Source organism: Bos grunniens, chromosome 29 (genome assembly GCF_055505025.1).
Source record: "Bos grunniens cultivar Pamir isolate PY7600 chromosome 29, Bosgru_T2T1.0, whole genome shotgun sequence".
NCBI classification, from domain to species: Eukaryota; Metazoa; Chordata; class Mammalia; order Artiodactyla; family Bovidae; genus Bos; species Bos grunniens.
In genome coordinates, this window is record NC_141193.1 from 47,987,348 (window position 1) to 48,059,436 (window position 72,089).

Below are 72,089 nucleotides of genomic sequence, written 5' to 3' on the forward strand. Positions count from 1 at the left end.
TGTAATTAATTTTGTAAAGGTAGAATGATTACTCCCAATCAACTTTTCAGATCAACAATTAATCACTTTATAATCTGGTGGGTCCTTGTCTGCTACAAAGGTGGGACAAAAATTTTATGCAAAACAGCAATTATTCACCTATATAAGAATGGTATTAATTTTTTATGACAGAAAGCTTCCTTATATTTTCCAAAAAAATAGCTGTAGAAAATAAGTGTAATTTAAAAATTAGGTTATATATATATATATATATATCTTTCTAAAATTCTCTTTTGTTTTGTGGCACCCTGCCAAAAAAAAAAAAAAAAATCACATTGCTCACAAGAAGGCCTGAATTCTCTTGACCATGTGCAATTTGTGTATACCTTTCCAGCCAAAGCCAAGCCAAAATATCTCAGCAAGACATTCTTTCCAGCCCTTCTTAAGAGTTTAAGAATAAAAATATTAAGAAAGATGTCAAAACAATAATGATGGTAAAGAGACGGAGACCTATGTCCAGCATCAAGTTAAATTATTTTATTTGTCCGTACTTAATTTCAAATCAACATACATATAATAATTAGGAGCATACCTTTGTTCTAGACAAACTATTTACTGCTTATTCAGCTTGTGGTGACTCTTTTCAGCCCCTTGCTATATGAGAAATGTTTATTTATTGATATAGTGTACTTTTGATTTTCTGTATGGAGCACCCTTGTGAAGCCAGTTTTGACTTCCTAAGATATATATGTAATTAATTTGCACATTTATTAAATAAAAATTGTTGACTACCTATTCTTTATGATAGATTTCCTTAGTGGCTCAGAGGTAAAGAATCCACCTGCAATTCAGGAGACCTGGGTTCTATCCCTGGGTTGGGAAGATCCCTTGGAGGAGGGCACGGCTACCCCTTCCAATATTCTTGCCTGGAGAATCCCATGGACAAGGAACCTGGTGGGCTACAGTCCACAGGGTCGTAAAGAGTGGGACATGACTGAGAGACTAATTACAGGCACATTCTTTATGACAGGTGTCTTCTAGGTTCAGGAAATATGGTACTGAATATAAGAAGGTCTTATTCTGCGGAAGAATGCTTTTAAGTAGGAGATAATAGCAATAAGATTATGTAAAATTCTGATGAGTGACTTAAGAAAAGCATCTTTAAAACTGATAATATTGATCTGATTTTAGGGGGCTCAATGCAAAGAGGGAAGAGCTCTTTAAGGAGATTAGAGCTGGGTGAGTTGAGGTAATCCCTGAGGGGATTCAAGGTAAGGATATTCCAGCCAACGGGACAGCAATTACAAAGATACTATGCATGGCCTATTCAAGGAAAAAAAAATGAAGGACAGGGTTAGTGATATGGAATAGGTTAGAGTTATGCAAGGCAGACCTATGAAATTATGTGTGACTAGGAAGTTTATGATAAAGTGTTTTGATTTTCTCTTGCACATGATCAGAAGACATTAACACTTAAATATATCACTTTGAATGCTTGGTGGGGCAGTTAAGAGGCTAGTGCTAGATTAAGAGCAATAATTAACACTATACCTAAAACTAATACAACTCTGTAAATCATCTATATATGTTTAGTCACTCAGTTGTGCCTGACTCTTTTGTGACCCAGGGAACTGTAGCCTGCCAGGCTCCTCTGTCCATGGGATTTCCCAGGCAAGAACATTGGAGCTGGTTGCCATTTCCTTCTGCAGGGGATCTTCCTGACCCAGGGCTCAGACCCATGTCTCTTGCATTGCAGGCAGATTTTTATCATTATACTTCAATTTAAAAATTATCTATTAAAAATAAAAAATAAATAACAATAATCATTAACAATCATTAAGACATTAAGTCTCTGGACCAGAGAGGTAGTAGTGAAAGTCATGAGAAAACAGTCAAATTTGAAATATACATAACATATGTTAAGTGGAAAAATGTAACTGGAATATCATATGTGTAACACATTAACTTTAATATGAATAAGAAAGTTAAATAAGAAAATGCACATCTATCTGCTTAGTAATACATAAAGGTTAAAATGGCAGAAGGAAATCTAACCTTATCAGTATGAATGGATTAAACTATCCAATCAAAAAGAAGCAATAGAGTAGAAAGAAACAAACAAATAAGTAAGCAATAACATCCAAGTCTGTGCTGTCTAGAACAGGCACGTTGTATTTTCAAAAATACAAAAGACTGAAAGGAAAAGATGGGAAAAACACTCTAAACAAACAGCAACCATAAATGTGACTGGCTATACCCATATCAAGAAAAATAAATTTTACCACCAAAGAAAGATGTTACTAGAAATAAAGATGGGTATCTCATAATGACAAAAAGGTGAACTCATAAATAAGATGCAATCATTATAAGCACATATATACCTGATAACAGAGCACAAGAATGTACAAAACAAAAACTGAAGAGAAATAGACAAAGCACAATAATAGAGATTTTGATATCACACTTTCAGTAACAGATGAGACAGCTAGGAAAAACATCAACGATGCTATAGAAGACCTGACAGAAGTATACATCAGATAGATCTAAGAGACCTCTGCAGAGTACTCCCCCCAAACAGTACAATTGATATTTTTCTCAGTAATATGTGATTAAAGAAATAATAAAACCAGGGTCCTATAATTTGTGTAAATAATAGTGCCTTTACTGAAATTGGAAATACTGGAGGTGAGGCATATTTGGAGGAAAAAACAAATGTTGGAATCTTCTGCATGAAGGTGAGACCATTTAAGGAGAGTTATAGAAACAGATGAAAAGTGATTAAGAACTAAGTCTTAGGGAACAAGGGTGTTCACATTTTTAGAAAAAAGGAGTAAATAAAAGACATATATTGAGAGAGATTGGATGGTCAAGAGGAGAAAATTCAGAAAAGGATAATATTCTGCAAGCCAAGACAATTTTTCCCCCCAGACAAGGGCCTCATCCACCTTGTTATGTTACAGAGAGACTGAGTAAAATGAGGACTGATATTAACCACTGGACGTATCATTACTCATTCCTTGATGACCTTGACAAATGAGATTTCAGAGGAGTACTGAGGTTGAAAGGAGAAGGCGATGGCAACCCACTCCAGTGTTCTTGCCTGGAGAATCCCAGGGACGGGGGAGCCTGGTGAGCTGCCGTCTCTGGGGTCGCACAGAGTCGGACACAACTGAAGCGACTTAGCAGCAGCAGCAACTGGGGTTGAAAGAATAACTGGTGTCGATCCAAAAGAAAACGCATGGAAGCTGAAGTAGAAACAGAAAGGACAGAGAATTTTTGAAGGAGATTTGCCATGAGAGAACTAGAAACGAAGAGTAGTTACAGGGGATGAGGTATTAAGGAAACATTTTTTTTGCTTGCTTCATTTTCTCATTGGATGCTGTTTAAACTATTTTTATGATGATAGCAATGACTGCAGAAAGCAGAGAATTAATCATGTAGGAAAGAAGAAGATAACTGTAACAAAGCCCTTCTCAAGGTGAGAAGAACTACACCCAATGCAAAGGGCAGGTTTGAATTGTAGGAGAACAGGTCATCTCTCCTAACTGGAGGGAAAGCAGAGTTTTTGGAAACAGTTGTAATATTTGATGGTATGCAGATAGGGAGATTAGCCTCTCATTGCTTGTATTTTTTCCCATAAAATACAGAAATAAATCTCCAGCTAATTTTAAAATTTTAAAAAAGAACGAATGAAGTTGAAGACAGAAGAAAGTAAAATAACCTTCTCAGAAAGAATGCAATAAATTGATTTATGGGTAATATTAGTAAATAGTGCCAAGGCCATCCTTCAGCTTTACCATCATAAACGTAAAGTAGTGATGGCTATGCACATTCATATTCAGCCTCTCTGTACTGATGAGAAACACAGTTGGATTGAACCAAGTCGGCATTTTACAAAGGAAGAGTCAAAAATGGAGAAAAGTGGCATTGATGATTATACCAGGGAGTACATATAGTTACAGAAAAATGGAGTCTAAGCAACACAAAATGAGAAAGAGAACATGAGGAATTAGTAAAAACCTGAAAGGGACAATTTTATTGGTGTTCAAGTTGTGAGTCAAATAATTATTAAAATTGGAAAACTGTAAGAACAAGAGGAGAAGATCAGACAGTGGGAAAGAAGAGTATCAAGATGTAGGGATAATGGTACAGCTACCCTTAATAAGAAACAGGGAGTGGATGGCTACATAGAATGAGCAAAGAGATCAGAAACTGAGGACCTAGAAGCTGAGAAGTCAGAGTGTTGGATTAATGGATATCAATACCACAATGACTATAGTGATAAAGGGAAAGTAGCAAGTAAAATATTGAAATTTTCCTGAATGAGGGAGTAATTATGAGGATCGTAGGTAAGTAAACTATCTGATAGAACAAACTTCAAAAGAGCTAGTGTTTTATGCATATTTGTGGGTAAATAAGAATTTATGTATCTCTATTTATTTGTTTTAATCAGTTCAGTTCAGTTCAGTCTAGAGAAGGTCACTTGAATCAGCACGGACAATGTGAATATCCAACTTACCTCCAGGTCCTGTACTGACATAGGACATATGGAGAAAGAAAAAAAAAAAAATAATAACATCTCTCCCTTAAGAGAATTCCAGAGAAAACAATGTTTTCTGGGGATGGCCAAGTTAGGATAAGAACTCAAAAGGAAGACAAATGCTATTCTTCATCTCTGTGCTTTGGCTGAATTCTTAAAACAGATTTTCAAATCTTGGAAATCTGCCTATTTTCCAAATTGGAAATCAACAGACATGGAAAGAAGACATTCTAACCAGTGCATTTTTTCTATGGAATATCCTTTTTCTTCTAACCAAGCAGAATGCAGAGGATGACCCTACCATCAGCCCATTTGTCTTGCGATGTGATGGAGATTTCCCCCTCTAAAATTTAATTTGTGGGAATTGCTTATAAATGTATCCTGGGAACAATTATGATTAAGTCCAAATAAATGATAAATAGTATGCTTAAGTCCATTTATATTTATTTCTCCTTTGTTAACCGTGTTGGCAACACCTCAAAATTTAGTGCTATCTGCAAATTTCATTAGCAGGCAATTTATTCCCCCCTGGAGATGATTAATAAAGATGGAAAATAAAACCTGACCTCATGCCAAAGCCCCTGCAGCCCCCCTACTAGCCGCTTCCTCGCAACTGGACACACTCCCATTCATCACCCCCTCCCTTTGCACTGGCTCAGCCAGCGCAGCGAATGACGTGACGGTGCTCATATCCAAGCCAACCTCTAACAGGCGGGAATACTAGCTTTTCTGGGACACCCCATTAAATGCTTCCACTGTTTCCCCAATAAAACATAGATCACATTTCACAGTGCTACTAACTTTGTCCTTCCACAAGCAGACCCAAAATTTGGCATAATTTTTTTTTTTTTTACAAGTCCGTATAGCCATTTTACTTAGTCTATTTGTTCTGGGGGTGTTTATAGATTCCTTTTCAATATCTGGACTTAAATAAAAAACAAGTACTGACATTACACATATCATATCACACTGATTACTGTCTTCTGTTTGAAGTTTTGTACTGTCTGTTTTTCCTCAATTGCTTGGCATTTATTCCAGACTTTAATGATGTTTCAAATACTTTTCTAAGTAGTTTAACAAATGTCAGCCCACTTTACCTACTCCTAAGCGATTGTGAGCTAAACAATTCCGATATTAATATTTTTTGAGTTCAAATGTAGCCATGAGATCAACTAGTTTTTGATTGTTTTCTTTCCTCAACTTCATCCCCTCAATTAATATCTTTTGTTGAACAATTCTTGCATAGAATTCTTAATAGAATGTTATGAAATTAGTGTGATTTGGCCCTTAAGACTAAAATGTTAGAATAGCCTTTACTTTTCAAATTCGTTATTTTTTTTCTTTTTTACATAATACAGCCTGTATTCTTTTTACACAGAAGTCAATGTGAACTATTACCTTGTAAACCTGATTAAAAAATCAGTTTACCATAAAAAACACTTTAATTTCAGTAGCTGGGGTTTTTATTTTTGGCTTAGTTTTCCTTTCTTGTTTTGCTTATTTCAACATAGGAGTAAAATTTCACAATTCCATATGTTTGGAAAAAATCTGCCTGAGACTCAAACTAGTCTTAAAAATATTTGAAAACTTTATTACTTTTATGTAAACACTAAAACAAATTCCTCCAATTCCCTTTTTTATTATTAAAATAAAAATTCCTTCAAAATTATTTTGTAAAACTCTCCAAAATGTCTGCTTCAAGGAAAACATATAATTAGTAAATAGCTCTTAAAAATCTTATTGTTAACATAGAGCTTCCCAGGTGGTGCTTCCCAGTGGTAAAGATTCCACCTGCCAATGCAGGAGATGTAAAGAAATGTGGTTTTGATCTCTGAGTCGGGAAGATGCCCTGCAGGAGAGCATGGCAACCCACTCTAGTGTTCTTGCCTGGAGAATCCCATGGACAGAGGACCTTGGAGGGCTACAGTCCATGGGGTGGCAAAGAGTCAGATATGACTGAAGCACTACTGAAGCAACTTAGCTTGCACATTTTGTTAACATATATTTGATAATCTTGATAAAGATAGAAAAAAAAATGAGCATCCCATCATGTCTGAGGGTAAAATGTGAGCTTTTAATTAAATCAAATAATATCAGAGTGAATACTTTATATTTCGCAGTAGCATTAGGGAACATCTTATTACACTATTAATGTATATATACTGAACAGCCGCAGCTTTTTTGATGTAACTGGCTTCTCTAGATCCTTGAGATATTTTGAAGCAACATTATAGTTTATAGACTAGTAGGTGAAATATCCATTAACTTATTTTGCATATGTGTTTTAATATTTCCACTTTAATTTTATCATAGACTGAACTGCTAGTTGCTGGAAATAGAAGTATTTATCTGATTTTCATTATTCATTTCCCAAGAGCTACAAAATTACAAACAAAAGCTATCATGACATGAAAAAATTTACTAAATAATTGATCACTTATAAAACTGTGTATGTGTGGGCATGTGTGTGTGTGCTCAGCTGCTCAATCATGTCCAGCTTTTTGCAATCCTATGGATGTAGCCTCTGTCCATGGGATTCTCCAGGCAAGAACCCTGGGGTGGTTTGCCATTCCTTCTCCAGGGGATCTTCCCAACCCAGGGATCGAACCTGCGTCCCCTGCATCTCCTACATTGACAGGTGGATTTTTTACCACTGCGCCACCTGGGAAGCCTTATAAAATTTGCTCCCAATTAATATGCTTTCACATTTGAAAGAACACTGATAGTTGAGCTGAAAATTTTTGTTTGTTTTTTAGACAATGGTATCTTTGTTAGAGCTCATCAAAGTATATGCAACAGTTCCATGACCAGTTTTAGGTTAAAGACCTGCAATGAAGAATGAAAAACCAAAGTAAAATGACAGGAAATAGGAATATTTAGAGATGAGGGGTCAGGCAGAGGTTATTGTAGATGAATCTCAGTGACTGAGACTGGAAAGAAAGCTTGCAGACCGACTGTGAAGGGTGTTGAGTAGCATGTCAAGAAGTGAATTTCTTGTGATAGGAAATTTGAAGCTATTAAAGGATTTAAACAAAATTATACAAATAAAGTTGAGCTACAGAACAATTAATCTGCCACAGAATGGAAGTTGGATGCAAAAGGAAAGTTGCTCCCTCTTGTCTGACTCTTTGTGATTCTATGGACTGTAGCCCGCCAGGCTCCTCTGTGCATGGGGATTCTCCAGGTGAGAAAACTGGAGTGGGTTGCCATGCCCTCCTCCAGGGGATCTTTCCAATTCAGGTATCAAACCCAAGTCTCCCACATTGCAGGTGGATTACTTACCATCTGAGCCATCAGGAAAGCTCAAGAATACTGGAGTAGGTAGCCTATCCCTTCTGTAGGAGATCATCCCAGCCCAAAAATCAAACTGGGGTCTCCTGCATTGCAGGCGAATTCTTTAGCAGCTGAGCTACCAGGGAAGCCCAACACATCTGTGTGAAATCTAAATATATTGCTATGTATGCAGGCTCAGTCATGTCTGACTCTTTTCACCCTCATGGACTGTAGCCTAAAAGAACTCTATCCATGGGATTATAGCAGCAAGAATACTAGAATGGGTTGCCAGTTCCTCTTCCAGGGTATCTTCCCAACCAAGGGATCGAACCCAAATATTCTGCAGCTCTGGCTTTGGCAGGCAGATTCTTTACCATTTAGCTCCCTGGGAAGCTCAAAAAATTGGTTTAGGTGATCTTATTTACAAAATAGAAATAGAGACACAGTTGTAGAGAATAAACATATGGATATCAAAGGGTAAGAGCAGGGGGTAGTAGGATGAACTGGGAGATTGGATTTGAGATGACCTAACAGAAGCAGAAGATATTAAGAAGAGACAGCAAGAATGCACAGAACTATACAAAAAAGATCTTGATGATCCAGATAACCTTGATGGTGTCACTCACCTACAGCCAGACATCCTAGAGCGCAAAGTCAGTGGACCTTAGGAGCATCACTATGAACAAAGCTAGTGGAGGTGGGGAATTCCAGTTGAGCTATTTCAATTCCTATAAGATGATGCTGTTAAAGTGCTGCACTCAATATGTCAACAAATTTGGAAAACTCATCATTAGCCACAAGACTGGAAAAGGTCAGTTTTCATTCCAATCCCAAAGAAAGGCACTGCCAAAGAATGTTCAAACTACCTCACAATTTAACTCATCTCACACACTAGCAAAGTAATACTGAAAATTCTCCAATCTAGGCTTCTCAGTATGTGAACTGAGAACTTCCAGATGTCCAAAATGGATTTAGAAAAGGCAGAGGAACAAGAGATAAAATTTCCAACATCTGTTGGATCATAGAAAAAGCAAGAGAATTCTAGAAAAATATCTACTTCTGCTTCATTGACTATGCTAAAGTCTTTGACTGTGTAGATCACAGAAACCTGTGGAAATTCTTTAATAGATGGGAATACCAGACCACCTTACCTGTGTCCTGAGAAATCTGTATGCAGGTCAAGAAGCAACAATTTGACTTGGACATGGAATAAACAACTGGGTCCAAATTGGGAAAGGAGTAGGTCAAGTTTAGGCTGTATATTGTCACCCTGCTTATTTAACTTCTATGCAGAGCACATCATGAGAAATGCTGGACTGGATGAAGCACAAGCTGGAATCGAGTTTGCCATGAGAAATATCAATAACTTCAGATATGCAGATGACACCACTCCATGGCGGAAAGCAAAGATGAACTAAGGAGCTTCTTAATTAAGGTGAAAGAGGAAAGTAAAAGTACTGGCTCAAAACTCAACATTTCAAAAACTAAAATCATGACATCCAGTCCTATCACTTCATGGTAAATAGATAGGGAAACAAAGGAAACAGTGACAGACTTTATTTTCTTGGTCTCCAATCGCTGTGAACCTTGACTGCAGCTAGACAGCATTTTAAAAAGGAGAGACATTACTTTGCTGACAAAGGTCTGTCTAGTCAAAACTATGGTTTTTCCAGTAGTCGTGTATGAATGTGAGAGTTACCATAAAGAAAGCTGAGCATTAAAGAACTGGTGCTTTTGAACTGTGGTGTTGGAGAAGACTCCTGAGAGTCCCTTGGACTGTAAGGAGATCAAACCAGTCCATCCTAAAGCAAATCAGTCCTAAATGTTCATTGGAAGGTCTGATGCTGAAGCTGAAGCTCCAATACTTTGGCTACCTGTTGCAAAAACCCAACTCATCGGAAAAGACCTTGATGCTGGGAAAGACTGAAGGGAGGAGGAGAAGGAGTTGACAGAAGAAGAATGGTTGGATGGCATCAATGACTCAAAGGACATGAGTTTGAATAAGCTCTGAGATTTGGTGATGGACAGGGAAGCCTGGTGTGCTGTGGTCCATGGGGTCACAAAGAGTTGTATACGACCAAGTGACTGAAATGACTGACTGACCGATAAAATAGATAACTAATAAGAACCTACTATATAGCACAGGGAATTCTATTCAATACTCCTAAATGAGAAGGAAATCCAAAAATAAGGGTATATATATGTATGTCTGGCTGATTCATTTTGCTATATTGTAAAGCAACTACACTGCAATTAAATTGAAAAAAATAAAATTATAAGACAGAAAAAAAGAATAGCTATAACTGATATGTTGAAAATAGACTGTCAGACAGGAGTGGGGCACAAACAGAAGACAAGAGACCCACTGAAATAATAAAAGGTTAAAATACAGAAGTGATCCAGCGGTGGATGAGGTGAGACATAGTAACAAGGACCTGACTTGGTTTGGCTTTAATAGAAAGGAAAGGGTTTGAAGTAAATGAAGATGGATAGGGCTTATTAACTGTAAATATGGGATATGGATGAAGGAATGTTTAATCACCGCTCTCAGTTTTCTACTTAGGATGACTGAGAGTGCTGCATTGACCTTAATAGAAACATGTAAGTCAGAAGCAGGGGCTAATGTGAAGGAAGAACAGCTGGTTTTAATCACACTAAATGGGAGAAGCCAGTGAACTCTAACAAGGCATAGAACTCAGAGAAGATATTGGTACAAAAAACTACACATACATAAAAATGTATGGACAGACACAGGTGTTGTGGCCTGAAATTTATCAATTTATGGGGAGGGCATCTTTAAGAAAACTAAAGGAATATTATAAATACAAAATTCTGTTTGGGATTTCGAACGTGACTCATGGAAATGAGAGGCACACAAGTTTAAATATCACTATGAATCCATCTCTTGTGATACCATGGAATGACTGAAATCTCCAAAGGACTGCACTAGATTTGGCTGTCACTTTTGGCAATAAAAAAAAAAAAAAATGCTCTTAAAAAGAGGAGAAGGTGGAAGAAGAACCAAGATAAAGTACCATCACTGGAGGCCAGGATTGGATTTGATTTCAGGAAGTAAAAAGGTGCCTGGAATGACCAAATATCTATAATTGTCTATTTGACAAGCTTCATGCTAGATGCTGGGATCCTGTCACCATGGCATATAATGATTAGGGTCTATTTCAAGAGACTGGTGAAAGTCAGATTACAAAGGCTCACAAATGATCCAGAAGGCAAAAATAAAGAGAGTACTCATCTAAGAAACATATCCACATGATTACCTGATTTTCTTACATCTCATAAGTATAAGCTTATTATAAGCAAATCACTGCTTTAATGGCTGAGTATGAAAATGTACTGACTCTGAAAATACATTAAATTTCTTACCCGTGAGAGGCGACTTAGCGTATCTGAGACCAAGGACTGTAATTCCCTCAGAGACTTTTCTACTTAACTGATCTTATGTGTCTTTGAATAATTTATTTGAATTTACTTACAGAGTTTGCCTCTTTTTGTTTTTTTTCAGGCCAGCAGGTTTTCTGTTCCCTGAGACCTCAAGGATGTCTCATATATATTTCTTTCTATAAAGAAAGCTGAGCACTGAAGAATTGATGCTTTTGAACTGTGATGTTGGAGAAGATTCTTGAGAGTCCCTTGGACTGCAAGGAGATCCAACCAGTCCATCCTAAAGAAAATCAGTCCTGAATATTCATTGGAAAGACTGGTGCTGAAATTCCAATACTTTGGCCACCTAATGCAAAGAGCTGACTCATTTGAAAAGACCCTAATGCTGGAAAAGATTGAGGGCAGGAGGAGAAGGGGACGACAGAGAATGAGATAGTTGGATGGCATCACCGACTTGATGGGCATGGGTTTGGGTGAACTCCAGGAGTTGGTGATAGACAGAGAGGCCTGGTGTGCTGCAGTTCATGGGGTCACAAAGAGTTGGACACGATGGAGTGACTGAATTGAACTGAACTGGAGACCTCAAGAGAGTTGTTAAAAAATATTCAATTTTTTTCTTATTTACACAATTACACACATTTCACTGAAAGTAAGTTTAATAATTTTCAAAACCCTCTAACTTTCTAAATTGTTTGGTGTAGGAAAAGTCAAGTATGCTAAAATTACACTATTTTTAATTTCATTGCTTTCCTTATATTTTAGTGATTTGATAACTTTATTCTCACTTTTGTCTGTTTTGTGCAAGGTAGGGAAATTTAATAGGTATTTTTCCATTAATGAATTAATCAAAATATAACTGAGTAATAAAAAATAAATGCAAAGGTGGTTTTCATCTAGATATAATATGGATTTAATTTTTTTCTCACACACACAAGCATGCACACACACATACTCTAAATCCATGAGAATTATGGTTTTCTTACCTGAACTTCTTTCCCTAGGGAAAAGAAAAAAGAGCTGAAAACATACTAAATAAGAAAATTAATTTTTAGTAACCTTGTCTTCTCTATTTTCAACCTTAATCCCCAAATTCTGAACTAAATCAACCAGTTACTCTTACATAATCATTGTCAAAGTTTACAAAGATTCTTCTTGAAAATAGTATTTTGAGAATCAATGGACCTTCAGTTTCCTGAATCTAGGAATAATGTCAGATCATGTTTTTTATATCACCAATAGCAACTATCTTTTTATTTTTATTTTCTCTCAAAAAATTCTATTTTCTATTATTTAAAAAATTTTGTAATGAAGTATAGTTGATTTACAATGTTGTACTAGTTTCTGGGGTATAGCAAAGTGATTCATATATATACATATAAAATTATTTTTTATACTATTTTCTCTTATGGTTTATTATAGGCTATTAAATATAGTACCCAATGCCAATTAGTAGAACCTTGTTTTATGTTTTGTTTTTTTATCTTTTTTTTTCATTTTGGCCCCACCAAGTGGCATTCAGGATCTTAGTTCCCAGAGCAGGGATCAAACCTGTGCCCCACTGCAACAGAAGTTCAGAGTCTTAACCCTTGGACTGCCATGGAAGTCCCTGTTTATCTATTTTATACACAGTAGTCGGTACATGCTATTCCCAAACTCCTAATTGATTCCTCTTCATCCACTCTCCCCTTTGGTAACCTCAAATTTGTTTTCTACATCTATGAGTCCATCCCTTCCCTGTAAATAAGTTCATTTTTATCATACTTTAGATTCCATATATAAGTGGTACCATGTATCTTTCTCTTTCTGACTGACTTTACTTAGTATGACAATATCTAGTTTCATTGATGTTGCTGCAATTGGCATTATTTCATTCTTCTTTATGGCTGAGTAATATTGCCAAATTCAGACTTAAATTGAAGAAAGTAGGGAAAACCACTAGACCATTCAGGTATGAACCTAAATCAAATCCCTTATGATTATACAGTGGAAGTGAGAAATAGATTTAAGGGCCTAGATCTGATAGATAGAGTGCCTGATGAACTATGGAATGAGGTTCGTGACATTGTACAGGAGACAGGGATCAAGACCATCCCCATGGAAAAGAAATGCAAAAAAGCAAAATGGCTGTCTGGGGAGGCCTTACAAATAGCTGTGAAAAGAAGAGAAGTGAAAAGCAAAAGAGAAAAGGAAAGATATAAACATCTGAATGCAGAGTTCCAAAGAATAGCTAGAAGAGATAAGAAAGCCTTCTTCAGTGATCAATGCAGAGAAATAGAGGAAAACAACAGAATGGGAAAGACAAGAGATCTCTTCAAGAAAATTAGAGATACCAAGGGGACATTTCATGCAAAGATGTGCTCGATAAAAGACAGAAATGGTATGGACCTAACAGAAGCAGAAGATATTAAGAAGAGGTGGAAGGAATACACAGAAGAACTGTACAAAAAAAGATCTTCATGACCCAGATAATCACGATGGTGTGATCACTGACCTAGAGCCAGACATCCTGGAATGTGAAGTCAAGTGGGCCTTAGAAAACATCACTACGAACAAAGCTAGTGGAGGTAATAGAATTCCAGTTGAGCTATTCCAAATCCTGAAAGATGATGCTGTTAAAGTGCTGCACTCAATATGCCAGCAAATTTGGAAAACTCAGCAGTGGCCACAGGACTGGAAAAGGTCAGTTTTCATTCCAATCCCAAAGAAAGGCAATGCCAAAGAATGCTCAAACTACTGCACACTTGCACTCATCTCACACGCTAGTAAAGTAATGCTCAAAATTCCCCAAGCCAGGCTTCAGCAATATGTGAACTATGAACTTCCTGATGTTCAAGCTGGTTTTAGAAAAGGCAGAGGAACCAGAGATCAAATTGCCAACATCCACTGGATCATCGAAAAAGCAAGAGAGTTCCAGAAAAACATCTATTTCTGCTTTATTGACTATGCCAAAGCCTTTGACTGTGTGGATCACAATAAACTGTGGACAATTCTGAAAGAGATGGGAATACCAGACCACCTGATCTGCCTCTTGAGAAATATGTATGCAGGTCAGGAAGCAACAGTTAGAACTGGACATGGAACAACAGACTGGTTCCAAATAGGAAAAGGAGTACATCAAGGCTGTATATTGTCACCCTGCTTATTTAACTTATATGCAGAGTACATCATGAGAAACACTAGACTGGAGGAAACACAAGCTGGAATCAAGATTGCTGGGAGAAATATCAATCACCTCAGATATGCAGATGACACAACCCTTATGGCAGAAAGTGAAGAGGAACTCAAAAGCCTCTTGATGAAAGTGAAAGAGGAGAGTGAAAAAGTTGGCTTAAAGTTCAACATTCAGAAAAGGAAGATCATGGCGTCCGGTCCCATCACTTCATGGGAAATAGATGGGGAAACAGTGGAAACAGTGTCAGACTTTATTTTTCTGGGCTCCAAAGTCACTGCAGATGGTGACTGCAGCGATGAAATTAAAAGACGCTTACTCCTTGGAAGGAAAGTTATGACCAACCCAGGTAGCATATTCAAAAGCAGAGACATTACTTTGCAAACAAAGGTCCGTCTAATCAAGGCTATGGTTTTTCCTGTGGTCATGTATGGATGTGAGAGTTGGACTGTGAAGAAGGCTGAGCGCCAAAGACTTGATGCTTTTGAACTGTGGTGTTGGAGAAGACTCTTGAGAGTCCCTTGGACTGCAAGGAGATCCAACCAATCCATTCTGAAGGAGATCAGCCCTGGGATTTCTTTGGAAGGCATGATGCTAAAGCTGAAACTCCAGTACTTTGGCCACCTCGTGCAAAGTGTTGACTCATTGGAAAAGACTCTGATGCTGGGAGGGATTGGGGGCAGGAGGAGAAGGGGACGACAGAGGATGAGATGGCTGGATGGCATCACTGACTCGATGGACGTGAGTCTGAGTGAACTCCAGGAGTTTGTGATGGACAGGGAGGCCTGGCGTGCTGGGATTCATGGGGTTGCAAAGAGTCGGACACGACTGAGCGACTGATCTGATCTGATCTGAATATTTTATTATATATATATTTATATATCACATCTTTTTTATCCGTTCATTTGTTGATGGATGTTTAGGTTGCTTCCATGTTTGGGTTATTATAAATAATGCTGCTATGAACACTGGAGTGACACTTAGACACAAAAACCAAACTTGTGAGAGAAGACAGAAAGACGACTGTGCCTTTGGGATGCCTGAGTTTGAGTACAGAACCTTTACTACCTCCCTGGGTGACTTCAGGTATGGCATTCTATCTTTCATAATTCTATTTCTATTTAAAATAAGAATAAACATTCTTACTTGGAAGAGATTTGAGTTTGTACATGCCCAACATTTATGTATAAGCAGATTTCTTAGCATTTGTTTTTGTAAACAGTAGGAATTAAATACTGAGAGAAATTAGAATTTATTTTATAATTTTATACAAAGCAATAAGCTGTTTTGTATTTGTCCTCAAAGTTTTTGCTTCTGGGCTTGACTTGCTATTTTAGTGTCTTCAGGATTTAGGATAAAGATATGCATATCTTTACTGTATGATTATAGGAAAAATTTTTCTTGAACATCTAGTTTATTGTATTTGTGCCATTTTCTCTCCACTCAGAGGTCTTACTTTCATCCTTAAGCAATAATCATCTCGATTAACTTTGATCAAAAACTTGATCTAATTATTAAACTAAAGTGTAAAGACCCATACCTTCAAGTTCTATCTCTTAACAGGTTGCCAACATGTAAGTTAAATAATAAAACTCAGAACATTGGATTTCAAAGATATAGCACTTTGGAAGAAAACCCACAAGCAGATTTTTTCCCCTTTTTTGTGATAGAGTGGTAAAGTTGTCTAACTTTTATTTTTCAATATTTTTGGTTAATCTGTGATAAGCAGTTAAGAGACTAGTGTATATTCATTAATTCGTTTGTTCAATATTTGCTCAGCAAATATTTAACACAAGCTACTGCTCCTGCTCTTGTCATTAGGGATATAGCAGTTACCAAAAATGTCTCATCCTTCTTGAAGTTAAATTATTAACAAAGAATAAACATACACACATAATTAATTGCATATTTAACTTAACTTTAGTAATACTCACTAAATGTCACTATTTGTCCCCACTGCCAAATGAGAAACTGAGACACTGAAGACTAGAAATTTAATGATGAGTATGGGTTACAGAGCTTTAAAGTAAACTTACATGTATATGATCACCAAGACCACGATTTTCCTCCAGACCTTTTCATGTGGATATTCATGACTACCAATTCCTTCCCATGTTTTCAGCATGTCTCCTGAGGCTCTGTTCATCTATATTTAACTTGCTTACTTAAATCTCTCACTTAATGACAAAAAGCTCCCTTGACCCCATTTGACCGCTACCCACTATTCTGCTTCTCTCTCCTCACAGTCTGGTTTGTTGAAAGAGTTGTTTATTCTCACAGTCACTGCTTCCTGGTCTAACATTTATTCATGAAATTTATTATAGCCTGGTTTTTACTTCCCTCACTCAAATGAAACATTTTGTTAGTAGATTCAATGATCACTTGTCAGTCCTTATTTATATGCCAGGGACAAAGATACTATCAATCAAATCATGCAATTACAATACAATTAACATAAACAGTTTAGGGAATAAGTACAATCAATTCTTGGTAGGCCTATAGATCAATGTTCAATATGCCACAGCCATAAATTACCGTATTCCCTAGATTGTCAAATTTTGATAACAGAATATGTCAGTTCAGAGTATTTCATTGGTAAGTATTTCTATTTTTCTTTCACAGTTTTCCAGCAGTTCATACTTCAGCTACTGGCTTACTGAACTAGATATGAGAAATTCACAAAAGTTTAAATAAACTAAAGTTATTTATATGAGTGGACAAGAGAAGCAGGTGAAAATGTTTAGAGCAGAAAAGGAAATACAGAATAGGCCAAAGAAACAGATCAAGAGAACGTTTAGGAAGTTTACATGCATAACATAGTTTTATATGCCCAACTCAGTCTCCATAGGGTATTTAAAGATGTCAACGTTTTCAAGATGTTTTAGAATGATATGGGGCTACTTTTGTTATCATTTTACATGTAAAGTTGTTCCAATTTCATTCAGAATGTATCTGATTATTGGGCAAATTTAAGTATACTGACTGGTATAAAACCTCTTTTCTTTCACATTCAAGCCATTAAAAATGCTGTTTGCACTGCCTAATCACTTTCTTCCCTCGTCCATCAAAATGACTATATCTCACTTTTTCCTCAGGCCTTAACCTTTGAAAATCCTCCCTAACACTAGCTGCCCTCATAACACACAACCCTAATTTAAGTTAACTATCTCCCCTTGTATTCTGTATACCCTATACTCACTGTCTTCTCACATATGACCATTTATCACACTACATTGTAATTGCCTGGAAGTCTTTCTGACCTCAATTTCTCCCTTTTATCAAGAATTTTAAGATCTCCAAGGACAAAGATCATCTTTTCTATTTCATTATTTTCATCAGAACCTAGCACAAATAACTATAAGAATTTAGTAAATATTTGCTGAATGAATCAACTAGTAATTAACTTAATGAATGAATGATTGAATAAACTACATTGCATTTCAATGCCCACCCCAAGATGCTCTAGAGAAAACTGTTCACAATTGGCGGCGTACCATGTATGAAATTTTCCCAAGAACATTTTCTCAGTGCAAAAACTTGAGTACAGCCCTTCTCCACCACAGTCTCTGCCCTCTAGAGTATAATTAATTTTCTGGGAGTTTTCCCTGATAGCTCAGTGAGTAAAGGATCTGTCCACAATGCAGTAGACGCAGGGCTGACCCCTGAGTTGGGAAGATCCCCTGGAAGATCCTCTGGTATTCTTGCCTGAAAAATCCCATGGACAGAGGAGCCTGGTGGGTTGCAGTCTAAAGGGTTGCAAAGAGTCAGATATGGCTGAGCACACACGTTAACACATTAGAAGGCATGACAGTTTTGAAAAGGCTGCACAAAAAAGCAATCTAATCCACCTTCCACTGAGCTTCTGTGCTGTAGAAGGAAAATAAGGGATGTACAGTGATTGTAAAGATAGCACTGATGGACATCCAGGTACAAATGAGCCAGGTAGCTTCTCTCTGATTCTTGGCATGAGCAAATCCAAATGGATCTCTCAAATCAGATCATCATTCACTAGACATGGCTCTTGGTGGTAGCATGTGTGCTCAGTCAGGTCCGACTCTTTGTGACCCCTGTGGACTGTAGCCCACCAGACTCCTCTGTCCATGGGATTTTCCAGGCCAGAATACTGGAGTGGGTTGCCATTTCCTTTTTTAAGGTCTTTGTGGTAGATGAATTTTAAAATTTTAGGTTACAGTGGGCAGTTACACACAATGGTTTTGTTTGGAAAAGGTTTTGCTTTGACATTTTACTGCCTTCAGGATTTCTGTCAAAAATACTCATGCTACAACTATAATGTGGATTCACATGGTGGCTGACTGTTATCTTTTTGCATTTGAGAAAGTTCAGATAATTGAGGTAATTAAATACCTCATTTCTCTGAATTCTGAGTAATTAATGAAGTGTGTAGGAATTAGCAGCTGGAGGTAACACACTGATATTTTCCTTGATCATTGTCCACAGAAAGTGTTTAAAATAAGAAAGTCATTCATTACTTGCTCTACTTATCAGCATTAGTTTAAAAATGCAACAGAAATAGGAAAATATGGTGGTTTTGTGGTGAGTTTCTTGCTTATGCTTTATTTTTTTTTTCAAACCTCTAGTTCAATAACGATATGTTCTTACAAGTGAGGAGTTACACACTGGTAGATAACAGATTCCAGCACCAGAGTGTGCTATATTAACAGACTGTGTGCCATAGGAAACATGGTTTGCCATGTTTTTGTTTGTTTTGCCATAGAGGCATGGTTTGCCATCTTTTGTCATGAATTTGCAATCAGAAACTTAAACTTTGTGTACCAAAGTTATCAGTTGTCAAAATTCTCTATAAATGCTGGAAATACAGGCAAAATCAGTCAGAAAGCAAAAGCACTCTCCTAAACCAGATGTTTATGAATTACATTTTTTCTTTTTAACCCCGCAGGATGCCTGAAATTCCTGTGTGTCCAAAGTGATGGATGTTATCAAGTATGTGCTTATCTCCTTCCTCTGTAGCTGTGCAATTTCTACTCATTGCAAGTCTCACTTCTCATCAGGATTCCATACCTAGAATCTTAATAACCATTCACTCTCTTAAATGATCCGGTTCTCCCAGCCCTTTGCCAAAGTGTCTCTAGCCATGAGATAACTGTTACAAGACTTCTTTTGAAAGTAATTTTAAATGTCTTCTCTTGTGATGGATTAACCGTTGATCACTATCCAAAGAGACATTTTTCATGAATATTCTTTTCAGAAACTTTCACACTAGTGCACAGTTTTAACAGTAACCATGAACTAGGCAGTATTCTACTGTCCTCTGCAAGCCCATGTGAGTTGAGGATCCTCTTAAGAGGGCCACACTAACCTCTTAATTATATTATTGTTTAAAATGTATCCTGCTGCTGCTAAGTCACTTCAGTCTTGTCCGACTCTTTGCGACCCCATAAATGGCAGCCCACCAGGCTCCCCCGTCCCTGGGATTCTCCAGGCAAGAACACTGGAGTGGGTTGCCATTTCCTTCTCCTGCATGACAAAGAAAAGTGAAAGTGAAGTCGCTGAGTCCTGTCTGACCCTCAGCGACCCCATGGACTGCAGCCTACCAGGCTCTTCTGTCCATGGTATTTTCCAGGCAAGAGTACTGGAGTGGGTTGCCATTACCTTCTCCAAAATATATCCTAGCTTTTGCGAATTTTCAGTACTCAAACTTCTCTCTATAGGAAAGAACACTAAGGTCTGAAATCTCTCTTCCAAATGATACTTGCCTAATTCACCTTCTTATGCAAGAGGGAAACAATATAGCAAAAAAAAAAGTTGAATTAAAGACCACAGTGACCCAAAGATATCAGAAGTCCAATAAGACTAGAAAATTGTTCTAACTGACATGAGGAGCCTAAACATTTATGTTTATATTAACCTCTTAAAATAAAATCTCAACTCTGCAAATCTCACTGCTTTCTAAGGTTCAGGGAAGTTCAATACAAAAAAGCAGATTCTCTTTAGAAATAAAAGGAATTATAAATTAACTCTGATTGAAGAACCTTATCCTTTCCTTGAAAATCGTTGAAGCTCCTCCCTTCAAGGAACTGCAGTCAGCTCCCTGTCCTTCACCTGATGTGATGTTAATTATATACCTGTCAGCCTACCTACTCTATTTAGAAGGCAAGTTGCACACTTTCTAACAACCCACCACTTAGTTCTCTTCCAATTTTTAAATAATGCTGACTGGTACTTTTTAATTAAGATTTGACAGTTGAAATTTGCATTCCAAAGGCTCATTGACTTCTATGGAATTAGATTGCCTATTTGCTCTACACAGACACACGCATACACACACACACACACACCACCACCACCACCAGTCATTCCTAGGCCACTCTGTTAAGTGTACAAATATACTATCTTCTGCTTGGTCTTCAGTATCACAAGTTCTGCGGACTATAGGAAATTTGGCCTTTAAGCCATTTTAAATTGGCATTTGCAATTTGATGTTTTGTTAATGCAGTATAATTTGGCATGATGGGGAATTTGGATAACTGTTAAAATACTTGTTCTTGTCATATTCATTATTAATTTATATTAGCTACAAGCAAAGGAATTTTTTACAGCTTACTGGATTTTTTTCTCATAACTGTGGCTAACACTGAGATTTTGATATGTACATATTAAGTGACAGATACTACACAGAGAGCTAAATATTTCATTCATAGCAGAAAAATCTAGATTCACAGAAAATTATGATAATGCCAGTGTTTTTATTTGCAATAACCAAAGGCTTACTCTATTAACATAAATGAACTGATTTTCTACATATTTTAACAGCATATAAAATAACTATCAGTTTTCAAATATATTACTTACCAGCTATGCTGATAGCAGAAATGGCTTTCCACAGTCGATAGAATTCTAAAATATTTTCCATTATATATCAAATAGTATCATGTTATGTATCAGAAACATTGTGCTGCTGCTACAAGTGAAAGAATAAAACATATTTTAGAAGCAAAGTTGTGTTATTTAACCAAAAAAAGAAGTTAATTGATAAACTACATATGAATATAGAATTCAACTTGTACCTAAATGTGTATAAAGAATGCTAAACAATTCATCACATCAGCTGATACTTCAAAATCATTGTGGAGTGGTTATATTTCAAATCACAAAAACCTCCTTTGGTCTCAATCTACCAGAAGTCAGTAATGGAAGCAAGAGTAGAACTGAATACAGGAAGAGTTTTTGTTTTGTTAAATATCCAACAAGTCCACTAAACCATGGTAATTAAATTTACACAGTGTAAGTCAAGTATTGTTCCTATTAGGTGAACTTCATATAAAGACAAATTCCTTAGCTGTCCCTTTTCAACATAATGACCAAACCTATGTACATTCAAAATTGAAATTCTTAAGAGGCTATTTAGTGATAAAACATATTTTATTAATAATATTATTAATAAATTAATAATAATCACTACTATAATATCAATACATTACATAATTAATGTATTTCAATAACATTAATGAATTATCACTAATTACTAATGTAATATTTATAATTAATGAATTAATATATGTGTGTGTATATATTACGTGTGTGTGTGTGTATGCATACATACAATGTAATATTAGTCAGGAAAAGAATAAAATTTTGCCATTTGCAATAACCTGACTAGATGTAGAGGACATTATGCTTAGTGAAATAAGTTAGAGAGAAATAAATAATCTATGTTATCACATATGTGGAATATAAGAAATAAAATAATGAATGAGTATTACAAAACAGAAATAGACTCACAGATGCAGAGAACAAATTAGTTATTACCGGTAGGGAGAGAAAAGGGGCTGGACAAAATGGAGTAGGAGATAGATACAAATTACTATGTATAAGATAAACAAGCAATGGAGATATGTTGTACAACACAGGAAAACATGTCCTTTTTTGAAATATTTTAAAATGCAGTATAATCTGTATAAATGTCGACTCACTAGAGTATACATCTGAAACTAATATAATATTGTAAATCAGTTATACACCAATTAAAAAAAGAAATCAACAGAGGGCAAATGAAATGCAAAGCAAACAGAAGGAAGGAAATAAAGAGCAGAAAGTAATAAAAGTAATATAATTAAAAACTGAAAAACAATAAAAAGTCAAAGAAACCAAGCAGCTTTTAAAAAGTTGGATAACATTGATAAACCTCTAGCCAGACTGGTAAAGGAATAAAAAAGAAAAATGACACAAATTTTAAATGTAAGGAATGAAGGAGGCAATGTCAATACAGATCCTAAAGACATTACAAAGGTAATAAGGGATTCTTAAGAATAATTCTATGACCGTAAATTCATGTAAATAAACTTAGCTAATTTCTTGAAGAACACAAGCTATAAAAACTCATAAAGATCAATAATTTAGATAATACCATATTCACTAAAGAAATTGAATTCATACCTATAAATATTTCAATAAAGAAACCTCCAGGCACAGATGATTTTATCCATAAATTCTATCAAATATTTAAGGGTGAAATAATACCAATTGTGTCAAAACTCTTCCAGAAAATAGAAAAGAATCAAATATTCCCTAATTTATTTTTATGAGGCAAGATTTTTCCTGATACCAAAATCAGACAATGACATTACAAGATAAGGATATTAAGTACAGACTCAATTTTCTCATGAATATAGAAACAAATTTTCTCAATTTATTATTAGCAAACCAATCCAGGAAATATAAATTAAATGTCATGAATGAATGGGAATTTTCAGAGAAAGGAAGACTGTTTCAAAATTTAAAAATCAGTCAACATAATTGACCATGTGAAATGATTTATGTATATATATTAGTTTAGCTATATAGAAAATCCCTTGGAACCCACAACAACAAAGCTCATGAAATTAATATATTTAGGTTGAAAATTTCAAGGTCTATACAGATGAAGTGCTTTTTTTTCTATGTACTAGCAAAAATAATTGAAAATTGAAATTAAAGAAATTATATCATTTAAAGTAGCATTAAAGTTATGAAATACTTAGATATAAGCCTAACAAGCTATGTGCAAGATATGAATGCTAGAAATTACAAAGCAAAGATAAAAAATGATTCAAAGGCTTAAGTAAATCAAGAGAATGATAGTGTTCATGGTCTGGAAGACACAATATTTTAAAGATGTTAACTGCCTGTATTAGTGAAGATTCTCCAGAAAAAGAACCAGTAACATGTGTGTGTGTGTGTGTGTGTGTGTGTGAGAGAGAGAGAGACTTTGGATTAGGCACCTATTTCTTGAATATGCCTCCAAAAGTAAAAATTCATAAAAGGAAAAAAGCGTATAAATTGAACTTCATCAAAATTAAAAAATTCTCTGTGAAATCACGATGGCAAGAATGAAAGGGGAAGTTTACAAAATATAAGTAAGTATTTGCAAAACAAATATCTGACAAAGGACTTCTACTTAGAATATGTAAAATTCAGTAAAAAGAGAGTTTTAAAAATTAAAAACAACTGAAAAAGATTTGAACAAATACTTCATCAAATAAAATATACTGATGGTCGATAAGCACATGAAAAGATGTTCAGCATCATTAGTAATCAAGGAAAAGCAAATAACATCTATAAAGATATACTTCTACAACTTATTGAAATGGATAAAATTAAAGAATAAAATACTTGACAGTACAAATGCTAGGGAAGAATCATCATATTGGTGTAAAAAAAAATGTTACAGACATATTGGAAAACAATTTAGTGTTTGCCATTCTTATAACACTAAAACTTTGCTTATTATATGATCCAGCAATTCCACGCTTCTTATTTACCTAAAAGAAATAACTTGTACATGATTGTTTATCAGGGGTTTATTCATAATCCCTCAAACTGGAAACAACCCAAATATCCTTCAACTATGAATGGATAAACAAAATGTGATAGTCATACATATCCAATAACAAAAAGGAATTTACTGAAACATGCAAAAAATCTGTATGCATTGTTGCAAGTGAAGGAAGCCAGACTCAAAGGACTAGATGCCGAATGAATCCTTTCATAGAACTTCAGTAAAAGGCAAACTGAAGTTACAGAGGGGCTTCCCAGGCGGCGCTAGCAGTGAAAGAACACGTCTACCAGTGCAGGCGACAAGAAGGGTGGATTCCATCTCTGGGTGGGGGAGATCCCGTGGAGGAGGGCACTGCAACTCCCGCTAGTATTCCTGCCTGTAGAATCCCATAGACAGAGGAGCCTGGTGGGCTACAGTCCATAGGGTTGCGAAGAGTGGAACAGGACTGAAGTGACTTAGCATACGCGTATGCACATAGTAACAGAAAACATATCTGTGATTTGGGGAGTGGGTTGACACAAAGGCACAACAAAGTGTTTGCAGTTAAACGATTGCAAGGAACTGTCAAAACCAAAGAACTCTATACACACACAAAAGTAAATTTTATTAGTTTCAAATAAAATAATTGATTAAATATATTACAATAAAAAAGATCAGCAATGGAATCTCTCAGAGATTTCATTTTGATTGGCCTTAGTGTGTATTCTGGGCATTAGTGGCTTTTGTTTGTTTAATTTTCATCTCTTTCCGTTTGCACAAAATGCAAGGGGACGTTATCACTTAATTCTCCTTCATGGATGGATGAATTGGAATCTTCAAATTCCGTTCTAAAAATCAAAGAGCAAATGTATCACAAGTTTAGGAAGGTGATTCCTGTGGGGTACTAAAAATACCACCAAACTGCAAGTCAGGAGACCTGTATTTGCGATTCTGGCTCTATTGCCTACTTGCAGTCTGTTCTCGAGCAAGTAACATGGCAGCTCACGGTGTGCTTGCTCTGGTTATTACGTAAGAGGTTTGACCTCATGGGCTCCACTCTCTCTTCTCCTCTGCCATGCTAGGATATGGGAGATCAAGATTCCAGCTCTGGATTGGTCCTTAATTTGGTGTGTGGCTTCCAAATCATCACTTTAATTCTTCTGAGTCTCAAATTCTTCACCTGTTAAGTTGGAAAAAAGCAGAATAGAAAGAAATCTATATACTACTTCTCCCTGTGATCTTTTGTTGTGGTTTAGTCACTAAGTCAAGCCAAACTCTTTGTGACCCCATAGACTGTAGCCCACCAAGCTCTTCTGTCCCTGGGATTTCCAAGGCAAGAACACTGAAGTGGATTGCCATTTCCTTTGCTAGGGGATCTCCCTGACCTAGGGATTGAACCTGCATTACATTGCATTGTCTCCTGCATTGCAGGTGTATTCTTTATCGCTGAGCCACCTGGGAAGTCTCTCTTCAGTCAGTCAGTCAGTTCAGTCGCTCAGTTGTGTCCGACTCTTTGCGACCCCATGAATCGCAGCACGCCAGGCCTCCCTGTCCATCACCAACTCCTGGAGTTCACCCAGACTCATGTCCATCAAGTCAGTGATGCCATCCAGCCTCTTTTGCCACACAGTAAAATAGAAGCTTCTATTCTCTTGTAAATAATCAGTAGAAACCACTAACTACCCTCTCTTGAATTTTTACTGGCTTCTCCCCACAGGCACTAAGAATAATCTATCAAGTTGTTAAAATGGCAAGAAGCTGATGGCCATCTATGCCTGGAGAATCCCAGGGACAGAGGAGCCTAGTGGGCTGCTGTCTATGGGGTCGCACAGAGTTGGACATGACTGAAGCGACTTAGCAGCAGCAGCAGCAGGGAGGGTAATATGCTAAAGGCCATTTGCAAAGGAGACTCTTCCTCTAAGGGCTCTCTGCTCTCACCTCGATGTGCTTCAAATCACGATCCTCTTTTCAGCTGACCGCTGACTTATCCCACAGGTAGGTCCCAATTTCCAGTTTGAGTTGGAGGCTAAGGAGTGTGAAGAAAACCATTTTGGTTACAAACACTAGGGAAAAAATGCTTTATTACTGGATTTTTGAAGACCTGGCTGAGCTCTGACATTTTCTGATTTCTCCAGGTTAAATAGACCAACTGTGTCCAGTTTTAAGTTACCAAAATGACATCACTGAATGTGAAGCTGGGCAGAGATGCTTGCTTGACTCCTGCAAACCATAAAGCAGCTTTAGCACAGCACTAGCTGTAGATTTCAGTTATGTAATTCAATCAAATTTTACAAGCAATAAAGCTGATACTTGGAAACAAACTACACTAAAATAATTTTTCTCCAGATTCACAGAAATGCAAAAGCTTAACAATATTCTCTGTTGGTGAGTCTGTGCTCCTGATTGCTGCTGGGAGTACAAAATGGTATTAACCTATGGATGAGATTCATCAACATCCATGAAATATACATAGATATTTATCTGTCACTAATCAAACACCTTTACCTAGATGAAGTTTTGTTGGTGAATAGGATATTCACAGAACTCAAAGTATCACAGATCATTTTTTTAAACTGTCAGTGGAAAAAGTTATATTTAAAATTTTAATGCATATATTAATAATACTTTTATTAAACTTATTTTAATAAATGCAATATATATTATACAGACACCACCTTAATTAAGTGATGAAATTATTATTGCCAGTAATAGGAGAAACTGAAATCATGTGTCTTCTGGTATGATACACTGACAAGGACACATCAATCTATATAAAATTCCTGCTAAAGGCAGATTATGATAAATTAAATTAGTGGGTGTTTTGCATCTGAATTTTTAAAAATTATTTATTTCTGGTTGTGTTGAGTCTTCTTTGCTTAGTTTCTCTAGCTGCAGCGAGCAGGGCCAGTCTTCACTTCTCATCAGAGTGGCTTCTCTAGTGGAGCACAGGCTCTAGGTGTGAGAGCTTCAGTAGCTCAGGATGTAGGCTCAGCAGCTGCAGGTATGGGCTATAGGGCAAGGGCTCAGTAGCTGTGGTCCAGGGGCTTTAGTCATTCCACGGCATGTGGAATCTTCCCAGACCAGGGACTGAACCTGTGTCCCCTGCAGTGTCTAGCAGATTCCTATCCACGGTCCCACCAGAGAAGTCCATTGCATCTGGATTTTTTTTAACACCATTAAGAAACTTATTTGGACAATTGGTTTGACTTTTTGAATTAGTTTTCTGAATCTAGTATTTGTACCATGATCAATGGCACCCCACTCCAGTACTCTTGCCTGGAAAATCCCATGGACACCCCACTCCAGTACTCTTGCCTGGAAAATCCCATGGACAGAGGAGCCTGGTAGGCTGCAGACCATGGGGTCGTGAAGAGTCGGACACGACTAAGCGACTTCACTTTCACTTTTCCCTTTCATGCATTGGAGAAGGACATGGCAACCCACTCCAGTGTTCTTGCCTGGAGAATCCCAGGATGGAGAAGCCTGGTGGGCCGCCATTTATGGGGTCGCACAGAGTCAGACACGACTGAAGTGACTTAGCAGCAGCAGCAGCAGCACATAAGAGTATACTATTTTTAGGAGATACACACTGAAACAGGGATGGGAATTCATGAAGTGTGCAAGGTGTTCTTTAGTAGTTCGGAAAAAATTGTATGAATATGTGTTAATGAGAATAATAAAATAATTAACAGAGAGAAAGCAAATACAGTAATTTTAAAGAGTTAGTGAAGCAAAGGAAAGGACAAACATGTTATGCATAGGACTATTCTTTTAAATGGTTTGTAAATTTGACACTTTCAAATAAAGGTTTTCCAAAATAAAGTTAAAAATAATATATACATGGAGGCAAAGTCAAATATGCATACATACACACAAGTATGTTTGCTGCAGTGTTGATGGAACAAAATGTTGCAAGCAAACTCAGGTTCAGTATTAACAATGTCATTGAATAAACTATGTTTCTATATGATGGATACAATAACTGAAGTGATGATATAGATTTTTTAACTTACTGTAATAGCCTTTGGGTATCGAGATTTCACCTAATTTGATTATATTTTCTTTTCCTTTATCACTTTTTTCTGAAATGTTTGTTTTGTTGCAAAAGTAAAACCTTAGCATCTATAATTATAGCAAACCTGAAAAATTGTTTTAAAACACACACAAAACATAGGTTCTTAATATCTGTTAGATATAACAAAGTCTATTTCCTGATGGGGATTCCAGATCTCTTGAAGAAATTTTGTGTAACTTCTACAATATGAATGTTTCTCAGTGTGAATTTTTCTAGAAGTCTAGTTAGAGAATTGTTCCTTTTATAGATTTAATGTTAATACATTTGATATGTAATACATTCTCTAATTTTTATTACCTGTTTTGTACTTTTTGTGTTCACTTATAACCAGTTTTCTTTTTTTTTTTTTTTTTTAAGAATTGTGTTTTGGAAACATGGTGGTGTTTTACTATTGAAAAGAGAGTTCATTTATTTTAATTAAAATGATTTTTAGTAAATGCCTACGTTTCTTATTAGAATATTTCTCACACTTTTTGTGTGGTTGTTTAGTCCCTCAGTCCCACCCACTCTTTGCGACTCTGTCGACTGCTGCACGCCAGGCTTCCAGGTCCTTCACCATCTCCCAGAACATGCTCAGACACATCCATTGAGTTGGTGATGCCAATCCAATCACTCATCTGTTGTCCACTTCTGCAGCCTTCAGTCTTTCCCACCATCAAGGTCTTTTCTAATGAGTTGGTTTTTCGCATCAGTTGGTCAAAGTACTGGAGCTTCAATTTGATCATCAGTCCTTCCAGTGAATATTCAGGACTGATTTCCTTTAGGATGGACTGGTTTGGGCTCTTTGCAGTCCAGAGGACTCAAGAGTCTTCTCCAACATCACAGTTCAAAAGCATCAATTCTTAGGCACTCAGCTTTCTTTATGGTTCAGCTCTCACATCTATACATGACTACTGCCAAAACTATGGCTTTGACTATACAGAGCCTTGTTTGCAAAGTAATGTCTCTGTTTTTTTAATATGCTATCTAGGTTTGTCATAGTTTTTCTTCCAAAGAGCAAGCATCTTTTAATTTCATGGCTGCAGTCACAATTCATAATGATTTTGGAGCCCAAGAATAAAAGTCTGTCACTGTTTCCATTTTTTCCACATCTATTTGCCATGAAGTGATGGCATCGGATGCCATGATCATCATTTTTTGAATGTTGAGTTTTAAGCCAGCTTTTTCACTCTCCTCTTTTACCTTCATCAAGAGGCTCTTTAATTCCTCTTCACTTTCTGCCATCTCCACCATCTTACTCTGTACATCTTCTTTGGGGAAAGGAGATGGTGAGACAAATTGAGAAAATAGCATTGACACATAAGCTGCCATGTTTAAAACAGCTAGCAGGAACTTGCTATATATCACAGAGAACCTGGCTTGGCACTCGGTGACAACCTAAAGGGTGGGATTGAGGGTGGGTAAGAGGGAGACTCAAGATGAAGAGAATATATGCATGCAGTTATGACTGGTTCACCTTGCTGTAGGGCAGGAAACAAAACAACATTGTAAAACAATTATCATCAATTTTTTAAATAAAGATTTTTAAGAAATGAGAAACTGTCTACTACAAATATTTTTATTGCAAAATACTATAAATTTTCTTTATTGCATATTATTTTACACAAAATATTAAACTGTCATTCACTGCTCTGTAGAAGATCGAGTTTCTTTTTTAAAGTTTTCTTTTAAATTTTTTTTTTGTAAGTATTCTGTGACACCAGACACTTCAAAAACCCCAGCCATAAACTATCTTTTGTAGATCCAAATCTATACTTCAGGGATGAAAATATGCCCTGACCTCTTGCTGTCTTTTGTGATAAATCAAAGACTTTGTGTACCATACTGTTATCTAGAGCACAACTCTGTTTTCAGACTTTCTAAATCCTTGGATTATTTTTAAAGCATCAGAATGGTTGAAACTCAAAACCTTTGAAATGGTCCTCCAAGGGATAAGTCCTATATACCTATAGTGCTTTCTTATAATAATCTCCCTTGTGCTCTTTGGGCTCACTAGAAATAGAATCATCATCATAATAAAGCCTCTGAGATCAGGAGGCACTGTGTGAGAAGGCAGGCCATGAAAAGCAGAGCTCATGGGGCACTCTTTGACAGCTCTTATAACTCTGTTTCTGCCCCAAGCTGCAGGCATCACAACAGCTGTTTTGCTTCCTCTGCTGGAACCGCTGAACTCCAGCCTGACTCCCAGTGGCATCTTTATAAAGCACAATATGCATGTCTGATCTCCCTAGCCTGAGCAGAAGGATCATTAAACACAACCAGGAGCCTATACCACATGGTTTCCAATAGACCAGATTTCTCCATGGCATATGGAGGATGAAATATCGGAACAAGAATTTGCAAACGTTAGGCCAATCTTAATTTCACTATTCAAGACACTTTTGATGGCCAATTTCTTCTGAGTTATCAGGGCATAGGGCAAACGACTTAGGATTTAGATTCAAAATATTAAAGGCCAAAAAGACTGACATCCCAGTGGCTCTAGGAAAAATACTTAACGTTTGGTAGAAATCATTGTAATCTCTGACTGGTTTGTTGTGAAAATTATAAAAGATAAAAAGAGGTTGGCAAAAGCAGAAAATCCAATTAAACAATAGCCCAAAACTTCAACATACACCTCACCAAAGACAATCTTAAGATGAAAAAGGAGTATATGAAAAAATATCACACATTATAAATCATTAAGAAAATGAAAACCAAAACAGCAATGAGATACCTATACTCACGGATTATTGTTCAGTAGCTAGGTTTACAAGTCTTTGCAACCACATGGATTACAGCATGCCAGGCTTCCCTGTCCTTCACTATCTCCTGGAGTTTACTCAAACTCATGTCCCTTGAGTCAGTGATGCCATCCAACCATCTCATCCGCTTTTTCCCACTTCTCCTCCTGCAGTCAATCTTTTCCACCACCAGGGTCTTTTCCAATGAGTTGGCTTTTTGCATCAGCCAAATTCCAGAACACTGACACCTGCAAATGCTGGTGAGGAGGTAAAGCAGCGAGAACTGTCACTTGTTACTTGCGGGAAAGTGAATGGTATGGGACAGCCCCTTCGGAAGACAGTTTGGCCATTTCTTTTTGCAACCCCATGGAGTGTAGACCACCAGGCTTTTCAGTCCATGGGATTTCCCAGGCAAGAATACTGGAGTGTGTTGCCATTCCCTTCTCCAGGGAATCTTCCCAACCCAGGGATGGAACTCGGGTCTCCTGCATTGGCAGGTCAAATCTGTAACACAAGGTCCAGCAATAATTCTCTTTGGTATTTACCCAAAGGAGCTGGAAACACTCCCATACAAAAACTTGCATGCACGTATGTATAACAGCTTTATTCATAATTGCCAAGCTTGGAAGCAACCAACATGTCCTTCAGTAGGTGGATGGATAAATAAACTGTAGTATACACAGGCAATATTATGGCACTTAATACTAAAAAGAATTAAGCTATCAAGCCATGAAAAAACATGGAGGGAACTTAAATGCATAACATGAAGTGAAATAAACCCATCTTAAAACATTATATACTGTATGATCCAGCTCTATGGCCTGTGTGCACGCAAAGTCACTTCAATTGTGTCCAACTCTGTGGGGCCACGTGGACTGTAGCCTGCCCATGGGATTCTTCAGGCAAGTATATTGGAGTGAGTTGCCATGCTCTCCTCCAGGGGATCTTTCCCACCCAAGGGTTGAACCCATGTCTCTTAAGTCTCTTGCATTGGCAGGCAGGTTCCTTATCACTCGTGCCACCTGGTAAGCCCGTATGACCTTTTGGAAAAGGCAGATGTATAGAGACAATAAAGTCATCTCTGTTGCCAGGGGCTAACAAAGTGTGGAAAGATGAATGGGGGAAGGCATGGAGGATTTCTAGGAAAATGAAAATACTTTGCATGATATTATAATGATGGTCAGGAAGATCCCTGGAAAAGGGAATGGCGATTCACTCCAGTAATCTTGCCTGGAGAATTCCATGGACAGAGGAGCCTGGTGGGCTATAGGCCATGATGTTGCAAAAAGTCAGAAATGACTGAGTGAGTAACACACACACACACACACACACACACAACACTGAGGATGCAAAGACAAATCAAGACTTCCATTGAGGGTACAAAAGCAAGTACAGTGAAAAGTGAGGCATTTAAAAGCATGTGAAGAACTTAATGAGAGAATTCTCCAGGAGAGCTTGGGTTTATCCCCTCAAGATAGGTTGTGGTTTTTAAAGTCTTTATAATGGTGCTCCCCAGGAGATGATAGTAGTAAAGAATACCCCTGCTAATGCAGAAGAAACAGGAGATGTGGATTGCATCCCTGGGTCTGGAAGATCCCTTGGAGTAGGAAATGGCACCTCACCCCAGTGTTGTTGCCTGGAAAATTCCATGGGCAGAGGAGCCTGATGGGCTACAGTCCATGGGGCTGCAGAGTCAGACATGACTGAGCACACACATGAATGAGATGCATACACACATACACATACTCAATTTTTTTAAAGTTTAGCTTAAGTTCTGAATATGTTTCTACATTAGAATTTGTATTTCGATTTTAGAATAAGTGCATTATCTCTTAGTGACTGTTTTTAAGAGAAAGCATTTTTTTGCAGGTGTCCATTGCCCTTCTGTTAAGGTACGTGTCATATATTCTAGTTTTTAATGCTATTTATGATATATGAAGATGTTATCCTCTAAGTTGTTATACTAGGTTGTACAAACACTAGTTTGTATACTATTTACAGAATAATTATACTAAGATATAATTCTCTAAGTGGTTGGTCTTCCCAGCTAAATAATGAAGCTATTTCCAATGAAGGACTATATCTATCAGTAGGACAATGGAATTAAAGCAGACGGGTACAAACACTAGTTTGTATACTATTTACAGAATAATTATACTAAGATATAATTCTCTAAGTGGTTGGTCTTCCCAGCTAAATAATGAAGCTATTTCCTATGAAGGACTATATCTATCAGTAGGACAATGGAATTAAAGCAGACGGGTCCTGGGTAGCGATCATCACATTTCCCTGTGCTAATTAGGAATTACAGCAGGACAGCATAACCCATTCTACACATTAGTTAAAGTTCCATTTCAAAAATATGGTACTCAGTTTCTGTGAACAATGACAGCCCACTGCTGCTGATCATTCCCCCGTGTGTCTTTGCTGCTTTTTTTTTTTTTTCCCTTTTTTTCCCACCCACTTCCTCAATATATGTCCTTCCTAGTGAAAGAAGTCTGCTTTTAGAATTACACTTCTTTCAAGTCTGAGGGAAACAGATTGAAATCTCAACTTTGACTCGTCATCTCTTCCATCCTCAACCTCCTCTTCTCAAACTTATAATTGCATGCTCTGTTCTTGGATGGCTGTGTTGACAGTAGTTTTATGACCCAGGATTTTTCAATTTCTTATCCAAAGCCAGCCTCATCTCAAGTCCTAAAATTTATGGGCATAGGAGATGACATATGGGATTAAACTCTTGATAGATTTTGAACCTGCCTTTGGCAGTGGCCAAGGCTTTCTGCCAGAGGGAACTGTGAGGAAAACATGCGCTCTCTGCAACAGGTGGATATCATCTTGCTTTGCAGGAAGTGACTCACCACCTGCCACCCAAACACAACCAACCCTGATGAAGACTCATTCCCTTTTCTGAATGACTTCAAATGTTAGGAAATTATGATTCTCTTATAAAATATTAACTGTGACCAACTTCAAATAAAACAGTGTTGGAATGTAGCTAAATGCCCATCTGTTCTCCTAAGTGGTTTCTAGGTTCGATTGCTCTTCTAGATTTTGTATCGTTTAAGAACTATCTATATCCATCTGGCCAGTCCTCTAGCCTCCTCTCTGGGATTGTCTCTGGACAAAGATGAATTATTGTTGTTTTCTCCATTTTGCATCTCTTGGTTTTATCTTTGAGATGCTGATATCCTCTTTCCTTTCTATAGTAAATAATTTCCACTTGGTCGATTTCTCAACATCTGTGAAGCTAGCTTTTCTAAACATCCTTGTTACTCTTTCCTGGACTTTGTCCAGCTTTCCTAATTGGCTTCAGGACTCTACTCTTGAAGAACTGTCAGAAATAGTGAAATCATGTCAACCAACAGTAGATAAATGTGTTATCTATCATTTAGGAGATCATCCTCTTAAATCAAAAAATAATTTAAGCATTTATAAAAATTACCTCTGGTCATATATTCAAATTCAAAGAATTTTGGAATCCACCAACTCAGCATCACAAGTACCAATTTATTACTGTGGAGCTAATGTTTACCAATTATTTAAAAAATAATTTTCCCTTGTAATGATAAATATGGGATAATTTTCAAATAGGTACCAGTTCAATTTATTTATTTTTGAGTGCAGAAGTACAGTATTAATTTATTCTAAGATTTAGGGACTTAAGCTAGAAACCATTTTCTCTGATAATTCATCACTACACAACACAAATTCATGTATTTCATCAATGCTAGCCTAGGATAATTAGAACACCAGAACAAAATTTAAATTCAACTTTAAGTCCATATACATTTATACATTATACCTAGAGATTTGGTTCACATTCAGCTAGGTTAGGTACACTGATTTTAGGTCATATCCCCTACCTTCAAACACCTTTTTTTCTGTAACTTAACATTGCAGAGGCAAAGATTTCCCATACTTTTAAGTAAAAAGGCTTTTGTTGTTGTTTTTTCTTTTTTTTTCTGTTGTTACTGTTAAATTGTTTCTAAACTTCTGTTTTATTTTCCCTGAATACTTGCAATATCTCCCTATTCTAAACCCTAAAAATTCAACAACTTCATCTTTGCATATCTAGCTATTCATTGTTTTTTAGTTTGCATTTTTGGATTTTATTTTTAGTGCATTTTGAGTGCAACTTTTGGGTAAACGCTTCTGTGTTTTGTGTGTTTTTTTTAATATTTATTTATTATTTGGCTGCATCAGGTCTAGCTGCAATACACAGGATCTTCCTTGCATCATGCAGGGTATTTCCTTGTAACATACAGGATTTAGTTGCCCCGTGGCACGTGGGATCTTTGTTCCCTGACCAGGGATGGAAACACACTGAGAGGCAGAGTGCTGATGGCTGGACTGCCAAGGAAGGCCCTACACCTTGTTTCAGTAACTATTCTATGAGCCTTTTTGATCTGCAGACTCAGGCTTTTCTTCAGTTTAGCTTTTTTTTTTTTTCCTATTTTTGTTCTGTTTATTCCTTCGTTGCATGTTGCATGTCAACTATTTAAATAATTTGGTTCTTTTGTGCTTGTTTGTTTTTAATCACTTATATCATCTTTTTTTTGTCCTCTGAATGCTGTTAGAATTTTTAAATGTTGTTTTAAAATCTGGAAATTTGCTTGTTTTTTGCTGTTAATGATTTGACTTTGAGTAGTCTAGATTCTACTCTTGAAGTGAAATGAAAATTGTTCAGTTGTGCCAGACTATTTATGACCCATGAACTATATAGTCCATGGAATTCTCCAGGCCAGAATACTGGAGTGGGTACACTCATTGTATTTTAAATTCTGTGTAGCAATTCTTCACATTTTCTGATTAAAATTGATAGTTATTTCTGTTATATGCTATATCATGCTCTTATTTTCATTAATTTTCTTTTTTAAAATGTATTCTTAATTGTTATTGTGGATATGGGAATGGCCCAGCACGAAATTTACACCTTCCACCCCGGATTGTCAAGGGCCAACGAGAGCTCACCAAAAGATGCCAGAATCATGACACTTCTTAGAAGAAATATATAAGTAGTGTTAAGTATATTCACATTTTTGTGCAACTAATCTCCACAGCTTATTTATCTAATTTAAGTAACAACTTTCCAATTCCCACTCTCTCCAGTCCCAAGAGATAAGATGATTGGATGGCATCACCAACTTAATGGACACGGGTTTGGGTAGACTCCAGGAGTTGGTGATGGACAGGGACTTTCTTTCCATGAATTTGACTACTCTAGATGCCTTAAATAAATGGAATCACACAGCATTTGGCTTTTTGTGATTGTACTTAGTATAATCTCTTCAAGGTTCATCCGTATTGTCGTGTACCTCGGAACTTTCTTCTTGTTGAAAGATAAATAATATTCCATTAGAGTATATACCACATTTGTTACCTCTTCATTAATAGATATTTGGTCTGCTTCCACCTTTGGCTATTTTGAATAGTACTACTATGAACATGAGTGTGTTGTTTTCTTTAACTCTCTTGAGAATAAAAATTGCTTTCCCAAGTATTTGTTTGATGTGATAACTAAATACATTGCAGAAGGCTGCAGATAAGACAAGAGTTTATTTGAGGTCTTAAGAAATACTGTTCAGAAGACACAGGTTCAGGTAGAACTGAAAGAGTGCTCCAGGGAAGAGAAAGTGTTGGGGGTTATACAGACAAGAAGCCATTTGGCTGTTAAAAGTTGCCTGGAGAAAACTGTGATTGACTCTTGACTTTAGTGAGGAAATACTTGTCCTTAAGTAGTCATGAGTATTTTTAGACAAGGGTCTGATACACAGATAGGGTATTACTAGTTATTTTAGAGTTCAGTTCAGTTCAGTCGCTCAGTGGTGTCCGACTCTTTGCGACCCCATGGACTGCAGCATGCCAGGCCTCCCTGTCCATCACCAGCTCCCAGAGTTTACTCAAACTCATGTCCATTGAGTAAGGTGATGCCATCCAACCATCTCATCCTCTGTCGTCCCCATCTCCTCCTGCCTTCAATCTTGCCCAGCATCAGGGTCTTTTTCAATGAGTCAGTTCTTCCCATCAGGTGGCCAAAGTATTGGCATTTCAGCTTCAGGATCAGTCCTTCCAATGAATATTCAGAACTGATTTCCTTTAGGATGGACTGGTTGGATTTCTTTGCAGTCCAAGGGACTCTGAAGAGTCTTCTCCAACACCACAGTTCAAAAGCATCAATTCTTAGGCACTTAGCTTTCTTTATGGTCCAACTCTCACATCCATACATGACTACTAGAAAAACCGTAGGTTTGACTAGATGGACCTTTGTTGGCAAAGTAATGTCTCTGCTTTTTAATATGCTGTCTAGCTTGTTCATACCTTTTCTTCTAAGAAGCAAGTATCTTTTAATTTCAAGGCTGGAGTCACCATCTGCAGTGATTTTGGAGCCCAAAAATATAAAATCTGTCACTGTTTCCATTGTTTCCGATGGAAGGTTCAATAAGTATCATGTGTTTCTGACAGAAGTTCTGGATGACTTATTTAGAAAAATAAGTGGTCAAAAGACCTGATTCCATCCAGGCTGAGACATGCACAAGTCACACTTTCTTAATGACCTCCTGGCTCCATTTAAGAGCGTTATCTTGGCAAACATTTTTGTTTCATCAATAAAACATTATAAAATACGCTCTCCTACTCCAGATGCTCTGAATACATATTTGTACATGCGACTTTTTAATTTGATATCATTTTTACCTGTTTGCTTGTCTTTGAGTAAGGACAGATCTACCAACCTGCTATGAGACTGGATTCTCTACAGGTCCCTTCCTGAATGGCCTATAGCACTTTCTTTAAGGAGTAAATTATAGCATCAACTGATACAGGTTTTTAATATCAGTTCAGTTACTCAATAACTTGAGGTTGTTGATAGGAAAGCACAGAATTTTGTTTCTGTGAACTTTATCCCTCTGTTTATTTTAATAGCTGAAGGAGATATTTACTTTCCCTATCTTTTTGCCTCTCTTCAGACATTTAGCTATGCCTAGTTGTAGGAGAAGGGAATGGCACCCCACTCCAGTACTCTTGCCTGGAAAATCCCATGGACAGGGGAGCCTGGTGGGCTGCCATCTCTGGGGTCACACAGAGTCAGACACGACTGAAGTGACTTAGCAGCAGCAGCAGCAGCAGCAGCAGCAGTCTTCTTCCCAGAGTTCATCTGTCCATATTTGAAGGATTGACCAATTTGTGCATATATTCTGCAGTTTTAGAAGATGCTCCTTGTATTGAGGTTAGATAAAACTCACTTATTATCTTTATAATTAATCATGCAATTGTCCACCTGAACAGCACGGTTTAGTCATTCCAAACTGTGAATTTGAAAAAAAAAAAAATTACATAAATATGAAAGGTAGTTTTAACTGCTTAAAGTGATAGTGAAGTTTCATGGGATGAGAAAACTTTATGATGGATAAGAAACCCCAAGCGATCAATATCTTGTTCTAAATAGCTGAATGTCTTGGAAATTGGTAAGAATTACTTTATAGCTTTAAAGTGCAAAATTTTTGTAATGTATTACTTTTTTATCAAATTAAATTATAGTGGTCTAGAGAGCCCACTTGTCAAGTTGAGAGAAGGTCCAGAACCAGTGTCACTGTTGAATGCTGATCTTCCACCGTCTGACATACTGGTTGATACAAATTGCAGCCAAGTCTTTCAGGCCTGGCTCCCAGAACATGGCATGTCCATTATAGGAGGTTATTCTATGGAGATTTGGCTTCCTGAGAATCTGCTCACTCAGCTGTCCCTGCTGCATTTTGCAAGAACTAACTTTTATATCTACTTGTTAAGCATACAGCCATTCTCATAGGTACTGGATCAGATTAGATTATCTGCTCTTAAAGAATTTACAGGGTTCTCCACCTTTCCAGGGTCTAAAATCTCATCCAGGATAGGGGCTTTCCTCTTTAGACCCAGAAGATTAATAGGAGTGATTCATTTGCATCCAAGCAATAGAGAGTTCCACACCCTCCTCCAAGGGAGTCTTTAAAGATTGCTTTCCAAGTTAATTAATCTCTTCCCCTTTAACTTAATCACAAGTACTCTCCTTTGCTTCAGTAAAGGGATTGGATTGCCTCTGACAGAATCATTCTCTGGGGGAAAATGATTCTATTTTTCTTTTGTTTTGCTTTTTAGGGATAATGTTGGTGGTGGAAGGATCAAGAAGATGATTTCCCTGCCTTAGCAATAATTTTAGGTAAACTGACTCCTTGTCATTTTTCCAGGTGTAGCAGAGGTGAAAAGAAGTGTTTTGTGAAAAGACAGCTGAAGGCATACATACATGTTCATTTAAGATGATCATTCTTATATGTAAATGAAATAACAGACATGCTATTTGAAGGATATGTCAAAATTGTCTTTTCTAAGTTTATCTCACTGATTTCCTGTAAATCTTTGTGATTCTTTTACATTATTTAAGGAACAGTATCTCTTTAAATGGACTTCCCCAGTGGTTCAGATGGTAAGAAATCTGCCTGGAATGCAAGAGACACAGGTTCTTGCAATCCCTGAGTTGGGAAGACCAAGAATTCCTTACAGTAAAGCCATTCTGTGAAAACAATAATGGTACCAGTAGTAGCAGATCAAAAGTGTCATGCTTTTTTTTTTTTTCCTTTTAGGAAAATAGAGATAAACTGTCTTTAAGAACTATTCCCTAGGAATAAGGAAGGATTATTTAAATTGTAGGAAGGCATGATGGGTCACCTTCCCTTCCTCCACAAGGGGGCCAAAGTGTATTATTTTGATGCAGAATATAATATGTGCACATACTAAATGGCATTAGACACTTTTCACGCATAATTTCATTTAAACATTTTAATAGTCTTTTTTTTTTTTCAAAGGAAGCTTAAAATATTTAATGACTTTGACTTTTAAACATAACCCAGATTAGATAATAATGTCAAGTGATAATTCAATACACCATAATATATGACGGAACAAAAACTTACTCTTTTAGAAAGTTTAACTCTAGTAAACTCATGGATTTAGGACATTCACTGGGAGAATGGAAAAGAGACTGTACAATTTGAGATTATGTTCAAATAAATACAATGCATAAATGCAATTCCACCAAGTGAAATTTAAAAAAATGCATTCCTTTAAAACTATATTAAATATTTAAGAATGCTTATCATGTAAATGGATAAAAACTACATGTGTGGAAGAACTGACCTAAATTATATAAATTGACCAAAATGGTCAAGAGTTCATTTTTTTAAATAACATTTTAAAATTTTTTCTGAGCTAAATTAGGAGAGTAGATAGGGCAAAAGTCAAGCCACAGGAAAAGTAGGGTTAGTATCCCACTGACTGACACCAGTACCCTTCTCTTGGTGACACTGGATGTCACCACCACAAAAATAAATTCTAAAGAGTCTTTGTATCTCTGTGTGTCTTTGGGGCAGGGGCAGCCAACTGGTAAAAGTGTTAGTTTCGTCTGACTCTGTGACCCCATGGTCTGTAGCCCACCAGTCTCTATCCATGGAATTCTCCAAGTAAGAATACTGGAGTGGTTAGCCATTCCCTTCCCCAGAGGATCTTCCTGACTCAGGGATCGAACCTGGGTCTCCAGCATTACAGACAGATTCTTTACCATCTGAGCCACCAGGGTAGTCCCAGCCAACTGGCAAAGCCTAGGAGTTAAGATCGCACATTTTTAGCAGAGGGAAGGGGGAAATGGAGCCTCTAGCTGCCTTTAAATTCCAGCCTTCTATCAAGATTCACAAAAGTGAAATACTCTCCAAAAAGGAAGGGTTTGAGATATTTAGGCAAACTAAATCTGACAAATGCCCCCACTTGAAATGAGCTTAAGTGCTCGGTGTGAAATTTTAGATTATTTAGAAGAGAAATTTCAATATATTCAAGTGGAGACAACTCATGAAAAGGGTCGCCTAGCAGAAATTTACTTGAACTTGCTTTAAGGAATATGAAAGATACACCTACTTGTCATACACATATAATTTAGCCTAAGTCCTTGAAATTCATCTTGTCTTAGTCTGTTTCAGGTTCACACTAATCTAATTGTGATACTAGATTTGTAAGACAAATTTTCAAGACTTGTACAAAGGAAAATACAAACAAGATGAGATTACTTACTGTAGGGATGTATGTTGTGTGTGTATACTTGTATAAGAGAGAGAAATGCAGAGAAGAATAGCTTTCATTTGAGAATGAATGGGGTGGTTAACTAGTCATGCCTGCATCAATGAATATAATTGTAAGGCAACTAACTTTACATGCTTTTGTTATAATAGTCTTATGCTGCAGATATTGGTATAACAATTCACTTCAGGAAAAAGTCTCAAATGTATTATGCAACCTTTCACAGTTCACACAACCTGCATTTGATTCAGATGGTGTTCAAACACTGATCAAGCTGATCACCATCTCATTTCCTTCATCATATGCTATACTTATTCCTTCACATTTTATAAACTGTTTTCTTACAAGTCATTAAATTTTCACAGCAATCTGTTGAAATATCTAGAACTGTTAAGGGAAGCACACTGATTGAAACCGCCCACCCTGGCCAGGCACGATAGTAACCATTTGCATGAGTTGTTTTATGACAGGAGATCTGATAAGGAATAGGGAACTAATAAGCCACCACCCACCGGAAGAGTTCCGGAAAACTCTAAAGGAGACACCAGATGTCTGTCCATTTCCCAAAATCCCTCTCACTAGCATCCATCTTGGCTGAGAGATGAGTAAGCCACCAGGAAAGACTCTGAATTAGAATGATTGGCCAAAGACCACCCAGAAACTAATCCCATCACCATAAAACCTGAGACTGCGAGCCATGCTGCAGAGCAGTTCTCCTGGGTTCCCTTACCCTACTGCTCTCCACCCAGGTGCCCTTTCCCAATAAAATCTCTTCCTTTGTCAGCACATGCGTCTCCTCAGACAATTCATTTCTGAGTGTTAGACAAGAGCCCAGTTTCGGGCCCTGGAAGGGGTCCCTCTTCCTGCAACAGAACTATTGCTGTCACCATATTACAGGTGAAGAAAAAGAAGTTTTGAGAAGGTTTATTGGAAAAAGCAAGAGAGTTCCAGAAAAACATCTATTTCTGCTTTATTGACTATGCCAAAGCCTTTGACTGTGTGGATCACAATAAACTGTGGACAATTCTGAAAGAGATGGGAATACCAGACTACCTTATCTGCCTCTTGAGAAATCTGTATGTAGGTCAGGAAGCAACAGTTAGAGCTAGACATGGAACAACAGACTGGTTCCAAACAGGAAAAGGAGTACGTCAAGGCTGTATATTGTCACCCTGCTTATTTAACTTATATGCAGAGTACATCATGAGAAATACTGGACTGGAAGAAACACAAGCTGGAATCAAGATTGCCAGGAGAAATATCAGTCACCTCAGATATGCAGATGACACTACCCTTATGGCAGAAAGTGAAGAGGAACTAAAAAGCCTCCTGATGAAAGTGAGAGTGGAGAGTGAAAAAGTTGGCTTAAAGCTCAACATTCAGAAAACGAAGATCATGACATCTGGTCCCATCACTTAATGGGAAATAGATGGGGAAACAGTGGAAACAGTGTCAGACTTTATTTTTCTGGGCTCCAAAATCACTGCAGATGGTGACTGCAGCCATGAAATTAAAAGACGCTTACTCCTTGGAAGGAGGGTTATGACCAATCTAGAAAGCATATTGAAAAGCTGAGACATTACTTTGCCAACAAAGGTCCGTCTAGTCAAGGCTATGGTTTTTCCAGTGGTCATGTATGGATGTGAGAGTTGGACTGTGAAGAAAGCTGAGCACCGAAGAATTGATGCTTTTGAACTGCGGTGTTGGAGAAGACTCTTGAGAGTCCTTTGGACTGCAAGGAGATCCAACCAGTCCTTTCTGAAGGAAATCAGCCCTGGGATTTCTTTGGAAGGAATCATGCTGAAGCTGAAACTCCAATACTTTGGCCACCTCATGTGAAGAGTTGACTCACTGGGAAAGACTCTGAAGCTGGGAGGGATTAGGGGCAGGAGGAGAAGGGGACGACAGAGGATGAGGTGGCTGGATGGCATCACTGACTCGATGGACGTGAGTCTGAGTGAACTCCAGGAGTTGGTGATGGACAGGGAGGCCTGGCATGCTGCGATTCATGGGGTCGCAGAGAGTCAGACATGACTGAGCGACTGAAATGAACTGAACTGATTCACTTGACTGAGATCCTTCAGCTAGTAAAGCATGGAAGACCAAGATCTAGCTGCCTCCAAAGCCTCTGTATCAGCACTTTAGGACAGATCTATTGATGCTAAAAGCTTGGCTTCTCTGTACACCATTGCCAATCCAATCTCAGAGGCATAAGCTTTCTGAATAGGAAAGAATATCTTTATCACTTTGCCAGGCAAAGGGAGCCACAGTGGGTTAAAGCCTTCAAAACCATATGTCCCAACTTAAGGAAGACTGAAAATTTTTATAGTAATTGTTCAAAAAGAGCGTGATCAGCTTGTGGACATTCTTTTGATGAGTTGGTGGTGAGATAAGTAGGAGTCAGCATCAACAGCCTTCAGATCCAACTGATCTGGGGTCTTTATGTTTGTGGGCAGCATACCATCATTAGCCATTAACTTATCCCACCTGGAGGGACTTTCAGTATCTGTAAAATAGCTCAAAGATATTGCTGTGTGTATGCTTTGATGGGGAACTAGAACCTCGTCCCAAAGCTGCTCTTTACTCTTCCTCCCTGGTCTTGTATTCCTTCTCTTCATTAATTAACAGCTGCTTGAATATGCACACTAGAACTCAGGAAGGTCATGGAGACTGAATGTTGTTTCCTATAACCAAAGAAACAGGTTCACAGAAAGGCCTACTGCCCAGGAGCCACATGGCCAGGTAAGAAAAGAATAAAATAAAACATGAAACTGTCTCTTCAGACTTGTTTAGACCTGTAAAAATAAAAAAGGATTGTAACTATAAAATATACCCTAGTTTTCTCTTCACAACTTCAAGCACATTTCTGGACCAACACCTTCATTCATTAGTAAGTTTTAGGACAGAACTATTGGGATAACATGGTGTTATCACTGACAGCTTTGTGCATTAACTAGTCTTCATAAGGTTATTTTGATTTTTTGTTTGTTTGTTTTGGTTTTGCATAGCTAGCATTTTGTGTGTGTGTGTGTGTGTGTGTGTGACCTTGTCATACCTTTAAAGCAATGACAATCCATTCAACTACAAGCACTCAGGAACTGTAAAGAATACATATTTGGTCATTTAGATAACTAAACTATATTTCTAATATATTTGATCTTCATTCATTGTTCTTGATTCACAGCTCCTCAAATCCTTGGGATTTCTTCAGTGATAAGAGCAAAGAAATCATCTTTTTAGAATAATATTTTCTCTCTTGTCTTCAGCTGCTGAAATGCTTTAGAACCATAAAGACAGAGTATATCTCTTGTTATTCATAAGAAACCTCCTTTTTTTTTCACTGCAATTGTGTATATGTTAATGAGGAAACTTTTGCAAAGCATCTAGGAGAGGTACTGGTTGCTAAGAAACCAACCAGGAATAGAGGGTTGGGGCTTTCAGTTCAACCCCTTGGATTCCAGGGACTGGAGGAAATCTAGACATGGAGTCAATCACCAGTGGCTGATAATTTAATTAACCTTGCCTATGTAATGAAGCTTCCATAAAACCCCAAAGGCTTCAAAGAGTTTCCAGGCTGGGAAACCTGAACACTTCCATATGTCACCGTGTTGGTCTCAGCTTCCAGAAGGACGAAGCTCCTTTAGTTGTAACCTCACCCTATTTACTCTTCATCTGGATGTTGATTTCTGTCCTTCAATATGCTTTGTAATAAACCAGTAATCTAGTGTGTAAACAGGTTTCCCAAGTTTTATGAAACACTCTAGGAAATCAATCAAATCCAAGGAGGGGAGCCTGGGAACCTCTAATGTGTAACGAGAGGTTAACAGACTGAGATTGCGACTGGGTCTGAAGTGAAGGGCTGTCTTGTGTTGGGCCCTTTATCTGTGGAGTCTGATGCTACCTGTGGATTGATACTGTCAGGACTTATTTAGTTGAATTCTTGGACACCCAGCTGATTGTAATTGGTGATCGTAATCCAAAGACTTAGTTTAGAGGGCAAGACAGTAGATTCTTTTTTCTTGAAGTTGTATAATGTGCTTTACTAACTTGGAGAAGGATAGGCACTTCAGTGCTCCCTCTCATCCTTCTGAGCAAATTAAGGGAGTAAATGAAGCATATTATTTTTCCTATGGTTGAGAAGTATCTGGATAAGTGCAACATCATGGATGTAAGTCCTAGAAAATTCCAGTTTACTTTTACTGGGATTTAGTAGACGTTTAACAACATATCAGTCTTTCAGTCCATTGCTAACATGTTATATACAAAGAGAAACAAAAATTAACATGTTATAAACACACCTGTATTTAAAGTACACTCAGAGAAAATATAAAATGCAGATTGCCGTTGATCTTTCAGGAGTTATTATCCCTTTCATGAAATCTAGCCTGTACATTTATGAAGTGTCTGAGTTTCCCTTTTGCTTCAAAATTTTCCTCAATGAAAGAATCATAAAGAACTTACCATGGCGTCAGCAGTGCAACTTCCAAAACTCCAGTCTTCAGGAGCAACAGATTTCCTTCTCCACCATTTATCCAATCAGCTCCCTGTGAAATAAAATTCATACTTTATGTGAAGGAAAATTTTTAAATAAAAAATGTTCTCTGCCTTTGGTCCTCCTCTTTCCCCTCTTTTATCCCTTGTGTATCATTCTGTGTAAACAAATCTCCCCATTGGCAGAAATGTCTGTTCAGCCATAAAGAATAACATTCTCCTAGTGCCAACAAGAAAACTCCTTAAAAGGTAACATTCCTTCTTGATCTTGTAAGGGGTCAAAATGACCTACCACTTTGTACTTGCAGATCTGATTATATAAACTGTCAGTAATATGTCATTTAATGTACAGCCCTCTTTCTCAAAAAACATAACTATGCCTTGACTTCTAATGGGCAAAAGAGTTCTCAGAGCTTTCTGAGATGCTGTTCCTAGGTTATAATACTCAACTTGGCATGAATGAAATTTTCCACTTCTTTCTTACATTAACTGATTAATTTTCCTAATGAAATCCCCATAAAACCATTCTTGACCTCAATATTGCCAAGTCCAATTAACACTGTTCTCTTCCTATCTTGTACTCTTAATATCATGCCATAATCTTGGTTTTCTGTTGTTTCTTCTAATGGTTCATCCTCAGTTGCCTTTATCAACTCCTTTCTATTTAAATAATAATTACTAGAATTACTCAGGTGTATTCATGGTCTCAAATTTTCATTTTGTCACCCATATTAGCCCTTTAGAGCCAAAGGATGTTTTCCCTGATTTATCTCTGCTTCAAAAGTACTGTTATTTGACACAGATGTTTTGCAGTCATGCTTTAAGAGATTTGCAGTGGTCAACTGCCCTAAACTGACTTTGACTTGACCAGAGGAGGTGCTTGTACAAAGGAGACTTGATGGTATCTGTAAGTTACCTTGGCTGCATTACCATGTTAAGTTCTCAGATTCATACTCTGCTGGGCACAATTTCTGCCATGTGCAAATAAGCCTGGAAGACTGCATGTGCCCCAGATGCACCAGGGTGCCCCTGGCTGCCCCTGAAAATTTTTGCCTCTTTTCTAGAGCCCTGGTGACAGATGTACTTCTTACCCTTTAAAACTCCCTTTCTCCCCTTCCTTTGGGGAGAAGGCATTTTTAGAATACAAGCTCTTCCTTCTCTATTCCTCGATCAGTGAATAAAATTTGTGCTTTGGTATACTGAGCCTGATTTATTTGACTTGCATTTGTTTCTCCAGGTAAAGGACCCATTAAGGGGTCATGGACCCATTGCGGATAGGTAACAATTTACAGCTCTGCCTCATCTCCATCATTTGAATGACTCACAGTGCTTGCAAACCAAATTATCAACCTACTACAACTTGCTCTTTCTATTTTCCTCCTATTTTGATCATCTCAGTAAGTGGCAACTTCATCTACCCATTGTTAAATTGTGAAATCTGGGTGTTATTCCTAGCATACATCCTTTTTCATGTCCCACATCCATTCCACTGCATCTCTCTTCATTTCTACATGAAAAATATTTTTGAATCTAACCAGTTGTCTTAGCCTCCATTGTACCTACACCTTTTATACTTCTAATCTAGATGATTAGAAAAGCTTCCTATTTGGATATACTGCTTACATTCCCTCTGCACTTAGCAGCCTGAGTTGTTTTTAAAAATTATCTTTCATATCACTCTTTCCTCCCACATTACAACTCCCCTGTGTAGTCAATCTCTTCTTCCCATTCACTTCTTCAGTCAGTTCAGTCATTTCAGTCACTCAGTTGTGTCCGACTTTTTGCGACCCCATGAATCGCAGCACGCCAGACCTCCCTGTCTATCACCAACTCTCGGAGTTCACTCAGACTCATGTCCATCAAGTCAGTGATGCCATCCAGCCATCCTCATCCTCTGCCATCCACCCCTTCTCCTCCTGCCCCTAATCCCTCCCAGCATCAGAGTCTTTTCCAATAAGTCAACATTTCCCATGGGGTGGCCAAAGTACTGGAGTTTCAGCTTTAGCATGATTCCTTCCAAAGAAATCCCAGGGCTGATCTCCTTCAGAATGGACTGGTTGGATCTCCTTGCAGTCCAAGGAACTCTCAAGAGTCTTCTCCAAACCACAGTTCAAAAGCATCAATTCTTCGGTGCTCAGCCTTCTTCACAGTCCAACTGTCACATCCATACATGACCACTGGAAAAACCATAGCCTTGACTAGACTCCCCAGATAACTCTAAATCACCTTTCATCTCTCAAATCAAATGTTAGTTCTTGAGAAAGTCTTTTTCTAGCCTCACAACGTAAATTAAATCTTTCTCATTACAATATTTCACAGAACCTTTGTGACATTAAAATATGAAATGATATTCAATGGTACTTACCATGAAGTTTCAGTTGAAGCCTGGATATGAACATAGGGTACTGTACCCTTACATTCTAAAGGAAATTTCAGGACATATTAAAAATATTAATATTAGTTCTTCAGCCATCAACATTTTTCACCAAACTCTAGGGGCAAAAAGTAGAGGAAGAAAAGAAATAAAGGGGGGGAAAATATTTTAAGACCCAATGAGCATAGATTTTCTTCCTTCTCTGTAAAGGAGTAGTGTTTGTTCCATAATTCCAAGTCAAAATGTGGAGTTAAAAGATCATTTGATGATTTCCAAGATTAAAGAGATTATATACTTAGAAGGCAACATGTACTGCAATACAAATGAATCATTAATGAAATACACTTTAAAAATGCTTTTCTTTTTTTTTCCCATTTATGTAACATTCTTTTTTTAATTAATTTATTTTTTTTAATTTGAGGCTAATTACTTTACAATATTGTTATGGTTCTTGCCATACACTGACATGAATCAGCCATGGGTGTACATGTGTTCCCCATCCTGAACCCCCCTCTTACCTCCCTCCCCATCCCATCCCTCAGGGTCATCCCAGTGCAAAAGCCCTGAGCACCCTGTCTCATGCATTGAACCTGAATTGGCAATGTATTTCATATATGATAATATACATGTTTCGATGCTATTCTCTCAAATCATCCCACCCTCACCTTCTCCCAGAGTCCAAAAGACTGTTCTTTACATCTATGTCTCTTTTGCTGTCTCATATATAGGGTCATTGTTACCATCTTTCTAAATTCCACATATATGTGTTAGTATACTGTATTGGTGTTTTTCTTTCTGACTTACTTCACTCCGTATAATAGGCTCCAGTTTCATCCACCTCATTAGAACTGATTCAAATGCATTCCTTTTAATGGCTGAGTAATATTCCATTGTGTATATATACCACAGTTTTCTTATCCATTCGTCTGCTGATGGACATCTAGGTTACTTCCATGTCCTGGCTATTGTAAACAGTGGTGCAATGAACATTGGGGTATAAGACCTATATCTAATAGCAAACAAATGAAACAAACAGAAAATAATGTGAGCTGAAATCAGAATTACAGGTGGTGTTTAAAAAGCCTCTGAAAGCCAAATGAGCTAAACCTGACACTTTTAACATTGAAAGGAGCTCAAGAAGTCCTGTATTGGTTATACTCTCCTGGAAGAAGCAAGCAAAATCTTCTTTGGGGAAAAGTATCTCCATAAACTGGGCTTACCAGATGGAGCTAAGGATAAAGAACTCACCTGCCAATGCAAGAGATATAAGAGGAGGGCATGGCAACCAATTCCAATATTCTTGCCTAGAGAATCCTATGGAGAGAGGAGCCTAGTGTACAATGGTCCATAGGGTCACAAACAGCCAGAAACAATCTCCATGATGTGCATGCTAAGTCATGCAGGACTCTTTTGTGACTGCATGGACTGCAGCCTGCCAGCCTCCTCTGTCCAGGAGATTTCCCAGGCAAATATATTTGAGTGGGCTTCCATTCCCTCCTCCAGGGAATCTTTCTGACCCAGCAGTGGAAGTTGAGTCTCCTGCATTGGCAGGAGGGTTCTTTACCACTAATCCACAAGGGAGAGGATCCCAAAGGCTCAATTACGATAGCTGTAGTCACTGAAGATGTTGATCCTCCCCTTCAAATTCTCTTTTCCCTAGTTTAGGCCTGAGAGGATCCAGAAGCAGAAAAGGAAATTTAAAAAATAAAGCACGAGTGAAAAAAAAAGAAGAGATATTTTATTACCTGTAATATTAGATATGAGAATTTGAACTGAATTTGAGATTTTGACTGGATCAGATGTTCTAATGTATAAAATAAGACTATTCTAGCTCAAAGAGATGTGAAATTTATGGATCTTCTTGAGATGTTCTTATCAATGACTGAGGAAGTTTGGTTCATCAGAATATGTTTAATGTCAGTAGTGAAAGAAAAATAAAGCTATACTCTAATGTGTCCAACCAAGATCTGCCCATTCAGTAAAGTATTGTGTATATACAATATACACAATAGTATGTATTTTTCTTTAATATTCATCTCTCTTGATAGATTACAAATTCCTATAAGGGCAGGAGCCATGTCTGACACCTTAATCAACAAATGTTGACTTGGTAAATATATATATATTTTTAAATGCTTTCAACTCAGATTACAGAATGCAAGTAAATATCTCAAGAAAATCATCAGAAAGAAGAAGAAGAAGAAGAAGAAGAAGAAGAAGAAGAAGAAGAAGAAAAAAAAAAACTGGTCCCAAGGTGAGTTCTTATCCACATTTCTATTTCTCCAAACAGTGAAAGAAGAGTGGGCATGACAAAACAGTGACATAGACATCCTGCACCACTGGGATGCCTGGTGGTTAGTGCTGTGCAGGAGCTGAAGGAGGAGCCACAGGGGCTGAGGCCACTGTTCCAAGTGCTTTCCTGGATGAAAGTGTGAGACCTGTGCAACAACCCTCCCAGGTGGATTCTTTATTACTGAGCCACCTACTGGAAAACAGAAGAACACAGGTAGGAGATCAAACCCTAAGCCTTTGCAGGGGTAGAACTGACTCCATGGCCCTAGAATACCAGAGAATTAACCCTACAGAGTATCAAATAGTGAGAATGCACACAAAGGAATCCGCTTGAATACAAGACCCAGCATCACCTAACCATCAGTAGCACGCTGTGCAGGAATCCTCATCTAGACAACAAACAAACAAAAATACAAACCCAATCATCAGCAGACAGGATTACCACCTCACTCAGCTTTGCCCATCAGAAGAAAAACAAGCAAACAAACAAAGTTCAGTTCAGTCACTCAGTCGTGTCCGACTCTTTGCGACCCCATGAATCCCAGCACGCCAGGCCTCCCTGTCCATTACCAACTCCCGGAGTTCACTCAAACTCACATCCATCGAGTCAGTGACGCCATCCAGCCATCTCATTCTCTGTCCTCCCCTTCTCCTCCTGCCCCCAATCCCTCCCAGCATCAGAGTCTTTTCCAATGAGTCAACTCTTCACATGAGGTGGCCAAAGTATTGGAGTTTCAGCTTTAGCATCATTCCTTCCAAAGAAATCCCAGGGCTGATCTCCTTCAGAATGGACTGGTTGGATCTCCTTGCAGTCCAAGGGACTCTCAAGAGTCTTCTCCAACACCGCAGTTCAAAAGCATCAATTCTTCAGCGCTCAGCTTTCTTCACAGTCCAACTCTCACATCCATACATGACCACTGGAAAAACCATAGCCTTGACTAGACGGATCTTTGTTGGCAAAGTAGTGTCTCTGCTTTTCAATATGCTTTCTAGGTTGGTCATAACTTTTCTTCCAAGGAGTAAACGTCTTTTAAGTTTGGTTTAAACAAACAAAAACTCAGCACAAATCTCACCCTATACAAACCTTACACAAACCACTGGACCAACCTTAGAGGGGCAGAAACCAAAAGGAAGAAAGAATTCAACCTTGAAGCCTGGGAAAAGGAAGCCTCAAACACAGTAAGTTTAAAAAAAAATTAAAAGGCAGAGAAATGCTACACAAATGAAAGAACAAACTAGAAACACAGAAGTCCCAAAAAATGAAGAGGAAATAGGCAAACTAACCGAAAAAGAATTCAGAATAATGATAGTAAAGATTATCAAAAACCTTGAAAACAGAATGGAGAAAATGCAAGAATCAATTAACAAAGACCTAGAAGAATTAAACATACAGTGACAAACAACACAATTACCGAAATTTAAAAATACTCCAGAAGGAATCAATAGCAGAATATCTGAAGCATAAGGACGAATCAGTGAGCTGGAAGGTAAAATGGTGAAAATAACTTCTGAAGAACAGAATAAAGTAAAAATAATTAAAAGAACTGAGGATAGGCTCAGAGACCTCTGGTTCAATATCAAATGCACCAACATTTGGATTATGGGGGTCCCAGAAGAAGAAGAGAAAAAGAAAGGGTATGGGAAAATTTTTGAAGAGATTATACTCAAAAATTTCCCCCAATGGATAAGGAAACAGTCAATCAAGCCTAAGAGATACAAAGAGCCCCATACAGGATAAACCCAAGGAGCAACACACCAAGACACATACTAATCAAAATAACAAAGATTAAACATAAAGAATCTTAAAAGCAGCAAGGGAGAAGCAATAAGTAGCATGCAAGGGAAACCCCATATGTTTAACAGCTGATCTTTCAGCAGAAACTACAGGCCAGAAGGGAATGGCAGCACATATTTAAAGGGCTGAAAGGGGAAAATCTACAACCAAGACCACTGTACCAGGCAAGGATTTCATTCAAAATTGATGGAGAAATAAAAAAGATTTTCAGACAAGCAAAAGTTAAGAGAATTCAGTACCACCAAACCAGCTTTACAACAAATGTTAACGGGACTTATATAGTCAAGAAATACCAGAGGAGAAAAAAGATCTACAAAATCAACCCCAAACAATTAGGAAAATGGCAATAAGAACATATATATCAATAATTACTTTAAACATAAATGAATTAAATTCTCCAAGAAAAAGACACAGACTGGCTGAGTGGATCCAAAAACAAGACCCATATATATGCTGTTTACAAGAAACCCACTTCAAACCTCAAGACACATACAGACTGAGAGTGAGAGGAAGGAAAAATATATTTCATACAAATGGGAAGCAAAAGAAAGCTGGAGTAGCAATCCTCATATTTGACAAAATAGACCTTAAAATAAAGAAGAATATAAGAGATAAGGAAGGACACTACATAATGATCAAGGGATCAATCCAAGAAGAAGACAGCACAATTGTAAATATCTATGCATTCAAAAAGGAACACCTCGATACATAAGACAAACACTAACAGACATAAAAGAAGAAATGACAGTAATACAATAATAGTAGGAGCCTTTAACACCCCACTCAGACCAGTGGACAGATCACCAACACAGAAAGTTAATAAGGACACACAAATCTTAAATGATACATTGTATGAGATCAATCTCATTGATATCTTCAGGGCATTCCATCCAAATGCAGAAGAATACACCTTCTTCTCAAGTGCACATAAAACATTCTCCAGGATAGACCACATCTTTGGTCACAAATCAACCCTCAGTAAATTTAAGAAAATTGAAATCGTATCATGCATCTTCTCTAACCACAATACTATGAGACTAGATATCAATTACAAGAAAAAAACTGTAAGAAACCCAAACACATGAAGATTAAACAACACGATTCTAAATAACCAACAAGTTACTGAAGAAATCAAAGGAGAAATCAAAAAATTTATAGAAACAAATGACAATGAAAACATGACTACTAAAACCTATGGGATGCAGCAAAAGCCGTTCTAAGAGGGAAGTTTATAGCATAACAGTCCTACCTCAAGAAACAAGAAAAACATCAACTAGACAACATAATTTTACACCTAAAACAACTGGAAAAAGAAGGAAAAAACCACTTAAAATTAGTATAAGGAAAGAAATTATAAAGATCTGAGCAGAAATAAATAAAAAGAAATGAAAGAAACAATAGTAAATATTAATAAAATTAAAGACTGGTCCTTTGAGAAGATAAACAAAATTTACAAACCTTTACCCAGACTCATCAAGAAGAAAAAGAGAGAAGAATCAGATCAATATAATTAGAAATTTAAAAGGAGAGGTTATAACAGACAATGCAGAAATACAAAGGATTCCTTTGTAGTTCAGTCAGTAAAGAAACTTCCTGCAGTGCAAGAGACCTGGGTTTGATCCCTGAGTTGGGAGGATCCCCTGGAGAAGGAAATGGCAACCCACTACAGTCTCCTTGCCTGGAAAATCTCATGGATAGAGGAGCCTGATGGGCTGCAGTCCATGGGGTAGCAAATCAGACATGACTGAGTGACTAACACTTACTTACTTATTGTGAACAACTATATGGCAATAAATTGTATAACCTGGAATAAGTGACAGATTCTTGGAAAAGTTCAATCTTCCAAGACTGAACTGGTAAGAAATATAAATAATGAACAACCCAATTACAAGCACTGAAATTGAAGCTGTGACCCAAAATCTCCCCAAAAATGAAAGCCTGGGACCAGATGGCTTCACAGGAAATTTCTGTCAAACATTTAGAGAAGAGCTAATGCCTTTCCTTCTAAAACTCTTTAAAAAACTTGCAGAGTAAGGAACACATCCAAACTCATTTTACAAGGTCACCATCACCCTGATACCAAAATCAGACAAAGACAACACAAACAAGGAAAACTACAGGTCAGTATCACTGATGAACATAGATGCAAAAATCCGCAACAAAATTTTAGCAAACAGAATTCAGCAACACATCAAAAAGCTCATACACCATGATCAAGTTGGGTTTATTCCAGGGATGCAAGGATTCTTCAATATATGCAAATCAATCAATGTGATACACCAAATTAACAAATTGAAAGATAAAAACCATATGATAATCTCAATAGATGCAGAAAAACCTTTGACAAAATCCAGCACCCATTTATGATTAAAACTGTTCAAAAAATGGACACAGAAGGAACCTACCTCAACATAGTAAAGGGCATATGTAATAAGCCTACAGCAAACATTATTCTTAATGGTGAAAAATTGAAAGCATCCCCTCTAAGATCAGGAACAAGACAATGGTCTCCACTTTTACCACTATTATTCAACATAGTTCTGGAAGTCCTAGCTACAGCAATCAGAGAAGAAAAAGAAATAAAAGAAATCCAGATGAGAAAAGAAGAACTAAACTTCTCACAGTTTGCAGATGACATGTTACTGTACATAGAAAACCCTAAAGATAATATCAGAAAATTACTAGAGTGAATTACTGAATTTAGCAAAGTTGCAGGATACAAAATCAATACACAGAAATCACTTGCATTTCTATATACCAACAATGAAAAATCAGAGAAATTAAGAAATCAATCCCATTCACCATTGCAACAAAAAGAATTAAGTATCTAGGAAGAAACTTACCTAAGGAGACAAAAGAACTGTACACAGGAAATTATAAGACACTAACAAAAGAAATCAAAGATGACATAAACAGATGGAAAGATATTCCATGTTCCTGGGTAAGAAGAACCAATACTATGAAAATGACTATACTACCAAATGCAATCTACAGATTCAGTGTGATCCCTATCAAATTACCAACAGTATCTTTCACAAAACTAGACCAAAACATTTCACAATTCATATGGAAACACAAAAGACACCGAAAAACCAAAGCAGTCTTGAGAAAGAAGAATGGAGCTAGAGGAATCAACCTTCCTAACTTCAGATTATACTACAAAGCTACAGTCATCAAGACAGTATGGTGCTGGCACAAAAACAGAACTATAGACCAATGGAACAAGATAGAAAGCCCAGAAATAAACCCATGCACCTATGGGTACCTTATCTTTGACAAAGGAGGCAAGAATATACAATGTGGCAAAGACAGCCTCTTCAATAAATGATGCTGGGAAAACTGGGCACCTGCATGTAAAAGAATGAAATTAGAATACTTCCTAACACCATACACAGAGAAAAACTCAAAATGGATTAAAGACCTAAATGTGAGACCAGAAACTATAAAACTCTTAGAGGAAAACATAGGCAGAACACTTGATAATATAAATCAAAGCAAGATTCTCTATGACCCACCTCCTAGAGTAACCGAAATAAAAACAAAAATAAACAATTGGCATCTGATTAAACTTAAAAACTTTTCACACAGCAAAGGAAACTCTAAGCAAGATGAAAAGACAACACTCAGAATGGTAGAAAATAATAGCAAATGAAACAACCGACAAAGGATTAATTTCCAAAATATACAAGCAGCTCATACAACTCAATGCCAGAAAAACAAACAACCCAATCAAAAAGTGGGGAAAAAAAACCTAAATAGACATTTCTCCAAAGAAGATATACAGATGCCTAACAAATACATGAAATAATGCTCAACATTACTCATTATTAGAGAAACGCAAGTCAAAACTACAAAGAGATATCACTTATACCTGTCAGAATGGCCATCATCAAAAAGTCTACAAAAAATAAATGCTGGAAAGTGTGTGGAGAAAAGGGAACACTCTTGCACTCTTGGTGGGAATGCAAATTGATACAGCCACTACGGAAGACAGTATAGAGATTCCTTAAAAAACTAGGAATAAAACTACCATATGACCCAGAAATACCACTCCGAGACATATACCCTGAGGAAACCAAAATTGAACAAGACACATTTATCTCATTGTTCATTGCAGCAGTATTACAGTAGCTAGAACATGGAAGCAACCTAGATGTTCATCAACAGATGAATGGATAAAGAGGTTGTGGAATATATACACAATGGAATATTACTCAGCCATAAAAGGGGATGCATTTGAGTCAGTTCTGATGAGGTGGATGAACCTAGAACCTATTATACAAGAGTGAAGTGAGTCAGAAAGAGAAAGATAAATATTGTATTCTAATGCATATATATGGAATCTAGAAAAATGGTACTGAAGAATTTATGTGCAGGGCAGCAATGGAGAATCAGACATAGAGAATAGACTTATAGGCATGGGAAGAGGGGAGGAGAGGTGAGATGTATGGAAAGAGTAACATGGAAGCTTACATTACCATATTTAAAATAGTTAGTCAATGGGAATTTGCTGTATGGCTCAGGAAATTCATACAGGGGCTCTGTATCAACCTAGAGGGGTGGGATGGGATGGGAAATGGGAGGGAGGTTCAAAAGGGGGAGGATACGTGTATACCTATTGCTGATTCATGTTTGGGTTTGACTGAAAAGAACAAAATTCTGTAAAGCAATTATCCTTCAATTAAAAAAAAAAGAAAAAAACAGTGATATAATTTAAGACAAGGTAATTCATGCTCAGCTTTGTTTTCTTCCTCATCTGTTAAATGTAAAGCCATAATCTAGGCCTACTTGTTGAACTTAAGTCATTTGATCTAGGCTACTATTTAAATTATATGTTGCTGCCTGTCAAACTAGCTCCAAACGTTGTGGCTTAAAATAACAGTTATTTATTTAGTGCTCATGTTTCTGTGCCTTGGGAAAGGACAGTTCTGCTGTTCTTCTTTGGGGTCTCATGTTTATAGTCAGATGCCATCTGGGGCTGGGCATCCACATGGTTTTCACACATGTCCCTTGCAGGGATATATATTTCAGAGGGAAAAACCCTCAGTATTCAAGGGCTTATGAAAACTATTCTTTTATCACACTTGCTATTATTCCATTGGCAAAGGCAACTCACATGATCAGAACATGCCTAGAGATAATGTAATTAGGAACTACACAATGATGTGAATAATATGCTCATTGAAGATCTCCAATGTGGCATCACACCACAGTTATACAAAAAGTTCAAGTTGAACTCAGATTTGTCTGACTCCAAGGTTATCACATCACCACAGTACAGTGACTTCTCAGTCATTAATGTAGTGATTTTTTCATTGTAACTTGAAAATTTAGTAATAATAAGGCAGAAGAGAAAGATAAGGGGAAAAAAAGCCTAACTACCATTGTTTCCTTCTACAGTTCTGTTTTCTTAACTAGTGCTTGACTATACTATTCATGGAGAAGGCAATGGCACCCCACTCCAGTACTCTTGCCTGGAGAATCCCAAGGACAGAGGAGCCTGGTGGGTTGTACTCCATGGGGTGGTGAAGAGTCGGACATGACTGAGTGACTTCCCTTTCACTTTTCACTTTCATGCATTGGAGAAGGAAATGGCAACCCACTCCATATTCTTGCCTGGAAAATCCCAGGGACTGGGGAGCCTGGTGGGCTGGTGACTCTATGGAGTCGCACAGAGTCGGACACAACTTAGCAGCAGGAGCAGCATACTATTCATACTAGATGTAGCCAGAGCAGCATTCGAAGTCATCTTTTTTTTTTTTTTTTTAAATAAAAACCTAGTGATTGTGCTCTCTTTCCCTGTATTTTTCTTGAATATATTTCTGTTACCTAAAATCTCTTGATAAAATAGATGAGGAGTGACATTTCCTTGGTGCAGTCTTCTTATTCCATTCCCGAAGTTTCAGAAATGTGTACACACACACACACACACACACACACACACGCACACACACTCTACAGTGTTGGGTATACCAAGGACCATTTTATTAGATGTTTTATATGTTTCTTGACTTTGTTGTTTAGTGGCTAAGTCATGTCTGACTCTTGGCAACCCCATAGACTGCAGCATGCCAGGCCTTCCTGTCCATCACCATCTCCCGGAGTTTGCTCAAACTCATGTCCATGGAGTTGGTGATGCCACCCAAGAATTTTATCCTCTGTTCCCCACTTCTCCTCCTGCCTTCAATCTTTCCCTGTATCAGGGTCTTTTCCAAATGAGTCAGTTGTTCACATCAGGTGGCCAAAGTATTGGAGCTTCAGTTCAGCATCAGTCCTTCTAATGAATATTCAGGTTTTATTTATTTATTTATTTATTTTAGGATTGATTGGTTTGATCTCCTTGCTGTCCAAGAGACTCTTAAGAGTCTTCTCCAGTGCCACAGTTCAAAAGCATCAATTTCTTGACTACATGATTGTAGTATTTCCACTCTATAGAGGTCTTGGAAACATTAAACAATGCCTATAATACTACTTCAGAGGTTATTTCTAAGACTAGCCCTAAAGTAGCCTTTCTAAAATGACTTAAATATCCTATGTTTAAAACTTTTATAAGTGATAGCAAACATTCCCAAAAAGTAGCATGAAAACTTAAAGCCAGACACCATCTATATACAAAATAATGAATAAAGGAAAAGATGTGCAATGGATTTCAGTAAAAGCTAGTGGATGACATGATCTATTCTGACAAACCAAAGTTTAGAAAGTGAGGACATGAGGCAGAATTCTGGCAAGATTAGGTAGCATTGACAGGTTGTTTTTTTTTTTTTTTTTCAAGTGTGAAAGATATTAATGGAAACAAGATATGGACCAATTTCAAAACTTGTGATGAAATTTTGAACTTTAAGAATGTACCATATTAGAAATACTAATAACTTTGCTCTGATTTTTTATGCACTTGGCCTTAGTACCCCCTGAAATTACAGAAGTATGAAGGGATTGATCCATTTTCATTTCTCGAACATTGATAGTCCCACTATGTCACTAATTATAATCATTCAGTTCAGTTCAGTTCAGTGGCTCAGTTGTATCCGACTCTTTGTGACCCCATGAATCGCAGCACGCCAGGCCTCCCTGTCCATCACCAACTCCTGGAGTTCACTCAAACTCATATTCATAGAGTCGGTGATGCCATCCAGCCATCTCTTCCTCTGTCGTCTCCTTCTCCTCCTGCCCCCAATCCCTCCCCGCATCAGGGTCTTTTCCAATGAGTCAACTCTTCGCATGAGGTGGCCAAAGTACTGGAGTTTCAGCTTTAGCATCAGTCCTTCCAATGAACACTCAGGACTGATCTCCTTTAGGATGGACTGCTTGGACCCCTTGCAGTCCAAGGGACTCTCAAGAGTCTTCTCCAACACAGTTCAAAAGCATGAATTCTTCGGTGCTCAGCTTTCTTCACAGTCCAACTCTAACATCCATACATGACCACTGGAAAAATCATAGACTTGACTAGATGGACCTTTGTTGGTAAAGTAATATCTCTGCTTTTTAATATGCTATCTAGGTTGGTCATTGGAGAAGGAAATGTCAACCCACGCCAGTGGTCTTGCCTGGAAAATCCCAGGGATGGGGGAGCCTGGTGGGCTGCCGTCTATGGGGTCGCACAGAGTCAGACACGACTGAAGTGACTTAGCAGCAGGTTGGTCATAACTTTCCTTCCAAGGAGTAAGCGTCTTTTAATTTCATGGCTGCAATCACCATCTGCAGTGATTTTGGAGCCCCCCAAAATAAAGTCTGACACTGTTTCCCCATCTATTTCCCATGAAGTGATGGGACCAGATGCCATGATCTTTGTTTTCTGAATGTTGAGCTTTAAGCCAACTTTCACTCTCTTCTTTCACTTTCCTCAAGAGGCTTTTGAGTTCCTCTTCACTTTCTGCCATAAGGGTGGTGTCATCTGTATATCTGAGGTTATTGATATTTCTCCCGGCAATCTTGATTCCAGCTTGTGCTTCTTCCAGCCCAGCGTATAATATATGTAATGTATAATCATTACATAGATTCATATTTTTATCCATGACTTTTGCATATCAAGATCATGCAATATGCTTCACAAAATAATAATAACATGCCATTAAAATCTGATACTATACCTTTAGGTTAAGAAATTGGTGTAATAGCTTTTCCTTCACTATATAATTGGGTTAACAAAATATTTCACTTAGTCTCTCATGTTGTAGGTATGAAGTAAACAGAGTGTTTGCTAAGCAAGGTTAATATATTAATTTCTTCCTATCCCCAGGTCTGATATGTGCCTGGCACTTGTTAGGAAGTTAAGATAGCATAATTAGGTGAACTAATTTTTTTTTGTTGTCACTGAAGAACTGATTTAATATCCCTTGAAGTAATTATTTCAATCCTGGGAAATAGACAAAAGAATCTACACACTGCATAGATGGTCCTGCTATATCCTATATGACACAGAATTCCAATATTTATTCAGGAAATGAGCCACAATGCCTTTCTTGATTGAACACAACTTTGTTTTGGAAAAGAAAACAAGCTTTTGTTATCCTTGAAGCCATTTTTTGGGTATCAGTTGGCTCATTTAGACAGATGGGTTATAAATGGCACTGCTAAACTGTAACTGCATTAGTTGGTTTTGTAATCTTCTTTTTACTAGTAACACCTCGTAAACAGGTATGGTACAAGCTTAAATTCTCAAGAAACTGAGAAACTAGTTAAAGGCAGAAAGTTTATGATTTGCTGTCATAGAGATGATTGAATCTCTTTGGTAAAGCGACGAAAAACCTTTGCCAATCACTCTGAAAGAACTTACATATGTTAGTGATAGACAAAATGTTTATAAAGACCAGCTAGCTTATCTATCAGAGATTACTTATTTCTATGGGAAATCTATTAACATATCCTCTACATGGAACATACAACTTGAAGAAACTATGAGTTTTCATGAGCCTATTTAAGTGCCCATCAATTCATTAAAATATTTAAAGATTTCGGCTTTTGGTTCTTTGCCTCCAGATGCTAGCATGACAGGCTCACCTAGGAGCACATGTTCTCTCTCTATTTTAGACTTTTCTCCTATAGTAATTAGTGCTAGGTAGAATGGTTTTACACAAATATATTTAGCAGTGTTTCCTTCAGCTTTAAATCTGGTTATTTTAAAAAATATTTTCTGAATGAGTAATTAAAAAATCCCCTAACACCTTAAATCTCTCATGACAAATTAGATTTTAACATAGTTTAAATATATATTTCACTTTTTCACAAATTTCTTAATCTTTTTGAGTTCTCACTTAGATGATGTTTGGGGATTTTTCACAAACTTTATTTTACTTAGTTTGGGCTGTTCTGCTATGATCACTAAAGAACGTTAGATAATATTTTATCACATTTCATTCAAACCACGTCAACATGACATTGACAAATTTTGACTTCTTAATTAAACATTGGTGATAAGTAAATTTTTATTCTTCTAGAAATACATATGCATGAGCTCAGGACAGAGTTCTTTCACCGTGTCCCCTGACCACATTTGCATTCCTTCCCTATTTCATTCCATCTGGAGATGAAATCTCTAGTTTTCCTCATAACCAACATGTATTCCTTTATCACACTGCTCACCTCTTTTTTAGATTTTAACATATCGGTTTAAATTCTGTGTCCCCTGCTTGACTATAGCTGCCACGAGAGCAGGGAAAGTTCCACATTTGTCAATTGCCTGGGGCAACAGCTTTTTAGAAATGTGTTTATTGTCTGTGACCAACACTGGGGAGGGTAGGATAAAATAACAAAATCTATCTTCAAGACACTTCTTTTATGCTTTCTACTGCATCTCTCTTCAGACAACCTGGAATGCAAATTAATGAGAGAGATGTGACATTATCCTGTTCTTTCTCTCTTCACCTACAGCTCCCCTGTAGGAAAATGGCTAAGAAATTTGGCCCACCTGACAGATTAAGATTAATTACACAAAATGCAAAGTGTTTGTTACCAGGCAAAAAGGCTTCCTCAGGCAACAATTTATTTTATATTAAGCTAGGGAAAACATTATTGTGTTGTAGCCAAGCATTCCGGGGAAACAAACTCACTCAGAAGGACAATGCAGATAGTGAAGCACAGTTTATTGCACCAGTGGGCCTAAGGCAGAGTTTCCTCTTAGCCAAGGATCCTGACCAGTTTTTGTGAAAACCTTATATACCCTAAGTGTATGTGCCCAAACTCACCTCCCCAAATTCCCTGAAACTAGTCTGAACAAAGGAAAAGAATGATATAATCAAAGTTAACCGTGATTCATATGCCTTAAGCCTAGGTAGTTAACAGTGGACAATTATCAATAGGCCTGTGGTCATACCCCAATAAGCATAATAGAATTTATGATTCTATTCAGTTACACAGATAATTAAGGTATTCTTTTAGGAGTGTTTAGGGGCAACCCACTCCAGTGTTCTTGCCTGGAGAATCCCAGGGACGGGGGAGCCTGGTGGGCTGCCATCTATGGGGTCGCACAGAGTCAGACACGACTGAAGAGACTTAGCAGCAGCAGCAGCAGCAGAGGCTTTTAGAAGCCCTGGGGCTCTTCCATCCTGGAGGTCTGGTTTTCCAATTGGTATGTCGTTTCCATAGATACTGGGCATATAGCTCAAAGTCCACAGCCAGGCCCAAGATGGAGTCCAGCTTTCAAGATGGAGCCTCTTCTGTCTGTTTCCTCCTTCAATTGTTTAGGCTTTATCTCAAAAGATAGTTAACAATGGGATAATAATTTACTCTACTAACTCAAGGGAGAAAGTTCCTTAAAAGTATTTTTATAATAGTCTCTTTTCTACAAAATAGTCTTTCTCTAATTGATATGTTTTAAACTCTATGACTATTATTTATTTTTAATAAATGTTATCTCAATAGTAATATGATTACAATACTTTGAGGAAACCTCTCTGTACTTCATCATTATTGTTATCTTTAAAATCTCAATCTTGAAAGGATAGTGGTTTATATAACTTTATCATTTATTTGGGACTTATGAATATAATAAGATGGGTCATTCTCTGAACAAGTAAACATATTATCTTCATATGCATTTTAAACTTAATTTCAAGTGAAAGAAAGGCTTTCTGAGTAGATTAATTATTACATTTCAGCTTAGGTGTATGTTATTCACTTTTTATTCAGATAGGTACTGAGATGTTAAACTCAGATGTAGAAAATAGCTCAGTTTCTGACTTACCATCTTAATATACTGGAGAATGGGTCAGAGTAAATATTAGCAAGAACTTCAGCTTTCCTGTCTCTTCCCATTTTGATCCGCTTGGGAGAAGAGCCTCCAGACATAGCCAGTGGGCTAAAGAGCTTAGTTACTTGCTATCTGAACTCCCCAAAGATCTGCAGGCTATTTCTTTGCCTGTGGGGAGGAACTTCAGATTCCCATCATTACAAAAGAAAACAAATATGTCAACATAATTGACCAGCACTCTTCAAGATTGTAAAGATCATGAAAGATATGAAAAACCAGACACAGATTTAAGGGGATTAAATGCAAAATCAGATCCTGGAAACAAAAAAGAGATTCTTATTAGAGATTTTTGCTTAAAAAAAAAATTAGTGAAATTAGAATGAATTATAAAGTTAATAATAGCATTATACAGATGTTAATTACTAGTTTTTATAATTGTATGATGGCTATGTAAAATCTTCACATTAGGAAAAGCTGAGTGGGGGAATATAAGACCTTTGCATTATTCTGTCACTTTTGTATAAATCTAAAATTTATTGAAAATGGAAGCTTAAAAAATAGTTTTTAAAAATAGATGGACTTTTTTTTTTAAGGGCATTTTCTTTAAATGAGCATTTCCCAATCCTGTAATGACATATCAACATTTGCATACAGCCAGTCTGTATTATTTTCTAAAATGCCAAAATCACAACACAAAATTCTATGTTGCTATTCATGCAAATTCTTTATTTACCAGAATGTGCTATTTAAATGAGGTAATAAAATGATTAGCAACATAAAATGATTAGTGACTCTATTCTTTGTTTTAATTTCAGATGTTATTAAAAGTCCAGTTCCAAATATTTTGAAAACCATGGAATTGTCATTCTTAAAGTTACTTCATTCAATAAAGGATATACTAGAAACTAGGGAACAAATAGTAAGAAAGACTTGCAGGCCTCTGACTGCCTTCTCAAACCTCTATCATTAAGACAGGGGAGATTATGTGCCAACTGGCCAGTTGGCTGAGCAATACTTCCTCAAGAAAGAACGCTGCAGGGGATTTTCTGCTGATAATCTCTCTGAGGATGGGCTGCAAGAATTCTTATTCCTCAAGATGTAGCAGTAAGACTGCTAAAGAAGACATACAGATGGCCAAAAGCACATGAAAAGACTCTTAACATCACTAATTATCACAGAAATAAAAATCAAAAGTACAACGTGGTAGTACCTCACACCAGCCAGAATGGCCAGCTTCAAAATGTACACAAACAATAAATGCTGGAGAGGTGTGGAGAAAATGAAACCCTCTTACACTATTGGTGGAATGTAAATTGGTATAACCACTATACAGAATGGTATGAAAGTTCCTTAAAAAGCTGAAAATAGAACTATCATATGATCCAGCAATCCCACTCCTGGGCATATCCAGAGAAAACCATAATCCAAAAAAGAAACATGCACCATGATGTTTATTGCAATGCTACTTACAATAAAAAAGACAAGGAGGCAACCTAGATGTCCATTGACAGAGGAGAGGATAAAGAAGATGTGGTACATATATACATGGAATATTACTCAGCTATAAAAAAGAATGAAATAATGCCATTTGCAGCAACAGGAATGGACCTATGGATTATCATACTAAGTGAAGTAAGTCAGACAGAGAAATACAAATATATACTATAACTCATATGAGGAGTCTAGTTTAAAAAATGACACAAAAGAACTCATTTATAAAACAGAAATAAACTTAAAAATCTCAAAAACAAACTTAAGGTTGCTGTTGTTGTTGTTTAGTCACTATGTCATGCCTACTCTTTTTGCAACCCCATGGACTGTGGCCTACCAGGCTCCTCTGTCTATGGGATTTCCCAGGCAAGAATACTGGAGGAGGTTGTCATTTCCTTCTCCAGGGGATCTCCATGTCCCAGGTATCAAACTCGTATCTCCTGCTTGGCAGACAGATTCTTTACCACTGAGCCACCTGGGAAGCCCAATACTTATGATTACCAAAGGGGAAACATGGGGAGGAAGGTAAATCAGGAACTAGGGATGAAAATACAAAACTACTATATATAAGATAGTAACCAATAAGATCATACTATATATCATAAGGAACGCTATTCAATGTTCTCGGACAATTTATAAAAGAAAAGAATCCAAAAAATAATGCATAGATGTATATGTATAACAATCACTTTGCTGTATACCTGAAACTAACACAACATTGTAAATCAACTATACTTCAATAAAATAAATATAAAAAAGATGTAGCAGTAAGGAAATTACGTAATTAATCTTCCAGACTTGAAGATCAGCACAGATCTGATGTCCCACATTTAAGAACCACTAAGACTTTACAGAAGTAAGATCTTCTATTCAGGGCTAAGCAAATTTTTCTGTTTAAAAAAAAAAGTATATATTTTAGGCTTCATCCTACAGAGTCTTTTTTACAGCTCTCATGTTTATCATTGTCTACTGAAAGTAGTCATAGACAATAATAAAACAAATAAGCAAGCTTGCATTCCTATAAAATTTATTTACAAAAGCATATGATGGGCTAATTTCTGGACCATTAGCTACAGTTATCAGACCTCTGCTCTATTTCTTAATCTCTTAAAAATTATGACTTTACACCTAAAAGTTCTAAACTATAAAATTAACAAACTTTTTAGAGATGCTTAGCCAGGGAAGTGGTCTAGATAATTCTCTGAGACAGACCAAAGGTCATGAAAACATTATTTAAGCACTTGTTTGTACATCTTCCATTTTAATGTACCTTTGCTACATCATAAATAAGGTTATAGAGTAGTTTTTGTACAAACATATGTATTGATTTTTGAAACAGGCCAACTTGGACTCCAGTTCTTGCTATTATTTGCTAGCTGAACAAGCTTTTTTTTTTTTTTTAATTTTTGACCTTTAGTTCCCTCATCTATAAAACAAAAATAAAACATACTATTTAAAAGTTAAGAATGATGGCAACACGTTTGTATACTGTACATGAAATAGGGCCCTCCATTTTCCTGAAAATAATATAACTTTCAAGGAAGATTATTCCAATATTTCAAAGATCATGAACATAAAAAGTGTTAGTCGCTCAGTTCTGTCTGATTCTTTGTGACCCCATGGACTGTAGCCTGCCAGGTTTCTCTGTCCATAGAGCTTTCCAGGCAAAAATACTGGCATGGGTATCCATCTCCTTCTAATATTTAATGTAATATTCAATATTTAATCTTTCAGAGAGAATTTCAGGTAATTCTAGTTTATAATATCCAGTAACTCTTCTTAGCAGTCTCTGTTTTCTTTTGCACATCTTGTTTATATACCTGAATAGCTAAAGAACCTCCCTCACAATAAATTCTCAACCTTTTCCAGACAATTATTCCTTTTACTCCCTTCTTTTCCAACTGTTTATTAAACATGTTGATCTGTCACTTTTGACTTTTCTTCTTTTTTCTCTGATCTACACATTTTCTTCCTCTATGATAAAAAATTTACTTATTTTCTATGTTAATAGAGTAGTGCTATTTTCTCTTTGCTGAATAAAAATTCTGTGAAGGCAGGAATGTTTTCTCTTTTGTTCAGTTGGTATGTTTCACATACCCAGAACAGTGCCTAGCATAAAATGAGTACTTCATAAGTATTGTTGAAGAAATGAATGAACGAATTGTAATTTTATATTACAGAGGCTCTACGAACCAGTCTGGCAAAGATAAAATTTTTCCTGTGCTAGAAAGAAAATTGAAAGAGGAGAAATTGTGGTGGAAAATTCAAGTTTATTTTGAGATCAGGGGCAACTGAAACAAATTACACTTTAGGATATGCTGACCTCGGTGTTAACATACATTGCTTAACAGCAAGAAACCTCATAACAAGTAGGAATTTTTCTACATAACCTGTATATTAATATTTTTATTACACAGAATTGTGACATTTTAAAATCTTTTCACAAGGATATTTCTGCCTGAAATAGCTGAACAAACAAGACAGACTGTGTGAAACAACAGATTTTAAGACATTGAGTATACGGAAGTAAAGGACAGTGATCTCTGAAAAATAGGACATGTGAAGATAAGTCCTAGATTGCTTTGACTTGTTACCTAGAGACAGTTGCCAAGTAATGGCATGGAGAAGTAGAACCCAGTTGGAGGCCTGAGTCAGGAACCAGCAGTCAGTTTCCCTGAGTTTAGGAGAAAATAGGCAAGAGCTGAGAGGGCAGAGTATCAGGGAGGAGACTGGAGTGCAGAGTGAGAATTTTGGAGATCTGCAGAATCTTCATCTCAGGACTAATCACTGCATTTGTGTGAGGATTCTACCCAAGAAGGAATCTCTTGGAAAGATTAGAGGAAACCATTTCCAGCACTCACATATGACTGGTAATAGTACCTGATCACACCAGTAGTGGAAAATCATATAATTCATGAGACATTGGGTTTAGTACTCAGAAAGGTTTTGCCACAGTACTGGAGCAAAATTAGCCCTAACTAATGTTGCCAACAACGGTCCATTAGTCAAGGCTATGGTTTTTCCAGTGGTCATGTATGGATGTGAGAGTTGGACTGTGAAGAAAGCTGAGTGCCGAAGAATTGATGCTTTTGAACTGTGGTGTTGGAGAAGACTTTTGAGAGTCCCTTGGACTACAAGGAGATCCAACCAGTCCATTCTAAAGGAGATCAGTCCTGGGTGTTCTTTGGAAGGAATGATGCTAAAGCTGAAACTCCAATACTTTGGCCACCTCATGCGAAGAGCTGACTCATTGGAAAAGACTCTGATGCTGGGAGGGATTGGGGGCAGGAGGAGAAGGGGACGACAGAGGATGAGATGGCTGGATGGCATCACCGACTTGATGGACATGAGTTTCAGTGAACTCTGGGAGTTGTTGATGGACAGGGAGGCCTGGCATGCTGCAATTCATGGGGTTGCAAAGAAGTCAGACACGATTGAGCAAATGAACTGAACTGAACTGAATGTTACCCTGGTTCTCCCTAGAAGACTAAAAAGCAAGACCCAAGAAGATCAAAGTGTTTCTAAGTAACTAAACTGAATTCCAGAAATAAAAGCCAAAAATAGCTGATGAATGCAAAATTATAAACCACCCAAAAATTTACAATATTTAGCAACAAAAAATTACCAGGTATGCAAAGAGGTATGAAAATAAAACCCTTATATAAGAGAAAAATTCAATCAAAACCCAAACAAATGGCAGGTGATATGACTAGTAGAAAAAAGTATTAAGATAATCACTGTAACTGCATTCCATCTGCTTAAGAAGCTAGATGAAAGGTTGAGACATGGAAGATACTTAAAAAGAAAAGATCCAAATAGAACTTCAAGAAAATACAAACAAAAATATCTGAGATGAAAAAGGCATTAAATGGGATTAATAGCAGATTAGATGTTACAAGTGTGAGTGAATGAAAAGATATGGCAATAAAAAAATTATCTAACAGGAAACACAAGAATTTAAAAAAGAATTAAAATGAATGAATAAACTAAATGAATAGAACATAATTTATTTGTCAGACAACTTCAACCATCTTATTATATGTATAATTAGAGTCTGCGAGAGAGTTGGTATTGACTTGGATAGAAAAATATGAAAAGAAATATAGATATTTGTCAAATTTGATTAAAATTATAGATACAAAAAGATCAACCAATACAAAGAAAGTAAAATATGAAATTACAGAAAAGGCAAATTACTTAAAACCAGAGAAGATCCTAAAAGATACCTTAAAATTAAGAATTTTTCATATATACAAAAGCTGAAAACATTGATCACTAGGAGACTAACAGTTTGATAAATATTAAAGACAGCCCCCCACCCCCACCCCCCTGCCCCAAGTAGGAGGAGGCTGGATCTGCAATAAAAAGAAAAAAAAGAACCAGGATGGCAGATATGGTAACTGCTGGGTAAATATAAATATTTTTCTAATTTAAATTTCTTCAAACAAAACTCCACAATTGCTCTGTTCATTTGGATTCTGCTTCCTAACACCTCTTTCTATTCTTTAAAACTAGGAGTTACTCTGAAAGTAACTTAATAGTAAGACTATTCTAACTAATGTTACTAAGAAGGCCTGGAAAATGTTTTTTGGATGCAACGTGAATACACTTTGTTAGCTTGAATACAAATGGGGCATGGCTCTCTTCACCCCTTAGGTCCCTCTGCTTTATCCATTCCTTACGTTACCCAGCCTTACTGTCTTCTTTCCAGTAAGTACTATTAGTCCATGTTTGTCTTATTAGATAACTTCAGGTTCATGAATTTCTCCAGAGAGTAGCCTTGTCTCTACTTGTTTTGTTACTACTGGTGTTGATTATATATCCTAAATTAGAAAAACTGGGTCTTCTCCAGCACCGTAGTTCAGGAGCATCGATTCTTGGGCGCTCGGCTTTCTTCGCGGTCCGGCTCTCGCATCCGTGCATGGCCACTGGAGAGGCCCTGGCCTTAACTGGACAGACCTTTGTTGGCAAAGTACTGTCTCTGAGTCAACTGTATAGGACCTACTATATAGCACATGAAGCTCTGCTTAGTGTTACATGACAGCTTGCATGGGAGCGGAGTTCTGGGAGAAAGGATACATGCATATGTATGGCTGAGTCCCTTCCCTGTTCTCCTGAAACTATCACGAACAACATTGTTAATCAGCTATACCCCAATACAAAAGAAAATAGTCCTTACATTTTTAAAAAAATAATGATCCATCAACATCAAAATAAAATAAAATAAAAATAAAAAAAAAAAAGAAAAACTGTGAAACTAATCAACATTCTTTTCACTTTCCTGACGATAACTGAGGTGGTCATACTGAACTAGACAATGACGTTGGCATCTAAAGTTCTTCCTCTGGGCTCCATTCCCATACTCAGCCTCTCCAGTTTTTGTTATCTTTCTATTTATTTTCTGAAGACACTTTCAAATCTCTGACAGGTTTCACTAAAAGTCAGTTTATATTTTATTTTTAGGATTTGTTTTGATCAATCAGAAAAAAAAAAACCACAGTATGAAAATGACACAAAAGCATAAATGAGAGTTGATTTCTAATAAGGCAGCAAGACATTAAGGTTATGGAAATATTTAGACTTCCAGGCTCTGAATGACACACAGAAACTTTTTCAAATTGCCTGAGGCATTGAAACGCTGGGGACTGTACAATCTGTAGTGATCAGCAAAAAAATCATTAAACAGAGCTTTAACCAAGCAAGACCCATATGAAAGATTCTTCCAGAGGTATTTTTACAGAAAACACATTTACATGACTTGCTAATTATCATTCACTTAACAAAGCATTTTGAGCATCAACTCTGTGTTGATCTTTGTTTTCAGCACTGTAGATTCAAGCTTAAATATGATATGACTTTGCTCTAAAGGAGCTCACAGTCTTGGGGGAAACACACAAGTTGGATTATTAAAATAAATTTTATGTTATATAAGTGCTATCAATTCATGCAATCACAGATGTGACAAATGTCTATTATGGTGTCATGCATTTAATTGTATCTCACCAAATTTCATATGGTAAAATCCTAAATCCTCAATATTTCAAATTGTGACCTTATTTGGAGAGAGGGTCTTTATGGAGATAATCAATAAGAGTAAGTAAGGTCAAAAGTGTTCCAACATGTTCCTTAATCCAACATGAATGGTGTCTTTATGAAAAGGAGATATCTAGTCACAAAGATATGTTAAAAAGACAATGATAGGAAGATACAGGAAGAACAACATATGAAAATGAAGATGGGCCTTTACAAGCTGATTAGAGAGACTTTTAAGAGATCCTTCCCCCAAAGTCCTCAAAAGGAACCAAATCTGCGAAGTCCCTGATCTCAGATTTCTAGTCTCCCAAACCGTGAGACAATAATTTTTGTTATTTAAGCCATGCAGTTTATGGTGCTTAGTTATAGCAGCCTGGAGAAACTAATACATGTGGGTTGTGTGCATGCTCAGTCTTATCTGACTCTCTGTGATCCCATTAACTGTAGCCCACCAGGCTCCTCTATGCATGGAATTTTCCAGTCATGAATACTATAGTGAGTTGCCATTCCCTCCTCCAGGGGATCTTCCTGAACCAGGGATCAAAACTGCTTCTAGTGCATTGGCAGGCGGATTCTTTAGCACTCAGATACCTGGGATGCCCCATATGGATTAGGTACTTTATTATGTTCCATGGATACCTGGAATGGCAATGTAAAAAGATAATTGCTTTGAAAACTTTATACCTAAGAATAAATCAAGAGGGTCTTTAGTTCTTCTTCACTTTCTGCCATAAGGGTGATGTCATCTGACAGGAAGAGAAGGGGGCGACAGAGAATGAGATGGTTGGATTGCATCACCAACTCGATGGACATGAGTTTGTGTAAACTCTGGGAGTTGGTGATGGACACGGAGGCCTGGCATGCTGCGGTTCATGGGGTCGCAAAGAGTCGGACACGATTGAGTGACTGAACTGAACTGAAGAATAAACTGGTTAATCTGTACTATGATTAAGTAATCATAATACAGAAAAAAATATCTCCTACAATAAATGAGCAGAGAATGCTACCAGACTGCACAGTAAACAAAATAAGGCTAATATCTGGAGTGAGATATTACAGTCAGCAAGGAAAGGACAGGAAAATGATATTTTATAACACAAAAGGCATAGACATCCATTTCGTGGTTGGGTCTGTACATCTTTGCTTCCTTGCTGTCTCTTTTGTCTAAGTGCTTAAGCTTAGAAATATATGACAAACATTTTTGAGTACTTGTGGCAAATGAGTCATGTGTGTCCATTTGTGTAGCATCGGTCTATCAGATTATATTATTGATGTAGATTATGGTCTAGAATTTTTACACAAAATCCAGTTGGAACCAACTCTACAATGTTATCTCTTGATAGATTCTTGAACAATTCCATTTCTATAGAATCAATCTGCTTTTCCTCAGT

General features: G+C 37.2%; 1 long non-coding RNA gene across 1 annotated transcript; it reads right to left on the reverse strand.

The window, feature by feature from the left end:
* Positions 1 to 24,742: 24,742 nt before the first annotated feature.
* Positions 24,743 to 45,640, reverse strand: LOC147342628 (uncharacterized). Its single transcript, XR_015157839.1, has 3 exons — positions 45,496 to 45,640; positions 26,077 to 26,164; positions 24,743 to 25,318 (listed from the first exon to the last, which is right to left on the reverse strand). It is a non-coding gene; the product is annotated as an uncharacterized LOC147342628 (long non-coding RNA).
* Between the last annotated feature and the right edge of the window lie 26,449 nt (positions 45,641 to 72,089).